This window comes from Fringilla coelebs (assembly GCF_963513975.1).
Source record: "Fringilla coelebs genome assembly, chromosome: 3".
NCBI classification, from domain to species: Eukaryota; Metazoa; Chordata; class Aves; order Passeriformes; family Fringillidae; genus Fringilla; species Fringilla coelebs.
This window is the reverse complement of record NC_140030.1, coordinates 5,666,741-5,738,829: the sequence shown is the minus strand read 5'-3', so window position 1 is coordinate 5,738,829 and position 72,089 is coordinate 5,666,741.

The window sequence follows — 72,089 nt, the reverse complement described above, 5'->3', positions numbered from 1 at the left end:
TGAGTTTCCTTCAGGAGCGAATCTGGGCTGCCTTTCCCTGGAGACAGAGGCATGAAAGTTCACTGTTTCATCTTGATGCACAGCTGCCAAATGACACCTTGATGAAACAATACTTATATCATAAGTATTTTTCACTTACAGTCTACTTAGAGGATAATTTTTGAAAGAGTAACACTGGTAGAACACTGTTGGGCAGTGCAGCTCCTCCAAGCACATTCCCTGCATGTCAGCTGGGATCTGGGTAGTGAGCTTGAATTATACCTTGGAAAAAGGGAACATTCAATGTTACTTTACAGGCATTGGTTACTTTGGTCTTTCTCAGTATTTAAATGTTGGTCCTGTCATATTTGAGTGACTCTTTCAGGAGTTTTTTGGCTCAAGTGACTCAGCTATATTGACAATTCTCTCTCCCTTCCCCTCCAGATACCCCATTGAAAGAAAACCCTAATTTCCCCACAGCAAACCTCACTGTCATCATGTTATGCATTGTTCTGCTTCAGGGTGACCAAAAAACAAGTCAGAGGCAAATCTGACTGATGTCTCCTGAAACTGTGAAACCAGTGAAAAAAAATTTCTCTTGGGTACAATTCCAGCATTGTACCCAAGGGCCAGCCACAGATTTCAGAAGTGCCTTCAGAGCTACCCAAAGATTGTGTTGCAGTCATTAACGTCACTGATATTGTTGCCTGAAATAGTTGCTTTATGCTGCAGTGGACAAAGAATTCCTTCTTATCCCATTGTTTTCAGAGCTTCTGTGTTTGGGACGTTCCAGGACTGCTGTAAATTAGTTCAATTCAACTCACTAAATGTTCAGGGAGTGTTTCTCTAATCCTGTCCAGATGAGCTGTGGATTCCAAGAGGTTTCTATTTTGGGACGCAGGCTTCTGCCTATATGCTACTGTTGGGCTCAAGTTCATTCAGAGGAATCCTATTAGTGGCTATGCAGATTTATTTCTTTGCTTCTGCAGAATGTGAGCTGAAATTATCTGGTTTTGCTGATTGCTTTTACTGGGGGGGGGGGGGGGAGGGTGGGGGGGGGGTGGGGGGGAATCAATGATCTTCCTTTACATTTTTCACAAACTGGAGTTCCATTCAGATGAATCAGGGCTTGATTTTCATTATTTTTCCATAAGAGTTGCTTCCTCCTCCTGCCAGCTTAATTTAGTGGGATTTTTTTTTATCCCCAGTTCTTTAACAGCACCTTATTGGGACCCCAGAAAGGACTGAAAATTCTGTGTGTTCACAGGGAAACACACTGGGCTCCTGATCAACCATGATCCACTTCTGGATCATTAAATGAAAACTGAATCAAACTTAAATGGAAATATCAGACACTGAAGTTTATTTGATCAACATGCTCTAACACAATACCTGCCCCCAGCTGTGTATATAGCACCACTGGTTTCTTTTCGTAAGCAGAGTTCTTGTGCAACATTTTAGCTGAATTTATTCTTAATGTCAGAGGAAAAAAATATTTTTAGGCTATCTTGAAAAAAAAAAAAACCAAGAAAATTTTTTGTTAAACTTCCAGTAGACTTGATCTGTGGAGCAAAGATTTGAAATGGGAGGCATGGGATACTCTGAAGTCAGTTTGGATTTGGTGTTTCTAGAGAAAATCCATCCAGATCTGGCAAATGTCTCAGAAAATCTCATCCAAGGGCTGAGGATTATTAGGATTGAGGCAGCTGATTTTCCCAGAGTGCCTCTGCATTTACCATCATCCTGCTCAGAATTAGAGTGGAAGACCTTGATTTTTTCACCTCCCATGTGGATCCATTTCAGTGACATGTGGAGTAGCTGAAGGATTGTAATTATCATGCTCTAATTACTCACCTTCCCAGTATCATACAGAGCACAGAAGGAAGCAGCCTCACAGTATTTCTCCTTAATTTCATGGTGAGGATCCTGACAACATAATGAAGAGACTGGGAGGAGAACTTGCAGGGAATGTGGAAAATTTGTGTGGTGTACAGTGAGGTGGAGCTCCAGGCTTTGAGATAGGAGTGGCAACCAGAAAAGGTGAGGGTGACAAGAGTGACAAGTCTGATGGCATCAGTAGAAGGCTCTGTGCTTGGTGTTACAGAGGAGAAAAAGGCCTGTAGTGGATACAACTGTCCCTGAATTATTCAGGGTGCTTTGGCTGCTCCTACTGATTGGTTTCCTTTACCTTCAACATCAGGATCTATTTATTTCAGGTTCAGGGAGTGAATACTTTACAGTCTTGTAGAACCTTCCATGGTATCCATCACACTGGTTCCCACATATTTATTTAGCATTAAAGTATTTTATGATACTTTACAATGTTCCTGTGAAGAGAGTGAAGGTAAAACCTGCCCCAAATTAGACCATCATTTCAGATGTCCAGTTACTGACACCTGTGGCCTGGTTTAACAGGGATTACAGGATGTCATTTTAAGTTTAAATTAACTAAATTGAAACAATAAAATAATTTCAGCAGCTTCAGAAAATCTCTTAAAGTTTTGAGGAGTTAATAACAGTTTTGGGTACCTTTAAAATTACTCAAATTTTATTTTATATTAGTACATAAAATGCATTTTTTTATAAAAACATACATTTATTTTAGAACATAAAATCCTACAAAATATGTATAGGCAATACTAGTCCAAATCAAGGACTGGAACAAATTACAGTTCTTTTTGTTCATCGGTTTGAGTCTGAGGAGTAAGAATGAGAATCCCAGCGTATTCTTGTTCATACTGGATGTTTCACCTAAATCATCAGGTAAAAATGTACAGAAAGGGAGAGTGAGGAAAGATGACCCAGATTCTTTCTCATTTCCCTCATGGCTCTGATGTAATCTCAAGGTGTTCCAGGAAAGAGAGGAAAAAAGAGTATTTTTTCATTACAGCAATAGTTTTCAGACCAAATGAATCTTTCTTGCACTGCTGTCTGTTCTGTCTGAGGAAACCTCAAGAGACAATGTCAAGGAATAAGGCTGTGAATTAGGAAGAAATCTGGAAGGAAATTAGAAGGCAGAGGACAGTGAGGTAGAGAATGTGGCCCAGAAATGAGAATCTGACACTGAGTTCTGATATCAGGTCTCCCAGCCCCTTGCCTATCACTTTCCTTCCTTCAGTCCCCAGATCTCATATAGAATAAGAATACCTATAGAATAAGAACGTAAATAGTGTCTGGGAACAATGAAAAAAAAAAAAACCCAAACCTTGAAAAACAGTTCAAACCTAGGTGAAACTTCATTATCAAAACTTTTTTTTGAGACTAGGAGGTCACATTCAGATAGATGATAACATATTCATTGCATTAACTGTATCAGAAACAAGGCTTTTTATTTTACTGTGACAGATAGCCTCAGGAACTCTTTTCTCTGTTAACACAGATATCTCAGAGATGTCTTGTTGCTCACCATCAATTAAGACGATGCAGTCAACTCCCCACTGCAGAAGACCACCATTAATCAACATTGTAAGTGAAGGAGGTAGGAAAAAGTTACTGATTTCTTTTTTTTCCACTCAAAATGAATTTTTAAAGGCAGCAAAGGTTCATTCAAACTCTGAAGCACTAAATATTTGTGAAGAATAAGAGTTGCAGTATATTTCAAACAGCTTTAGAATAGAAAAATCAGGTTGGAGGGAGGGTGGGAATTGGACAAACACACATGTGCCAGTGATGCCTTTCTGGAGGAACTGTAGTCCTCAGCGTGAGACAAGTTTGTTCTTCTCCATCAGCAGTTTCTCTTCCCCTTTGCTTAGTTTAGAAAATGAGTCTCCAATGTTTTGTTGATGTCTAGAAATCAGACAATGAAATCATAAGCACATGGTCCATGAAAAGAGTTGCTGACATGCAAGTACAGATGAATGGGCTGCGGCTCCATCCTTGGACCTGCCTTACAAAGTGCTCCAGTGGGACCTACTGAAATATTTTGACAGTGGCCTGATGTGCTACTTCTGTATTAAGGCCTGGTTCTAAGGCTTGGCTGGTCATACTGCTAAATTACTAGAAGGGTCCCAGCAGGGCTTGAGCCAACTATTACTCACCCAGAGAGTTCCTAGGACACAGTTCAAGACTTGCCAAAGGCCAAGATGCTCTCCCAGTCGGCCTCTCTATGTCCACAGCTGCTTTCAGACTGTTCAACATCTGGGATGGGACCCTCTTGGCACACACAGGAGCAACACAGAGATCACATCTACAAGGCTTTTAGAGCCCACCTTCCTTGGGTCCTCAGATCAAAAAGGTGGGATCACACCCACACCCCAGACTTTCTCTGGGATAATTTCTACCCCTCACACAACTCCCAAGCTACTTCCTTGGCTGGAAGTTGGCTCTCAGACCTGCACTTCCCTCATGTCACTGACTGTAGTTACGAGGTGAGAGGAATTTGTTTAAATTCATAAGGATGCAGATCTCCCTGTCACTTAGCATAGATGGAGGCATTTCCAGAAAGCAGGTGCTGAAACTTGGTGCTCAGCTTCATCCTTGGAAGCAGGAATTTGACTTCTCTTGCATGACAGGGACATTTTATGAGGGAAAACCACCTAGAACACACAGTGAGAGCAGACATTTTTTACTGTTTCCAAAAAGTGGGTTTGGGGAGAGTGGAGCTCAGTGCATCTCCTGGTGAGTGGTCTCTAGCAGATATGGTACTTCCTCTGTTTGGTGCACCCCAACAGGACTAGAAATCCCTGGAAGTGTTCATGGCCAGGTTGGATGGGGCCTGAGCAACCTTATCTGTTCTTGACCCTGGGAGGGCAGAACCAGATGGTTCTTTAAATTTCCTTCCAACCCAAGCCTTTCTGTGTTTTTATACAAACAATTAATTGTAAATGAACTCGTTCTAGGATGGAGGGCTGGACTATGTATTAGAGGAATGGTAGTTCAAGCCTATTTTTTCAGTGAAGGCTTGAATGTCTGCCAGTTCATACCATTTGAGAATTTGGCCTGTTCCACCTTACTTTGTACATTAGCTTTACTTAACTAGTAGATTTTCCATGCTTAATAATTATAAATACATAAGCAGGAGTGTTTGTTTATGCTTGTTTAACCAGGGAAGGAAGCATTTCAAAGAAAAAATATTTTTAGAGGGGCCTAACTTCACTTCCCATGTGAAGTCAGTTTGGTGTCAGCTGGTGGAGCACACAGGAGCTGGGTATTCAAGAGCAGTCAGGCAGCATCTGCAGCTTGTGCATTGGTGGGGGATGAAGCCAGGTCTCTCCAGATTGTACCTACACCCTTTTCCTAATGTCACATCTGTCTCTGACTGACCAAAAGTGAATTGAGGTAGGAATAAGCCATAGAGAAAACATTGAGACCCAGAAATAAGTCAGTCCCATCCCTGAGCCAATGTCTATGTGTGGGCTGTGTGTTGCATATGTATTTTCTGTGGCAGACTTGGATTCCTTTGAGCTTGGCACATTCTGGTTAAGATGAACTCAGCATCCACATGTTGACACAAAAGCTGACTGCACCATAGACCATGGCCCCCTGCCACCTCTGGCTGGCCCAGAGCCGCGCTGGCATTGGCTTTGGTTGCTCAAATTAAGGCAGCTGTAGGAGAGGGAAGGGCAAAGAGTGCCTGAGGTGGGTTTACCTGGCATCCCAGCCGGAGGAAATAGCCTGAGTTCTTCTGCAGAATGAGGGGAGAGGGATGAGTAGAGGGAAATAGAATAAATAAATCAGGCCAATGGTGTCACTAAAAAGAGGATGTATCATGTTTACCGTGAGAGCATGTGACTCAGACACCCAGACATGAACACTCCTGCAAAGCCCTGAATGCGCACACGGAGCTGAATTTTTTGGCTTCCCAGAATGGTTTAATTTTATGATTCTGTGACTCATTAAAAAAAGCAAAGTCCATAGACATGCTGCATCATGGCCCAGTAAGCACCAGTTACTGATGGAGACACACAGGGACAAAGGAGCAAGTGAGGGATGGATGGAGGGGAGACCAAAGGAACAAGACGTTCAGCTTCTTGCTCCCCCCTTTACTCTTCTAGTGGTTTGTAAATATGTTTCTCTCTCTTACCTTTTTTTTTTTGTTATTTATTTTTTAAAGATTGGAGTGGAGGGGTTAACAGAGGTCATGTTGGTTTAAAAAATTATGGTTAACCTTACAAGCTGGGTTGCCTTAGGTCACGGCGATACAATTCCCCTCCCTTCTCCTGTGCAGCAGTGGTTCACAGGCATTCCTCCAACACGGGGAAGGACAGGGCCTGCCAAGGCTATGAGCAATGCAGAACAGACTTACCTGTTTTTATGCACTGCTTAACTAATTATTTTAAAAAGAAACAGCCAAGTTGGAACAACTACCTTTTTCTTCGAGGAGGAACATTTTCCCCTTTTCCTTTTTCCCCACATCCCCCTTCTTCCCTCCTCCCTCCCCTTGTTTTTTTTTTCCCCTCCGTTGCTTGACTTGGCATTTGAAACAGGTTCTGGATATCTGACACCTCTTGAAAGTGTAGTTTGGCAAACAGGAATCGAGCTGGGCTCCAAAAGGGCCCTGCACAGGGCTCGCTGTGAAAACACCTGGGTGTCTCTTATGCCTCTAAGAACCAGTCCTGCTTCTGTAGAAATAACAGCCGCCCTCTCCCTTCCCCCAGCCCCTGCCCTCCCTTCCAAAAATTAAAAAAGAAATTGAAATGCTGGCACTGTTTTTGTAAAAAAACAGGTGGTTGGAAGGCTCTGTGGAAGGGGGTGAAGGACGTCTCCACACCGAGGCACAAAGATCCTGTGCAGAGAGGGTTTTGATTGCAGCACATACATCTGCAATTCGTTTTCCCAAGCTCAGGACAAATTAAGAATCTTCCAGCAATTAGGGGAGAAAAGCTTCAAAGTGCAATCAGCAGTTCTTAAAAGAATTTGTGCTGGGCTTTGAGGGAGGCTAATCCTGCTGCCCGCGCTGGGCTCCTCTCTGCAGTGTGGATTTTCCAAGGCCAAAATTTTGGCCTGCTTTTCAGTCACACCATATAAAATAACAAACACGCAGTCTAAGGAAAACAATTTTTAAGACACAGTGGAACCCACTTTAATGAAGAAAACTGTTAAATGCATAAAACCCCCATGTGCCAATGGATAAATGTGCTGGAAGTGTGAACTGTTAAACCAACAAAATTGTTAACACATCATACTGCTGGGCAAAAAAATAAAATAAAAAAAGTATAAAAAGGGAGTGAAACGGTTTTCTAACATGCAACCCACTTTGCCTTTATTGTTCACATTCCTGCTGACATAAAGTTTCCTGATTTGTCCCCTGGGCCCAGAAATATGGCAAAAGTGGGAGCATTAATTGTATTTGCCCCCTTCAAACTGCCCTCCCTGCTTTTAGCTCACAGTGGCCAAGAATAGCTTCATGGAATGGGGAGGGTTTGCCCTTTTTTATTCAAGGTGATGAGTGAACAAGTTCACATGGGCTTTGTTGGAGGTTTGTTTTTTTTTTTTGCTCTTGTTGGGTTTTTTTTTTAACTGGCAAAAAACTTTAAACTGCGCCTGAACGTCTTTTCCCGATATCCATGGGGAGAACAAGGACTGGTTTTCTGTCTGCCATTTCTTAAAACTCTGAAGTCCCTCCCTTCCCCTGGTTTTCCTTGGGGTCAGTGCTGAAACGAGGCTGTTCCTGTGGCCTTCCTGCTCCCTTCGAAGAGTTGGAGCTCTCACTGAGTAAAAACCTGATCTCGTGAGAGCCCCAAAGGCAGCGGCTTTGATAAGAGTCCAACCCTGTGGCCGTGCTGGCATGGAGGGGCTGGATCCCTGCCTTGCCCTGAAACATGAGAAACTAAAAACCAGTCCATTGAGTTTATCTCCATCCGACTCCTAAATTACACGCCGTTCACAGGTTTCATTTCCACAGGTGGTCAAAATTTTTCCACCAAAACCTGATTTTGACAAAAAAGTGGGCTTCTGTCACAAATGAAGATTTTCCTTCAGAAAAACATAAGATTTTAAAGAATGCACCGACTTTATTTACTGAGCACTGAAAGCCTTTTATCAAAAAGCTGAAAAATGGTCTGCAGAATGGAAGAGATTGATGTTTATTGTTTTTATGTTTCCTTTTTTGAGAAAACAAGAAAATTTGGATGAAAATTAAAAGGTCTGTAAAAATACTTTCATTATTGTAAAAAAGAGTTTAAAATAATTTCCATCTCATAAAATTGTTCTTAAAATCATGAAATCTGAATGGAACAGCTATTCAGCTAAGATCTGTTCTGCTGTTTTACTTTCCCAGAGGCCTTTTAGGTGCTGGTCTGTGCATACAGGTATGAAGTACATGATGACTAAACTCCAACCCTGAATGGTCACAATGAGGAGTTTATTCCTGCAGTTCTCAATGTTCTCGTTTCTCATCACTTTTCTGTGTCCCTTGCAAAAGAACATGAGGTCGTGCCTGGCTTGAGAATTCTCCTTTTTTTGTCGGTACATGCTGGTTTTGCTTCTTAGACTGATGTTTACAAAGAAATTCCAGTCCCCTGAGGGCCAGTAAACATGCATTGCTCTGTGGTGTCCATGGGACAGGTTTGCACCTTCAGCGTGCTTGGATCTCTTGCTCCTAAAAATGCTCAGTGGCCATGTCACCACTCTACACACTAGATAAACTTAAAGCAGAGTCAAGTTTTGTTGTAGTTAAGCAAAAGAGTTAAGTTCTTTGTTGGGGAAAAAACCACAAACAGACAAACAAACAAACACACACAAACAAAACACTCAAAACAAAAACAAAAATAAAAACCAAAACAAAACCATCCCAAAACAAACAAACAAACAAACCCCAAAATTTTTTAAAAACCCACAAAAACTGCAACAGAATAATATAATCTCTAAGATCCCACACTTTGAAAAAAATATTGACTTTTTTTTTGCTGTTAGACATTTGGGGCATCTCTGGGACCCTTTCACAGCAGCTCTGGGGTCAGTCCAGCTCCTCCTCACCTGGAAGGTGCAGTTTTCTGGAGCACACTGAGTTCTGCTTCTTTTATTCCAGTTTAAGCTGGAGATCATCAGGGTGTCACTGTAACAAAACCATCACCAGCAATGCATAGGCTGCTGTCATTATCTCCATTCTGCCACTGCCAAGTTGCATTTTTTAAACTCCTCTGCTAACTAATTTCTGTGACAGCAGCTTTGGCCTCTCCTGATGTTTATGAGAATGCAGGTGAAGTGTTTCAGAGTCATTGTAGCCTGACTGAAATGAGCCCCTTGAGATGTCTGGGTGCTCATGGGAGCTCTCTTTCTGCAAAGAAAACATGAGAGTATCCCGCTCCCCCTTCCCAGGCTGGTTTTGATGTCTCTTATCTATCTTCAACAACCAAAAAGTCAAGTGTCCAGTCTAATTACTTGCCCCAGTTCCCCTTAGTCAGAAGAGAGAGATGGGGGCTGTCTATCCCCATCCCCATTGGCAAAAGCCTTCTTCAAGGCTCCCTCACAACATCTGGTTTCCTACCACTGGAAATGTTATCTTTTTATAACTGCCCAATCTGAGGTATACTGGTGCATTTCCACAGAGACCACCCACAATTGCTGGGCACAGTGTTAGGGTGGGAAGAGCTTCAATTCTTTTCTTTTACAATTTATGATATCTTGGGTTGCCATGGGGGTGTTGAAAGCAGCATCTGTGTTATCCACAGAGGTCACCTTGTTGCTGCATGAGTTAATGTCCCCTCTATACAAAATGGGGAAAATCATAGAAATTCTGGGCTGGAAAGAGCATCAAAATATTCCACTGCTTTGTGGCAGGGTCAGGAAATCTGGTTTATTCCTGACAGATGTCTGTATAATCTGTTCTTAAAGCCCTCCAAAGCCTTCCATAGTAAATCACTTCAAGATCTAAAGGTGAAAAATGCTATGTAAGACCTGAATATTGTTATTATTATTAACAGTGTTGTTGTTCAGAGGACAGCTTAGCAGCACGGTCCCAGCTGGCACTTTAAAAAAGAACCCAGAAGGAATGAGTTAGAGCGAGTTGCGCCAGTCCTGGTGGAAGTGCTGAGCCAGCATTGCTGGTACTCCTGCCTGCTGCTGGATCAGTCTGAAATTAAACTCCACAGCCTTTGCCTCTGTCCAAGTACTGCCAAAGGTTACCATATTACAGGGCTGGATTGCTCTGCCTCCAGCCTCCAGTGCCATTCCTGAGTGATCCTCATTGTGAAGAGAATCACAGAATCAGATTGTGCTGAGCTGGAACAGACCCACAAGGATCTGCTCCTGGACCTGCTCAGCACCATCCCCAAGAATCCCACCCTGTGCCTGAGAGCTCACTGAGGTCTGTCAGGCTTGGTACCCATTCCCTAGGGAGCCCGTTCCAATGCCCACCCACCCTCTGAAAGAAGAACCTTTTTCTAATATCCAACCTAAATCTCCCCTGACACAGCTTCAAACCATTGCCTCAGGTCCTGTCACCACAGAGAAAAGATCAGTGCCTGCCCCTCCTCTTCCCCTCATGAAGAAGCTGTAATTGCCAGGAGATGTCCCTTCAGTCTCCCCTTCTCCAGGCTGAACAGACCAAAGGCGCTCAGCTTCCCCTCAAGGCCCTTCACCATCTTTGTTGCCCTCCTTTGGATGCTTTCACACAGTTTAATATCTGTTTTATACTACAGTGACCAAAACTGCTCCCAGAACTTGAGGTGAGGTTGCTCCAGCCCAGAGCAGACCAGGATAATCCCCTCCCTTGACCAGCTGGTGATGCTCTGCCTGATGCACCTCAGGTCAGGGATGTCCCTCCTGGCTGCCAGGGTGCTGCTGACTCTTATCTGGTCCCCTTTGCAGGTGCCATGTGCACCAAGCAGAGAGTGCCAGCTGATCCTCCCTTAGAAACTCAGGCCATGATGCTCGTTTGATCTGATGTAGGCAGGAAAGTCGCTAGTTGAGTAGATCCACTGATCCTGCCCTACCCCCAGTGCTGGCCCCAAGAAGTGGTCCTGGAATGCAATTGCCCCTGAGCTCCCAACCAGACTGATGCTGTATTTCTTTAGTTTCTGACATTTTCCAGAAAACCATATATATATATTCAAGTAAAAATCTGTCAGGAAAAGTGTCCTGGGCAGGGAATGAGCTATTGGCCCTTCTTTGTCTTCTTCCTACAAAATTCCCTGTTTAACCTCATGGTTCCCCTCTTCCCCATTGCTCCTGGTGCTACCCCAGCCAAATCCAGCTCTGTTTAGACAAATAAATGAAGTAATTCTCATATACTGACAATGGTAAGCATGTGGACCAAGCTTAAGGATTTTCAGCAGAAGAGATTAAACTTAAATATAGGCTTGGAGAATTTTCCTTTCTAGCTGGTAAATCTAACACTGCCCGAAAAGAGGTTTGGGCATTGAGACCCAGGTGCAGTCCCTGGCATATATAGGGGATACCTAATACCTGCTAAAGTTTCCACAAGCCACAGACTGTTCCTGATGCATGGTTTGGGCCAAACGACCCTCCAAAGCTCAGCTCCCCTGTCTGCTATGGGGCTGTGCACTGCTAGGAAATTGGGCTGTCAGTGTTCTTGCACAAGTTGTGCAGTAACTGGTTTAGAAGATGTACATGCATATAAAAAAATCATACACATGGCAGAATCCTCTAAAACAATGGCCTAGTGTCTGTTGCCTTCACATTTCTATAGGTGAAATCACAGTTTATTTTAGAGCTGGTGTAACTACTCCCCAGGCATCCAGCCTGTGCCCTCCATTCTTTGGCTGGAGAGTGTTGTACCTCAGTTAGCAACCTTCGAAGAAGAAAAAAACTGGAGCTCAATTCCTCCCTGTCTTAAACCTTTGTATTTTTTTGGCTGCAGATTTCTGTTCCAAGAACTTGGATTTACATAAAGACGTATCTATTTGCACATAATTTGCAAGAGTTCCTTTTAGCCTATAATTGTGCTAAATACAGTTGTGGAGGCCACAGCATACCTAAAGTATTGCCGAATGGATTTTTAAAAGCAATTTTTTTCAGAAGTGTGCTAAAATGGAAAGATTGGGGAGGGGCAGGGAAGGAAAGAGAGAGAGACGAAAGATGGCCTTGTGGTTAAAATCCTGGCCTGCAATTCAAGAAATCTGGGTTCAATTTCCAGCTCTGCCACTTACTTCCTGCGTGACCTTGGGCAAGTTGGATAGTCTGAGTGTGCCTCAGTTCATGGGCACGGTAATAATATTGCCTTTGTCTCCTTCTGCCTGGAGCATGAATGCCCCCCGTGTTTGTTTGCACAGCCCTGACACGGCTGGGACCTGGGCTTGGCACAGCCCTCTTGCTCCAGTGTGATGGCAACAATCATAGCAACCGTGTTTTCTCTCGGGATTGTGTGTTGAAAGGATGGAGTGGGTGGTGTAAGGGGGTTTCTTTTAGGGTCTTCATTGGGTGCAACCAAAAGGGAGGAGAGTCATTTCTTCAGCTGTGGGACCCTGTCATGCACAAATCTGCTGAGCACGAGAACCCAGCAGAGACTGTTGGACACCAGTCTGTCGTAACACCTCGTTGCAGGGTGCAATAGGTTTTAAGAGACAAGTGTAGTCGACAAAACCCTACCAAATAAAATGGAGATACAAAACCCTACCAAATAAAATGGAGATACAAAATAATACAGAGCTGTGTGTTCCAAGGGCAGCTGTGACTTCAGCCCCATCTCGTTGTGGGTCACTATTGTCCTCTCTCCACCCAAGCAGGTCTCACCATGTCCAGAATAAAACAGCCTGGGTGTTTTACTTCCCAGGGTAAACAAGTTAAAAACATTGGGGCCTAATATGGCTGTTAGCTCGGAATACCTTATCCAGATGTGACTGGTTAAGCTCTGTGGTGCCAAATTATGAGATTAGTGTCGTGGATTTAGATCAGTGGCTGATTAGTCTAAGAATAACTTCAGTTTCTGAGCTCCGTCTTGGTTACCTGAGTTTTTGGAATAAGTGTCAGGGATCTGGAAATAACCTTAAAATAACAAATAAAAATCTCACTTAAAGAAAACATGTGCTGTGTCCTGACAATCTGTCATCTGTCTAGCCTGTGTCGTTAGGAAAATCACTTTTCTTGTGAAGGAGAGGAAGGAGACCAGTCAAAATCCCTGTGTAAAGAAAAGGAGCTGAACGAAATTGAGTAGCTCCTGTGAGCTACTGTGGGCACACACTGCTACAAAATGAGGCCAAGACTGTGAAAAGTTTCAGCTTGTGAAGAAGATCTGATTTTTTGGGGACTGGATTCTCAGCACCATGTGCAGAGCAAGGCAAAGCGGACGACCCAGACAAGAGGGTTTGTGACACAAAAGTCTGATGGACAGCTTTCAGCAAAATGACTTTTCATTGTGAACACAATTATGTATATTTATCCTCCCTTTTCCATCCTGTTTCTGTGGGTAGAGTAAAGCTGACTTTGGTCTGCTGAATGTCATTTTGGAGTCTGGTGAGAGGGTACCCACCACCATGGAGCCCCGGGAAGATGAACTGCTTGACCTGGGCTGTAAAAGATTATTGCAGTAGCCACTTTCTACAGTCACACAGAGAAAGCTGTGAGAGGTTTTGGGCAGCCCTTGCCTCCAGACTGTGGCTGGTGCAAGGCTTCACTTGAGCCTCCACAAAGACATTTGACTTTACATGGACAGGGTACTGTTCATAAGATCTTTCCAAACATTTTTCAGCATTTCAATTCACAACATTTCCTTCCCCTCCAAAATGTCTTTCCAAGATTTTTTCAGACATTCAGGAAAAATATTTTTGCCTCACTGAAAAGCTTTTGAAAATTTTTTTTTTTGGTTAAATATAACCTGGAACATATTGTCAATGCACATATATCCTTCTCCACTTCATTTAGAAGGGAAATCCCCATATTTTCTATTAAGTATACAAATTTCAAACCAAAATATCTGCTACTAAAATTTGCCACTATTTTGAAGAGCAGAAATACAGGATAATTTTACAAACTTTCAGCCTTTCCATCTTTATAGAAAAATTTAAATCCACCAATCTTGTGGTTACTGCGCAGATATAAATCCAAAGTAATTTATACTTTGTATATATAATACAAAGTAACTTATAAATACAAAGTAAAAAATACCTTTACAGTGGACTATTATGTCAAATATATACCTCTCTACCTCTCCCTGTTATGTATGAAAAAGAAAGGATTGCTTATATGAGATAAAATGAAAAGAATTTGATAGTGCATTGAAAGTCCTTTTTGCCCCTTCAGTCCTACTTTCTTTTAACAGTCTTGTGGGGAGAGACAAGGTAAAAACATAACTCACAAAACTTTCAAGAGAGATATGCTGGTTTTTAGCTTTCCAGCATCTTGTTAAATGTCTGTCCTAGTTTGGGGCAAATTTTGGGAGGAAATTCTCAAAATTAAGAATTAAATGCTTGGCTACTCATCCACTGCTCTTTCAAGGATTATTCACGTATGTGAATGCTTTTAGGATTATTCACGTATGTAGTTTTTGCTAATTTACATGTCCAAACCTTCAGGATCATACCTATGTGTAATTTTTACTTATTTCCATGTCCAAACTTTTTGCAAACTCATTAAACTTTAGTTCTTTCACAGGTATGGAAAAAATATCATGCCCAGGAATTCTTCTTAATAACATTAACTTTGTAAGTCATGCAGTTTTGGGACTTAGAAAGTTTCTTCACCTGAGGTTTTTGTTTATTATTGCAAATTTACTGCCAGAAACTTGACACTTACTCTAGAAACGTTTGTCCAAGATGGGTTCCAGAGATTAAAGACTGAATTTACTTGAGCAGTGTGAATTTAAGACTATGAACAACTTTTTCTGTTAAATACTTATTTGTAACTTCAATTTATGCTCGTGGACTTGATTTCCAGCAAGAGTAAATTAAAAAAAAAAAAAAAAGGGGTTCATTAAGTAATACAGAAAGAAGGAAAGAAGCATGGTATAATCTTAATTTCTGCGCTAAGAGACACAAATTGAATTTCCATCACAGATTTGACAACAACTCTGAAATTGGATGACATTGGTATGAAAGTGTTTTTAAATCCAGATTATCAGTGGTTGTTGATAATTGTGGTTTTTAATGAGGGAGAGGGGAAAGGCAGCAGCAGTTTTGGGGTACTTTAAAACAAATAGTTTTAAAGTAGAAATTTCCTTATTTAATGTTAGGTGGTTCCAAAGTAGACATGTGGAGTTGAGCTAGCAATGCATAGGCTCTTGGGAAGTCAGTAACACTAGAAATAAATTTTTAAGACAACTTTTCTAGATGCCCACTTTGAGATGAGAATCACATGTTCAAGTCATGCCCTTTTCTTAAATAGGACTGGAGTCACTGAGCTGGTTAAATGATGAATTTTCCTTTCAGAAAATTGCAAAATTCTGCTATGAATATTGACATGATTCTTGATATAAAAAATGTGAAGGAGCAGAAAATAAAAATACAGTGGGGAGATGCTTAATTTAGAGATAAGTATAGGTACAGCTGTTTATAACTGAGACTGTTCATACATAGATGAGCAGAAATTAAAATGAAAGATGAATATCAGAAGCTCAATTCTTTGATTGAGCTGATGTAGTTAGAGGGCAGAAGGAAAAATGGCATTGAAGAGAAGGGATTTGCTGTGTGGAAATCCTGACATTTGATCTCCTTTTGTAAGGAGATGCCCAGGCTGTGTTGGCATAGACACCCTGTTTCCCTTGTCTGCCTAAATCCCACTTCTTCCTCCCACTTGATGGATGATTTGATTTTGGAAGTAGCAGTCTTAAAAATGTAAAAATTTTAAAAACTCTTTCTGTGTGTTTTCTGGGCCTTCAGTTTTGGTCCACATTCAAGGTGGAATGATGCAAAACAAACAAAAGTGATTTTGTTCACCTCCTTCTTTTGGTTTCACTTCACTTACAGATACCAGCCCTGGCCAATAATGATCCTTTGTGTCTTATATGCACACAGTCTATTATCATTATTGCTATAAAAAATAATAATAAAAAAAATTCTCCCAGAGCAAGAGTATTTGTCCAACTTCCCTTCCAGCAGCTCAAAATCCTCTCCAGCCCTGGAGTAAGAAAGAATTATGTCTGGAATATTTCACTGCAGCTTTGAGAGAACAACTCTATGTATTCCTCAGTGTGTGAGCGCTGGATGAATGGCAACAGCAGTTCAAACTGTTTATTCCTTTCTTAGCAATAATGTTTAGGTTCATGAAAGCCTTCCAAGATATATAGAATTCCTCATGCTGAGTAAGGGCTCCTTCACTTATTGCTGCTGCTACACACTATGGACCATTCTTATTATACCTCCCTCCCCATTCATACCACTATAGTTAGGGGACCTTCAATGTTGTCATTATAAGCCCCTTATTTTTCAGGGTGTATAATTCAGCTGTAAAAAATTTGCCCTGGGCTGAAACTTGGCACATGAAGGCCAGAGAGAGGATTTTTGTGTTGATTATTTTTTTAAACCAAGTTTATAAAATAAAATAAAATAAAATAAAATAAAATAAAATAAAATAAAATAAAATAAAATAAAATAAAATAAAATCCTTTCACCTACATTATGTTGTAAAAAGTGCAGGAAAAAATAGAAGTTAGTGGTTTCAGATGCTTTTTTTCAGGCCTCTCCTGTGTAACTCAAAGCCAGCTTTGTTTTTTAAACTGAAATTTTCCAGGCTATTAGTCCATAATATGAATTTGTGCCTTTCAGGTTTCTCTTTAAACGCAGGCACACATGAAAAGAAGAGCTGAGTTATTTCAATTAGGAATGGGGGCTGCTGCAATGTAGTTTATGTGCACTTTTTCACAAGGATTTTTTTTTTTACTGCTCCACTGAATCCTTCCCCACACTGAAAAAATGTTAAGGTGGGACTGGGATTCCCAAGGGATGGTTTCCCTGAGACTCAAGCAGGAGTGAAATGTAACCTGAAGGAGCTGGTGCATTTAGGTTTAACCTTCAGGTCTCTTGGAAGCCAGTGCATTGTCTTGGCCACAGATCCTGTTCCTGAGGTGGGCTGGATGATATTTGATGTAAATATGGGTTGGCAAAGCTGTGAAAGGGAAGGTTTCAAGCCTGTTGACTCTTGAGGAAACTGTGGCCTGGAATTCCGACCCTGTATTAAATCACAAGTTAAAATGCACTTTTCACATGGGTGCACGGAGCATCTCTGGTTGGTTACTGGTTACAAAACCTCAGCAGGGTGACAAACATCCTCCAAGCTGGGGCTGGATTAGCAATGGAGAAGGGCTACTCAAGAAAAATTGCTGCAAAACAATCCACACCTGTGCAGGCTCAATTCGACATGTTCTTAAATGTTCAGTTTCCCCTGCAATTTTTTTGCTTCTCAAGGAAAAGAAGGTTCCTAAGATATAAAAGTGACAGCTGCTCTTATTTCATTAAAAGCAAAACAAAAAAGAGTTTTGGTTTCCTTTCAATTTTTAAAAAATGCATGGATCTCTCAAAGAAAAATGTAGACTGGTTCTTAATTTTAATTTTTTTTTTACATTAAGATTCTATATTTATGGAAATCCCCAGTCTTTAAAATGCTAACAATAATTATTATTAGTGAAGCCTTTTGTAAAATGATCTGTGAGAGGAAAAAGAAATAAAGTAAAATGGACTCCATACTCCAAGGTAAAGGATTGAAATGATGCAGTGCTCCAGGTAACCCCACCAGATTTTCTTCCTGGTGGCAAAGTGTCTGTCAGGGAGTGAATGAGGGGATGTTTACCAAGGTGAGCAGCTTGAGGTAACTGTAAGAAATGAGGCAAAATGGCAAACACCTCATCACTGCCAAGGCCACCACTAAAACATGTCCCTGAGCATCACATCCACTCATTTATTGAACACTTCCAGGGATGGTGGTTCTGTCATTTCCCTGGGCAATGCTCCAATGCCTGACCACCCCTTCAGTAAAGAAATTTTTCCTATATCTAATTTAAACCTCTCCTGGCAGAACTTGAGGCTGTTTCCTCTTGTTATCCAGAAGGAGACCAATCCTCACATTGCTGCAGCCTTCTTTCAGGTCATTAAAATTGCCCTCTTTTTCTCCAGTAAAGAAAGACAACTCTCTCCACTATCAGTAGCTCTGAGATCAGGATGCAGGATGAACCATCACTTCTTTTTGTCACAGCTGGAGGAACTCAGGTGACCAGCCCAGAGGCAGAAAGTAGGAAATGGCAGGGATTGATAGTTGTAATATCTTTTATTTGTGTGTTCATGTGTGTGTGTGTAGGGGGGGTGGGGAGGAATTGGTCTCTCTTGCCTTTCAACATGTTGCAATCCCCCAGCCAGGCCCTCGTGGCTCCCATCAAAGCCCACAGTTCCTTATGTTACCACAAATTTTGGGTTTGCAAGCCAGACATGACTGTGAAATTCCACAGGGTGGAGGGCGGTTATCCTTCACCCTCATCTCACCTGGTGGCATGGTCTGCACATGGGGTTTTCTGTTCGTGCTGGGTGGCCACAGGAGGAGAAATCTGGACACACCAGCCCTGCGATTTTTCAGGGTGGAATTTTAACATTCCTGGAGTAAAAATTTGCTCACTTTTATTTCTTTTAGCCAATTAACAGTGGCTCCAGGCAGGGTATGGAGGGGGGTTTTTTTGGGCTTTTTTTTTTTTTTTTTTTTGATGGGGGAAGTGTGTGTTTGGTTTTTTTTTTTTCCTGGTTAATTCCATGCTCCTCCTGGGGGCTCGTAGGCAGGGAATGCCACACACAGAGGCACGGGCTCCTCCTCGCGCCCCGTGTCGCAGCCACCATTCCTGCAGACAGGCAAGGAGAAATGGAGCTGCCTGGAAAGCCTGTCATCACTGCTGCTAACCAGCTGGGAGCCATCCTGCTGAGCAGGGGAAGAGCCACCCCTGGCAGGGTGGGAGCCCAGCCCCAGCTCCAGCCCGTCCTTGCGGGGAAGGACCTGGAGGCCTTTCCTGGTGTGTGACGGCGCTCAGAACCCAAGCCATAACAGCAGCACTTTGAAAACAGAAAAGAAACCAAAGTGTCTAATATTGGGTCAAGCCAACGTCTATAAATCAACGTCTGTGAATTTATAAACTGTTCGTAAATTTAAGTGCTTTTTGGAGAGCTGTTTGTTATTATGTCAGGGCTGGGAAGGGGGGTGAGGGAAAGTACTTATATTCACTCCCTGTCTCCTGCTCCAGACTTGCTCCTACATTGTCTGAGCAGGGAGAAGGATCGGAAGACTTTGGGCACAGGGAGGAGTTAGAGGCACGCTGCTGCTGTGCCCCAGAAGCGCTTGGTGCAAGACGAGCAGACAGGATGAACCAGACTGAAACCACATTTGTGCCTTTCAAACTCCCCATCTGCCTTTTCTCTGGTTTAACCCTCCCCCAGCTAACAGAGCTTTAAAACAGCCAGAGAGACTTTTGGTAGGACGACCTCAGCCATTACCTCCGCTTGCTGTCCCCTGGAGCCTCCAGGAGAGAGCAGAGGCACAAAATCATCTCCGCAGTTCTGCAGGCCCTTTTGCCCCACTCTCAGAGAGGTGGTGACAGTCCTCTGGTTCTTCCTGTGTAAAATGATGTGGTCAAGGGGAGCAAGATGGCACTGCTGTGGTTGGGAATTGATAACCAGCTTTCTAGGGGAGAAAAAGGGAAAAAAAAAAAAAGAAAATGTCTTTTCAATTTCACTCTACCCCATCAGAAGCGTCTTCCACATATTATATGAGGTTCCACTATATTTGGATAACTTTTACTCCCACCTCTACTCATTTTTGTTCCTTTCATCACCTGCTGTTTCCATAGCCAGGATAGGGCACATAAGTGTCCTGAAAGGAGTTGTCCCAGCCTGGTGGGAAGCAGGAAGTATTGGAAGGCATAAGAGGGTGTGAAAAGTTTTGGAGGTTGTATTCACAAAATAAGACATTGTTCTGGTACGGTGCTGCTCATTCAAGTATCTCAACACTTTGCACACATGAATGAGTTAAGCCTTATAAAACACCTGTAGGGAAATGATATCGTCCATTTTATAGGTGATGAAATGGAAGTACTGAGGGAGCTGTGGCCAGATTTCAAACCTGAATGCTGCCAGTTAAGCTTCTGAATCCAAAACAAGGCATTGAAATAAGCGTTCACAAGCTATCAAGTCAAGCTGATGTGAAGGGAATGGATCTGTGCTTAACCAAATCCAAACTTCTTGTTGAGCAATCTATCTTTTATAAATATAATATAATTAATATAATATTATATATATATGTAAAGTATTATTATAAAATATATGCTCTGGGATGACCCTGCTTGAGCAGGGAGGTTGGACTGGGTGACCCCCTGTGGTCCCTCCCAACCCCACCCATTCTGTTATTCTGTAATTGTATAACCTGTATTACTGATATATTGATCTGAACAGGCTGGAGAGAGACCAGCAGGATGAAGTTCAGCAAGGCCAAGTGCTGTGTCCTGCAGGGCTGCAGGCTGGGCCAGAGTGGCTGGAAAGTGCCCAGTGGGAAAGGACCTGGGTGTGCTGGTGACAGCATGAGCCTGGTGTGCCCAGGAGGCCAAGGTGACCAGTGGCACCTGGGCTGTGCCAGGAGCAGTGTGGCCAGCAAGGCCAGGGCAGTGACTGCCCCTGTGCTGGGCACTGCTGAGGCTACACCTCAAATCCAGGGCTCAGTTCTGGCCCCTGAGTTCCAGAGGGACAATGAGGGGCTGGAGCAGGGAAGGGAACGGAGCTGGGGAAGGCTCTGGAGCGCAGGTCTGAGGAGGAGCAGCTGAGGGAGCTGAAAAAGGGGCTCAGCCTGGAGAAAAGGAGGTTCAGGGGGGACCTTCTGACTTTCAATAACCTCCTGACATGAGGGTGAAACCAGGTGGGGGTCAGGTTCTGCTCCCAGGGAACAAGGGACAGGACAAAGAGATGCAACCTCAAGTTGCACCAGGGGAGGGTCAGGCTGAACATCAGAAAGAACTCCTTCATGGAAAGAGTTGTTAACAATTAGCCCATTCAAGTGGGCTGCCCAGGGAAGTGGTGGAGTCACCATCCCTAGAAATTATCAAGAAATGACTGGATGAGGCTCTCTGTTGACACAACAGAGTTCAGTAAAAGGCTGGACTTAATAATCTTTGAGGTCTTTTCCAGCCTAAATTATTCTGTGATTCCATGATTATACAAATCAGTGGAGACAAGCACTAGATACCAAGCATTTGAATCCTAGTATACAGGTGTGTGTTTGAAGTTTCTCTAAACCATGGGAACCTCTGTAGTGAAATAAAAATCCCCCTGGAATCTCACCTTGTTTCTGAACTGTGTGGAAATACCTGGGAAGAACCATCTTCCTGGGAGCCCAGAGCTCAAGGACGGGCATGGTAGATATCAGTGTGTTTTCTGAAGACTGAGGGAAATTATTCAAAACATTTTAAGAGCTTTAAAAAATGGGATTGGCATTATTAAAGTGGCTCTGGGCAAAGATTTGTAGTTGGTTATGTACTTCACTTGAACATAACTTGAAGTGAAGGTGTTCATTTCTACATTTCGTGTCCTGAATTGACTTCCATGGCTTCTGAGCTACTCCAAAGCATAACAACTTTTCCTGCTCATGCATGTTGCAGGCATAACTTGTCATGGCCTGTTTGCCAATGTTTACATTTTTTTATGTTATAAGGAGTGTGTGATCTAGTGAATTTGATTTTTTTCCATTTCTACAGCACACATTGTCAGCCTGTCTTAGAAAATTATCTTTCTGCATGTGAAGGGACAAATCGATTTCAAGGTTTTAAACATTTTACTGGACCAGCTCTAGTAATTTTGGACATTTGAGTGTTTGAAGTGCCCTCAAAAGCACCTGTGCTTACTCATAGGGAGGTTCGTGAGCATCATGGGGAAGAGGCATTTTGTGAAATACTCCTAATTTCATCTGCCTGTAATACTCTCACTGTTGAGTTAGTGATCCATTATATCTATATAAAATCATAGAATTTTAGAATCTGTAAGACTGGAGAGACCTCCAGTATCACCAAGTCCAACTGTTAACTAACTCAGCACTGCCAATGTGCACCAATTCTACACTTAATGTATCAGCAGTGCCAGCCCTGCCCTGGATCACAGCTCCCAGCCTTGCCACAGGAAGCAGGACACCCTCTCTGAGCAGGGCCAGTCATCCTATCACTGCAGTTCTGGGTTAGCCAGTGGCTTTTCTCTGGGAAGTAGCAAAGGCTGCTCACAGAAGAATAATCCCTTCTGCTTTCAGAAGCAGTTAAAGTGGAGATGACCCTGACTGTAGAGATTGCTGTGTAGAGCCTGTCTTTGTAAAGCTGGGAAGACAGAAGGTAAGGGATCCACACGTTCAGAGGTCTGTGAGGAAATGCTATTTTTGGGGACCCACCCAGTGTTGGGGACCTACCCAGAACTCAGGTTTGCTGATGTCAAATGGAGTCCAGATAAGATGCAAGGGGGTGGTTTGCTCAGTTTGGAGCACACTGCTTGCAGATCTGGATATTTGGGGCTGCTTTACCAGAGCTGTGTCTTCTCTTGACCAGGAAGATGCAGAACACTATTATTACTTAAATTAAAGGAAAAGGGATAAATTCTGGCATGATTGGTTGACTCATGGTACTATGGAGTCACTGGGGGCATCTCTCCATCTGTTTCAAGATGCAGGAGCAAACCACTGCTTGGACACCACCTAAGGAAAGGCTGGCTGGTGCAGAGGAGAGGCAGAGCTGCAGCCCTGATGGCTGCAATTCGACCTTCCTGACAGACTCAGAACAGACTTTGCTGCTGACTTAACTAGCAGCACATGACAGAGCATGAATTTTCATGGAAGAGACGCTCAGAAACTGAGTAGGAAGTGGCTCAAAGAGAAGTCAGGGAGACAGCTATTTGCAGGGATTTCCTCCTGACAGCATCGCCCAGTGAACCCAGCCAAAGGACTTCACATAAGCAAAAAAAAAGTGTCCAAGCCCTGTCTGCACAGAGCAGTTCTGTGCAGCCCCATTTTCTAGGCACCCTTGGTCCCAGCTTCTGCTGGAATAAAAGGTGAGTCAAAGGAAAATGGTGTCCAGAAGTTCAGAGCAACCCAGACAGCCCTAACCACATGACAGGCCCAGAGGGAAGTTTTAAACCACCCACACAACAGCTTGCACAGCTTGCCAAAAAGTCAGATCCTTCGGCTGGGGGAAAAATAGCTTGCATCTGGATTCTGTGTTTGAAGCCTGTGGTAGAGGAAGAAGAGAATGAGGAGGAGGAGTGGGAAATGTGTTCTGCACAGACCAGATTGCAGTTTGATTTGAAGCATAAAAGGAAGGAGTTTATTATTCTGATACTAATAAGTCATTTCTCCCTATAAGCGTAAAACAACCTTCTACGAGTGGCAGTTCAGCCAAGAGCAAAATTAGGGCCATTCCTACCATGGTTTCAGCCCAGCCTGCCTTTGTTTATTTTAAAAATAAAACACAGCTCTGTGTTTATTTCAATGGGTAGAGAATAGAAGGAGAAGTTCATCAGCTTCTAATCATGTGGGCTAAAAGCAAATCCTTGGCAGCTGGACCCATCATAAAGTGGCTGGATGTAAAATAAGGTGGTGTGCTCAGGTTAATGATCAGGTACCTGGGCTTTGGAAAGGCAAAGTTGATTAAATAATCTGGTCTTGAATTTTGGGCCAGCAGGTCAAAGTGGGGCTTATGTTTGTGGTGCCAACATAGTGCATGATCCTGACTAAATCATGACTCAATCTTTTGGGTTTTGAGTTTTTTTCTATATGGTGACTGTTGAGAGATGGTGAAGCTTGTCTTGGGGAATCCTTGAGGACAAGTTATACACATTGCTGACTCAAGCTGTACTTTGGCCACGTGGACTGCATATGGACTAGAAAATTGAATGTCATCAAGCTTTGGCCTAAGCACTAGACTTGGCTGGCTGTGCCATTAAAGTGTTGAAATTGACTCTGGCAAACTTTTTGGCCTAGAAGAAAAGCACTATCAGCAATCTTCAGACATGGCTGGGGAGTTAGCCCAGGCTGGTGACTACTCCCCATTGGATAGGGTCACCATGTTCATTCTGACTGGAGAAGGCTCCAGGGAAACCTTACTTTGTGTCCTTTCAGTACTTAAAGGGAGTTTCTAAAAAAGAGTGAAAGAGTACCTGGGCAGGTAGTGATAGGACAAGAGGGAACAGTTTTAAACAAAAAGACAAGACTTAGATTAGATATTAGGGAGAAATTCTTGACAGTGAGGTTGGTGTGGCCCTGGCACAGCCTGCCCAGAGAAGCTGTGGCTGCCCCATCCCTGGAAGCGTTCAAGGGTTGTATGGGGCTTGGAGCAACCTGGGTAGAGGAAAGTGTTTCTTCCAATGCTAGGGAGTGAAGAAGCTGATGTTAAGGTCCCTCCCATCCAAAACCACTCTGAGATTCTCTGATTCTATGGCTTAGGAGTTGAGACTTGAAGCAGAGATAAATCCTCACTGTCCCAGCTGGTTTCAATGGTAGGGTTAGTTATTAGAAATAATGTAGCCAAAATGTCCACAGACTGGTTAAAAAGAGGCAACATGGGCCATTAGGCAGTGGGATGATCTGTGGGACGCCTGACTTTAGGGACACTAGGTCTAGAGGACATTAAGGGCATGCTTAGGCCTCTGTTGGCTTAGGAGGCTGCACCAGTAACTTTATCCTAAAAACTGACCTGTGCTGGTGGCATTTCCTGTAAAGTGACATGTGAGCTGGGTCACATGTAGGCTTGGTGGCACAGCCAGAGCCTGTGGGGATGCAACACAAAATGTAATTTCTCACCCTTTTCCTGGTACCTGTCTCATGCTCACACAGCACAAACCAGAGCCAGGGCTGTGGGAGGAAGATGCACAGTGGAGCAGAGGATGAGGCGTTCTGCCTGTGGCTTCATCATCAGCTCCCTCTGACCTCAGGCAAATTACTTAACCTCACTGCTTCCATTTCCCCTGCTGCCACATGGGTCTAATAATACCATCACAGGATGGCTGTGAGCATTAATTAGCATATGTAGAGCACTTTGAAGATAAAAAGCTTTTAATAACTGCTGGGGATTATTAACGCTGTTCATGTTCAGTAAGTGTTATTAAAAAGAAACCAAATCTGAATGCTCTGCGCTGAACCTCATCAGTTCCTGGGGCTTGGATGCTGGTGGAAGGACACGATGTAATTCCTCAGTAAATTGCCCAGGGGCTGAATTTATTGCTGGAAACCACAATCCTTAGAGCTGGCCAGAGGAGCCCAGCAGCATCTGCTGTGACTCACCACACCTTCCCAAGGGGGAGAGAGGCAGGGGCATGGCTGCAACTGGGTGGCACGTGCTTCTGAGCACTCCTGAGCTCATTGAGGAGATTGGGGATTATCTGTGGGTTGGTTAAAGTAGAAGCATCTGCTCCTCTTGGAGACAACCGAGACGCACTCGGCGCTGCCTGACTGAGGTGTAGGAACTGGTTTAGGACTGTGCAGATGAGGATGGTGTGCTGCAGGCAAATTCCTTGGAGTGGTATAGCATGAGTGAAAGCCTTTGAGAGGCCAAGGGAAAAAAAGAAAAAAACACAGGCAGAGGGATTTCATATAAATATGTGGTAAAATACTGAAACACAGACAAACATATGTTAATCGAATGGGCAAGAAGAAAAAAAATAATCATTTCAATCTTCCTATGCTTGCCTTTACAGATGAAATGGAATATCTGAAAGGCTGTCTTTTGCTTTTGATCTCTCGCTTTTACTTGGAAATGCTGCTGTGCTGAGGAGTGATGCTTGTGCTGGTGCTGGAGAGCCTGCAGCTCTGAGTGCTGTGGATTTGCAGTGTGATTGCAATGCACAACTCAGTTCTGCCTCAGTTTCCTCCCCTGCCTGATGAATTTACAACACATGTCAGCTTTGCCCTGCCCTTGACTTTCTAGTGTGTCCAAGTGCTTCCATGTAGCCTGTGGGTGTTGCCAAAAATAGCTTCTCTCTTCTACATGCTTAATTACTGAGGACAAGATGTTGGCATTCCATAGTGACTCAAGGTAGGACCAGGATTTAATTCCATTAAACTTAGCCAGCAGGTTTCCATGCAGGTTATCAGTGAGAATGATTTGCTGGCTGATTGCTTGTTATGAGTTTTTCTCAATCTGAGGTGCAATTGAAATAATATTTTTATAACTACTCTTATAATAACCATTATCTGTATTACGATTTATATCATTATTGCTAGCACTGATATTAATATTACTGTGGCTATGAGAACTATTTTATTTCTCCTAACAAACCATTTTCTTTTTCACACAAGAAAGACATAGCAGTTCTTGTATGTGGATTTTTACAGACATATTTCATTATTACTATTAATTTTACACAGCTGAATTAGTTTCCCTTTACAGAACAGTTACAAATAATTCTAATTGTTGCAGCGATTATTTTTCCACATCCCTTGGTTTTCACACTGTATCTCATGGCTTTTCTTGTGGCTCTACAAGGAAGATTGGCACTAACACCTGCATCACAGGGATGCTGATGCATGGGGCAGAGCCCATCACCAGTGCCCAACATCAATGCACAAGTAAGTCCCAGTGCTTCTGCTGGCCACAAACCAAATTAAACAGATTCTGTGCCCCTGCAGGGTTCACAGACACAGAAAGTAGGGGAGGGTCCAACTCCACTTTGTTACACTTGGAGAATACTCCCAGATAACATAGCAAGAGCCACTGCTTAGAAAACCACACCACAGTTTAGTAAATAATTCAAGATTCCATGAGCCAGTGCTGCTGCCATAGGCAGCAGATGTACAAACATCCCTCAAACTGAAAATTCTCCCAGAAATCTGCCCTCATTAAGGAAAAAATAAGAAACCTGACCTCATTTAGTATTATCAGAAGAGCAGATAGGAGACATTCCAGAGTCAGTCCTGAAAGTCAGGTGGTTTTTTCAGCTTTGAAGTGAAAATGGCACAGGATGGTTGTTGTGATGTTGTGATGCTGTGTGGGATATGACCCTCCTGGAAGGGATTTTTGAAAATCTGTGGACAAACACAAACATTTTAATGGACAGGTCTTTTAAATTCCATTTGATTTCCCAATTGGCTTGTTCTCCTTGGCCGAGCTTCACCCCATCCCTCTGGAACAGCCTTCTTTTTCCAAGACCCAAACAGCCCCTTCAAAGTATTTATTTTTCTTCACTGGTGATGCAGGAAACCTTGGCATTATACCACCAACAAAGATTTCTCAGCTGAATGCCAAGTGTGTTGTGGGATCCCACTGAAGCCAGTAGTTCCACATTTGTGGAAAATGGATTTAAGACCTGTTGGGTTGTCATCAAGGGCTTCCTTTTTTCTTCCTTGGCTCTCAATGTGGTGGGAGCTTCTTGAACAAGATAGTGTCAAACTGCCCTTACCAGCCTGTGGATGCCATGCCTACAGAAGCACAGCTCCTGATGGACATTAAATCTCATGGCAAATTTATTCCTATCCCTGGAGACCCTGAAAAATGCCAGGTGTTCTCATCTGTAACTTTAGTGGAGGGACAAGAGTGAGAATTCTCAGCTATTTTGAGTACAGTCCTTTGGAGAAAAGGCTTGGAAAATCTGGTGGTGTGAGTGGTGCCTCCCCCTGCACATCTGCTTCACTTTTCTGAATCCCCAGAGGGATGTGAAGAGGGGTGGGACTGGGGCTGGAGCTCTCAACAAGAGACACAGAATCATGGAATGGTTTAGGTAAGAAGTGACCTTCACAATCATCCTGTTCTAACCCCTGCCATGGGCAGGCACACCTTACACTAAACCAGGTTACCCCAAACCCTGTCCAACCTAGTCTTGAACACTTCCAGGGATGGAGTGTCCACAAGTTCTCTGGCAAATATGTCCCAGTGCCTCACCAGAGATGGGCTGCTGCCTCTCCTTCTGCAGTCAGCCCTAGGTCACATAATAGCTGAGGCTTACTCTTGTTGGCAGCAATCAAGGTGCTTTCTGCCACCCTCAAAGACCGTGGCACTAGGTCTGTTGGAGCCCAGATGTTTCCTTTTCTTTTTTCATCCTTTTGGTAATTCTTATCCTCTCTCCCATCCCACCTAAGGGTGACTTTTGAAAAGTTCCTGTCCCTGAAGCTTGCTGCTTTCCCATGAGAAGGAACCATGTTACACCAAGGGTCGCTGTTTTCAGCAGGTAAGTTGCAGAATGGGAACAAGCTGCAAGAGGAGATGGAGGGAGGCTGATGTTAAACTGAATGGGCTTGATTCTGAACTCACACTGCCTTTGCACTGCCCTAAGACAACTTGAATGGAGTGTTTCTCTTGATTCACAATGATGTCAGTGAGAAGAGAAACCGAACAGAGTCTAATTTAATCCCAGGCTTTGGCAAGAGCCTCCATCTCCCTTTAATGAGTGGGGGTTCTTTTCATTAGGCTCCCAAAGACCCCAGTGCTGGGTGCCAGTACAAAACCGAGATAGGCAGACGTTTATGTAATGGCAGCAGGCAGAGTGTCTTCGAGAAATGGAAAAGGCATTTTAATCGTGGTATTAGGTTAGATTCCACAAGACAGTATGGAAGACATCAAGATGCGAATGCCATAACAATCTGGAGTGTGTTACCACTGCATTGATCTAATATTGTGATGTAGTAATAGTAATTTCAGGGATATCTTGCAAAAATGCACTCTGAGTTACAATGGAAAAAAAAAAGGGGGGGGGGGAGGAGAGGAGGAAGAAAGGAAAAGTTAAAGCCTGTGCAGCTGCTAACAGGGGAGCAGCCTTGTATCAGCACTCTGAGCTCTGATCTGTGCTGTTAATCAAGAGCAGTGTCCAAGGTTTCCTTGGAGAAACCAGGGCTGTAAAAAATAAGAGCTGAGTTGCCCTCTCTAGTTACTCATTTATACACAAATCAAATGAGTGTCCATTATTAAGGCATCTCTGGGCCCAGCAGCCCAACTAAAAACAAACATATGGTTGCTCTCCATGGAATAGCAGGGAAACTTGGTTTGGGAAGAGACAGGCACATCCAAAGGAAAGCCCCCACTCCCAGTTCACTTCTGAGCAGCGGCAGACTTGGTGATGGCAGAGGGGTTAATGAAAGACACAGCTCTTACCTCAGGGCTGTATCAGCAGCCATGATCTGCAGAGAGGTAAAAAACATTTCACCAGCACCAGGCCTGATACTGCCAACAACGCTTTGGAATAAGCCTGGCAGTGTGTTTGGAAGGGTTGTTCCCACGCTTGGAACCTGTATCCACAATAAACCCCATCTCTGAATACATTATGCACACATTTGCCACATTGCTCTGTAGAGCCAGTACCACACACCATAGAAACACAGAATGATTTGGGCTGGAAGGGACCCTAAAGTTCATCTAGTTCCAAACACTCATGAGAAGCACCAAAGCACGAAAGCAACTTGAGTTTTGCTTGCCCATTGATCCCATTTGCCTTGGTAGCAGAGAACATGGTGTAATTTTGGGGAACCACTGTTCCTAAGGGTGCCTGATATCGTGGTTGCAAGGGCAGCTGGGAGCAATGCAGTGTGAACACAGGGGGCAAGACACATTCATTTGGCTCTACAGGTGGCCAGGAAGGTGCCCTGAAGTGCTGGAGTGTCCAGAGCTGGATAACATGGCCTTAGGACATCTCTTGAGCTGCTCTAGTGCAGACACACTTGAAGAGATTGAAGAGCTCCTAAAAGAAAAGGCTGCTGATGGAGCAGGCAGGGAGTGCGGCTGGAATGTTACAGGATCCCTGCTTGGATCCAGAGCTGAAGGAAATACAAGGTGGTGAAGTCACAGGATTATAAAATCACAGAATCATTCAAGTTGGAAAACTCCCAGCTCCCTCAGGTGGTCCCCATCAGACCTTTGCTCCTCACCCTTCCCCAGCTCTGTTCCCTTCTCTGGACACCCTCCAGCCCCTCAATGTCCCTCTGGAACTGAGGACCCAGAACTGAACACAATATTTGAGGTGTGGCCTCACCAGTGCCAGCACAGAGGGACAATCACTGCTCTGGTCCTCTTGGCCACACTGCTCCTGGTACAGGCCACGTGCCATGGTCACCTTGGACACCTGGGCACACCATTTTCATTATGGTAGGACCCTTGGATTTACTCTCCTACTCTTCACTGACTGATGATACCCAGAATGGCCACAAATCATTTTCCTTCTGATCTAGGGCTCTTATAGCGCGTTAGATACACATGGCAAATCATTCACACCCTTTATATCAGAGCTAGAATGATCCAGAGTGGGAAAAAAGGGGCCTTGAACATCACAACATCCATTGTCTCTTGTTTTATATTTCATATCTTTCATGCTTTTATGCCCTTATTACTGTGCAGACCAAGCAGAGGGGGCGAGTTAAAGTTTTTAGGAAGATCAGATTCTTCAATTCCCTTTCAACTTCCAGAGAAGAAATAGCCATGTAGCCATTAGTGAAATGCAGAGGTGCTGTTTAAGACAGCAGAACTAATTGTTTAGGAAAAGAAATAGGGGTAGGAACATAAGTAGGAGAAATATGAAACGATAGTCTGTAAAACACAGAGTTTGATCCTAAGTTACTTAAATGTAAAGTTAAACTCTGCCTAAAAATGCTAAATAAATTTGGTTCTTTATCAAGCTTGAAGATCAAGCTTGGCTTTATTCCATTTCTCATTTTGTCCATTTTTATTTAAGATTTGAGCCTCCACTCAGTGAAAGAGTGTTAAATCAGCCTTTCCCTGTGCTGAGATGTAAAGAAAGTGGTAAAGCGAATGGGATCCTATAGGTAATACACACAGTAAAATGTACAAAAGATGGTAGATATAATTTTATATCACATGTTTAGAAAACATAAAGATGGTGAAAATTATAACAAAGGGGTTTTTTTACCTCCTTAATTTTAAATTGTCCAAAAGAACATGTTTGAAATAGCTGAAAATTTAGGAAGTTTCTCACTCTTTGCACCCCACAGGATGCTGCAAGCTCTGAAGCGATGTTGCCACCTTGTGGAACAGGAAAGAACTCTGTTCCTTTACGGGGAAAAAAAATACCAGCTTTCCCTCCTTGTACTTTCTGCCAAATCAGAAAGAACAGTCTTGTGCCTTAGGAGGAAAGGGACAGATGGGCTGAGGATGTGCTGGGAAGAGCTGGAATTGGAGCGCCCCCAGCTCCACTGCTCATTCTCAGAAATAAACATATTGTCTTTAATTTTCTTCTTTTTCTTTGCCATTGCCTGCACTCAATGTTTGGGGTATTTTTTCTTTCTCAAGGATTGATCGTCTGCCCACTGTCTTGCAAGCAAAACTTGTAATTTTCATAAAGTTCCATTGACTATCATCGTGTAAGAAGCAAAAAGAAATATCCTCTTGGTTTTATGCTCTGTGGTCCTGAGTCCTTGCACAAGAAAAGCTCCCACTGACTTAGGGCAGACTTTTGTCTGGTTTCTGAAGCCACACTGCTCCGTGAAATTCATAAAGGAAACCTTCAAAACCTGCGGGTACATGCCCAGCTTGTGTGGGCCAGCGCTTTGGAGAACACACATCACTTTTATGCTCAGGAAATCAAACCTGGGCACAGGGAAACGATCACTTTAGCTTTCAAAAAGAGCGAGTGCCTGACCTGGAATTCACAGTATTTCATTTCAGTGTGGAACAACATGATGGAGAGATTTGGCTGTGTTTGGCAGGAGGATGCAAACCAGTATCACCAGGGGCAGCTGCTCCATCACGGACGCTCTCGCTGGCTGAAGAGCAAAATCCAGATTCCTCACATCTTTACCTTCTTTCTTTCTCTTATGGCATTCAGGGCTGACCTTCAGAGTGGGGAATTTTAGGGCGATTCTCAGCAAATGTTCATGCACGGAGGGGCTATCCTACTTTTTCTATTAAATTTTAGCTTTCCTGAGCTACTCTGTCTCTCCAGGGAAATGGGGCACTAAGTTTTGTATCTAGCATTGGGCCCTAAACACCCAGAAATTATTACTATCAGGAATTCTAAAACCTTTTTTTTCTTAATAACAATTTTTTTTTCTCTGACAAAATGGGAGTTTTAATTTGAAGCTTGTTTTAATTTAAAAATGGGAATTTGTGTTTTCAACATATGCCCAGATGCCAGGAGATACCTTCATCTCATTATTTCTTTTTTTTCTATTTTCTCCTGCCATTGCTGCTTTTTTGCAGTGACAAAACTAGGTGAAATAGAATACAAAATAAAATATCAAAGTAAAATAAGAAAATTTAAAAATAAAATTAAGCAAAATAAATTAAACCACCAAACAAAATTATAAGAGGGTTACAAAAGCGTTGAGAGGGAAAAAGAAGAAATATCAATAAAAGCATGTCTTAAGTCCACTAGTTTTAACTCTACTCCTAAAATAAAATGAAAAAATAGTCAAGACATTTTTCCTTTTTTTTTTTAATGAAAACTCAGCACTGTTTCTGTTTCTGGTCAGCACTATTTATAAGTGATCACTGCTGAATCGTTCAGCCTCTGGCACCGCCGGCATCTGACCAGCGGTGGGTAAACAGCAGCTCCCGTCATACAATGTGAGTCACAAACTTCCATTTACAAAATATGTTTACCCCACTATGTGCTTGGGCATGAATGCTACCTTCTTTTTTGTCTCCAGGTCTGGATTTCCCCTCCAAAGGGTCCTGGAGAGCCCCAGGAGCTCCAGCACTTCCCGCGTACGTGCGTGCGCGCACACACACAAACGTGGACACAGAGCTTCCCACCTTCCCACTGGGACGTGGGTTAGCAAGTCATAAATCCAAACCCATCCCAAGAAAGGAGGTGTGGGCAGCATGGCAGTCCAGCTTCATGTTGCCTACGGCTCTGAGACTTTGGCATTAAAGGAGCAAGGGGGAATTGGTGGTTTGGGTTTATTCTTTGAAAAAAAACCAAATTAAACACTTGAACACTGGAGGTCTGGACCACCCCAACAAGTTAAAGGCTGATCCAGCTGATAAAAATACAATGCCCTGACAATCTCCTCTTTGGTGGCATTCAGGGGTATTGGGGTCTGAAACTGAAGGTTTTCTGCCAATGCCCACTCCTCTCCACCCAGCACAGCCCCAAAATCCTCATTCCCACCTGACGCATTGCAAAAACCTCTGGGTTACTCCCATCCTAGCAAGCAACCAGGATGGGAACTCCAAATGTGCCCCCTCCCTGTCCCCCATATATTTGCCCACCCTGAACCACCTTGAAGTGCCATGGATATTTCCAACAGAATTGAAGCCAGGGTCCCGTCCACACCAATCCAGAACTGGAATAAACACATGCCTTGAATAGAGTCAGATTTGTCTAGAAAGGGTAATGAAAGAAGGAACCTTCAAGGCTACATAACTTTTATGTGTCCTTCTCATTAGGTCACAGGAAAACAAATTTGTCTCCTGAGCCCACATTGAAAGAAATGGATTCACAGAAATTTTGACCTGGAGTGTGGTTTAATTGTAACGATAATTTCTTGCAAGATTATATTTTACCTGGAATCAAGTCAATGTCTATAACAATGCTATAATGAATCGACAAAATTATTCCTGGAATTTTTTTTTCTGCTGTTTTTCTTCTTTTCGTTCACAAAGACAGATGCAAGTCCTGGCAACTCAAGTGCCAAAGCATTGAAAGGCATAGTAGGCAATTTCATGGTCAGTGACATACTTTTATTTTAAAATCATGCTGGAGAACTGAGAAAAACACAGGATAAAGTTTGCAGATTACTGTAGAAAAAGGCATGTGGGCAGCTAAGGGAGCCTAAAAGGTGAACTCGTGCCTCGAGCTATTAACTCCCTCTGACAGGTGCAATAGGATGCAAAGGGGTGACCACTTTTACCACTCCCAGTCTTTGTTTCTACAGGTACCTGCATGAAATTCCCCCAAAAACGGAGTGGATGTCAATAACCTGCAGTTTGAGCAGTGATTCTGCAGGTTTTAAGTTTTCCCTTTCTCCCTCCCACCCCAGCTCCATCGTTCCCCTGCAAGTAAAACAACTCTTTTCTGAAAAAGGGACTGAAAATACCAGAATTTGGACTATCAGATTTTTCCTTTGGACCACTGAAGAGTAAGGAAGAAAAAGAAAACACCACTTACCAGACAGGAAAAATTTAAATCATCAAAATGAAATAAAACAGAAGCTGGGGAAAGCTGTTTTTAATGAAGAGCATTACAGAGAGAGGTGGTGTTTTCCTTCCCTCTGTGTTTGTGTGTGTGCAAACCGTTTTCTATCCAGTCACAATCAGGGAGCTGAAAAATCTGTCTTTAATTGCAGATGTTGTAAAAATAATCACATAGGAGACTAAACTAGCATTAAAAATGTGAATTCTTGACTTGTTGCCTTGGCGTGGAACATCTTTCTATTGAACTGCTTATAAAGCAGTAAACTATGAGTCAAAATTTCTTCAAGAAGATGCCTTTTCTTGTTATGGTTATTTTACTTCAGAGGGTGTTTCTTGGCTTTGCCAGAAAAAAGAGATGGTGGGGAATGTGTGCTCTGTCTTAAAAGACGGCTTTGTTTTTAATTATCCTTGCTGCAAAATATAGTGAGATCTTTCTGCTTCCACTTTTTTTAGCTCAGATAAAATTCTCAGCATTTCAGCATTTTTTTTCTCCTCTGCAGCTTTTTCCCATTTGAACTGTTATTTATTACTTCTTTACTACCTTTCATGCAGTTAAATGAAAATCTTGATGCTTAATGGTGAAAACACCCAAAAGGAATTTAATTTTATTTTCAGGGTAATGTTGCCCTCAAAAGAACAATCTTCCTCCAAACAATGAGAAATTGTTTCTCCAATCCCACCTACCCTCCTTCTCCTTCCCTGAGTCTTCTGTTGAGTTTCAATCCCGCTAAGGGAAAAGGGGTATTTTGTTAGTTTGAAATCAGATTGCTTTTGCCTTTTTAGTACCTTTATAAATCCAGGAACATTAGCTGAAATGAAGTCTGGTGCAAAATGTTTCCTTTCTATGGGACCTAACACATTGAAGGGTGCCAGTAGGTGGTCACTGTTCATAGACTTTAAAATGCAGATTAAGTCCAGCTGAACTGTGCCAAACCTTGTTCAACCCCGTTGAAGTCCAAAATAAATTCACACCTCCTCATTTCTGTCCTATTAATCAATCAATTCAAGAAACTGCAGTCTGTGGTGGGTATCAGTCAGAGACTTGTCTGTTCACTTGGGCTGATGCACAGAATAAATGTTTTCATATATTTTAAAATTAATTTTATTTCCTGTGTCTATATTTTTAATTTTGTTTTCTTTTGCAAGAATGCAACTGTGACTACCTGTTGTCAGGAAGACCATAAATTTCAAAGTTAAAATAACATTATATTCCAGTATTTGTTTTTCAGGGGAAAAAATCAAAATAGCAATCTAAAAAAAATAAAGAGGAAACTGTGAACCCTGCTTAGTATAAATGTACAATAATAAGATTTATTTTTACTTTGGCTGTTTGAAACTTGTCTAAGTTTATGCCAACAAACATAACTAGAGTCCTAGAATGATCATAATCCATCCACACCAAGTACAAAGAAGGGTTTCTCTTTTTTATGTAGACTTAGCTTTCAAAAGTCAAATTGTTAGGTGCAGTGAAGGTAGTATTGGCTAATATTAATGAGTTCTAATTCTTTTGCACTTTTACCATTCAGATTTACAACAGCTTTGCACAGACCAATGAGATAAGGAGCCCCAAGGAAAAGGAAGAAGTGTTCCCTCCATTTTGTACCCTGAAACTAAGACACAGAGAAGTTCAAGCAAAATTTGGTGCTGAGGGAGTGGCAAAACAAGAAACAAGATTCAGATGTCTTCTCATTTCAGCCACATGAAAAAATTCCTCCCCCATTAAAAAAAAAAAAAAAGAAAAGAATAAAAGCAAGCAAACAAACAAAAAAACTCCACCAAACTTATTTTCAACTTTTCAGCCATTAGTGTGTGTCAAGATACTTTTTATTGCACAGTGAAAGGTTAATTTCTTAAAAATACTTTGCTGGTGGATTTTGCTGACAGCTTTTGCACAATTGTAGTGGTCTGACTGGCTTCCCAAACTGTACATCCCCTTTTATTCCTTCAGAGGTTTCTAATAAATTTGTGACTCCTGACCTTTGAGAAATGCAGTGCTGTGTTCCTTTTATCAGATCTACTGTCTACTAATCTTGCTATTTCATAGAATCACAAAATTATTTGAGTTGGAAGGGACCTTTAAGCATCACCCAGTCCAAACCCCCTGCAGTGAACAGGAACACCTTCCACAGGATCAGGTTCTGCAGAGCCCTGTCCAACCTGACCTTGAATGTTTCCAGGGAAATTTAATACAGTGTCTACCAAGGTGCATTAAAGAGAAGTTGGAATACTATTTGGCATTCCCAATATAATGTTTGGAGTTTCTGGAAATGTCTTTATGGCTGCTGTAGTCTTCTCCTCTAGCATGGGGTCCTATGTAAGCGTTGGATCCCATATCACAATTAATAAGTTTTATGTTTTGTATGTGAATTTCTTCAGAATTCATGAGTGAATGACATCTGGTCTTGGCCATTTCTTACTGCTAAATTTTATTGGCTTGTTCTATAATTTCTGCTAATAACACTTCATCTTAACACAGTTCTTGAGCTTAATCCAACAGAGAGGAACATTTTGTTGCAAGAACCTTTCACTGCTTCTTGACAAAGAAGTGTTGAGCTTTTCTGCTGTGTCTTATCTTGTCTGAGAACTGTCTTTTTTTTTAATCAATTGTTATTCCTTTGAGCTCTCTGACAGGCTGGTTTTCAAATAAAAGTATTTAGAACATTTTAAAGTGGTTTTTATTGGTTTTGGCAGAGGTTTCTTCAAATTATTTCTTTTCCTGCTTTATTAATGTATTAATATTTAACCTAATATATTATGGTCTTCTCTTTTCCCTCCCTTTTATTAAAAAAAAAAACCCTTCTGATCTTTTAAAAGGAGATAAAATCAGAGGAAATTTTAGGGAGAATTTTAGTTGATCAATATTGTAAATCATTACAGTACCTCATTTTTAAAAGTCTCCATAGCAACTTCTGTCATTTGAGCCTTTTAGCTGTGCTGTTTTATTTCTTAAAAATCTCCTGATCTCCTCATTTTCAAGTGGTTTCGTTCTTAAAGTTAAACATCACAGAGGCAGGTACCTTTACCCTTGTCTTTTTACATTTTGGATGTTATGTCTTGCTGAGACTTAAATAAAAGTTGTTCCTTTTAGTCCCACTGTTTTTATAGCAGTACTACAGAAGTTTTTGCAAATGCAACATTATCCACAATTTTTTAGGACAGAAAGAAATGCTCACCACAATGATGATTATTAGAGGATCTATTTGGGAAAAACAAATATTTTTAAGAAGAAAGTGATTGGAGAAAATATGGGGTTTTCCCTTCTTCAGAGAAGTAGAAAAGAGAAAAGAAAAAAATATTCAGATATGAAACCCCTCTCTTAGCCTTCTCAGTTAAATTGAAAGACAGCTTTCCCAGCTGCACCAGGAGAGGTTTAGATTAGATATTAGGAGAAAAATTCTTCACTGAAAGACTGGTCAGTCACTGGAATGGGCTGCCCAGGGAACTGCTGGAATCACCATCAATGAAGGTGTTCAGAAGGTGGGCGGATGTGGCACTTGGGGACATGGTTTAGTGGTGAATATGGTGGTGAATGGTTGAATTCCAACATTTTCCAACCTTAATGATTCTTTGAAGCCTGGAATTGTATGTGGAAACCTCTGTGGGAAAGGAATGACAAATCATGGGTGACTTTTGTGGCTACAACCTGTCCCTTGCTGTCCTCAGCTGCCTGGACACAGAGGTGCATATAAATATGTAGTGGCCTTAGCAAACCTGGCTGGCTCCTTGAACAGATTTCTGCGCTTGGCTGAAGCCTAAATGGAAAAATCTGCCTTCATTGATACCTTTCCTGTCATGACATGTGAGCAGATGAAAGCTCAGGTAGAGGAATTTGAACAGGAAAAGTATGGAGGAATAACTGAATACTGAAAAGGGAACTGCTGGGCCAGGAGGGGTTGAGCAGTGAGGTTCTTTAGGGAGTAGTCAGCATTTCCTGATGGCCTGTGTACATATGGGAGGAGAATGCCGTGGCTGGCCACTGAGAAAAACTGGAGGAGAGTCAGTCCAGGCAAGGAAATACAAAGGTCCCTGAGTTATTAACATGCTGCTGGCCTTCAGCTGGGATGGAGCATTGCTCTGCTCATGGGTGGAAGGAAATAAAGTCACTGTTTAATGACCTGCTCTCCTGCTCTTGGGGGGGTCCCTCTGGCTATGAATGCTGAAAGCCAGGGTGAAACCAGTGGGATGGCTTCCAGAGCATTCTTGCATGCCATGAGTGTGAGGAAACCCTCCCACCTGAAGTGCAGTCACAGAGCACCAAACCTGCTGCTTTGGTCATCACAGAGAGCCACTGGGTCCACTGGTCTCAGGTGCCCTCAATACCTGCTAACAAAGTGGTTAATGGCTGTTAACCTGTGGTTTCACTGAGAAATTGTTTCCACTGTGTGTTGAAATGGTCAGGCTAAAAATGGAGGGAAGAAGCTGAAAGGTTATTTGGGGGCAGCAGTCCCATCAAACCAGTGATTTCCTATGTGGTGGTGATCACGAGTATCAGCTTATTTTATGGGTATGTGTGAGGAAAATGTAGTTGTTGCAGTGTGTTATCAGCAAGAGCTGCTCAGACATGCTTGTGGTTGGACTGGGGGACCGATGCTAATAATTCAAGTTATCCCCATTCAAGCTTTAAAAGCCTTCTATTGTGGTAAAACTGAAAGCCTCAGGAAATGTTTGCACAAACTCAGCAAGAAGGGAAGTTATCACCAGTTTCAACTCTCTGTATAACTCCTGTGCTAAAAATGACTAATGCTTGTAGATACATGGGGCTCTAATTCAAGGACACTTATCTGTTCCACAATTCTTATCCTGCTGCCAACCAAGGAAGCTCTGTCACTGATTTGAGTGGTGGAATAATCTAAACTGTTCAAATAATTTACTAAAATCTCAAAGCCTGTGAGGTCCCATCTACTGGTTATTTATGTCTATTGGTACCAAGTTGCCACCAACTTCCATTATCTTAAGTGGCAGCTGAAAGCCCTCAGTGCATTTGTTCTAAATCACACCAATTAAGGAGGACAGTGCCATTAGCCCCACTTTTCAGGTGGAATAGGAAGCTGAGTCAAAGCTATATTAGGAACCTCAAAGCTATATTAGGAACCTCACTCTTGCTGGGTGGAGAGGAGGAGTGCAAACAAAGAAACAAAAAGTCCTTGTGCAAGTCCTTGTGGAAATTTCCTACAAAGCAGAGCAGCAATGAATCAAGCATAGTCCTACATCTCTGAGAGCTGTGATCCCTAAATCCTTTGGGGCAGGATCTCAGCCCCTGTGAATTGTCCAAGTCTATTGCTAAGTAGAGTTGAACCTGCACCATCAGACTCCATGTGATCCCAATGCCCCAAAAGCCTCTTCTCTCGAGAGAGCAGAGCAACGACAAGGAGAGTGGTAACCACCTATGTGTGACTAAAAGCTTGGAGGGAGGAATTCAGATTTTGTTAAATAAATTGAGTCCTTGAACATTAAAAATATTTATACTTCTTCATTGTAAGGCAATCTCCCTACCTTTAACTTGGTCATCTTTGGAACCACAGAAAAGATGCTAAACTGAGCCCATGAAGAATTGAACCCTACAGTTAGTTAAGGAAAAGGTTCAGAGAAACAAGAGCTTTGTGCAGATCCTTGATTCCTGTTAAGGCAATGATTTCTGCACCCAGTCAAACCATTTTCAGAGCACAAAGCCTCTGTTTGGCCTGATGAAAAAGTGTCCTTGCCTGATCTGAAGAGTTATAAAGCTACTCAACAACTAGACTGTCAGCTTTTGGCTTAAAAATGAGATTTATTTTTTCTCTATTAAAAAAAATATATAAGTTTTATGTAACTGTAACTATGTTTCTTAAAATTGCACATAATATTAAAATGGAAATGCATCTTGTCCACAAAATTTGACTGGATGAATTACAAATGGGAAATACAATTTTTTAAATGTAAAGCATTTTTGAAATCGTGGTGTATCCCCTTTGGTTTGACTCTTTTGCTATTCTGCAAGATGTTTGCTAAGTGAGTGACATCTTTTTGGTATCCTAGAGGACTGCAAGGTGCCTGGACTCCTCCAGGTCATGACTGGCCCAGATCTTTTCACCTCCATGATGAGAAGAGAGGATGTCTCAGTGTTATTCCCTTTCCTTGTGGGTCTGGACACATTCATGGTGGACAAATTAGCTGATTTTCAGCTACTGCATCCCTTAGCTGTGACCATTTCATCCACATGAACATATTCTGACAGCACACATGACCACAGAACTTCTGAACAATCTGCCAGGTCTGATATTCCAGATAAAAATTTCAGTAAACTGAGCAGTTTTTTCACTGGCACATAAACCAGTAAGAAGACACATGATATTCATTATCTTTTATCACTACCAGTCTTGTCTGAACATAAAAAGCTCTATAAACAATGGTCAGCCTGTGGATTGTCTTAGCTAATGTATCATCATTACTTCAGCCTTAGTCCTCTACCATCAGTGATAAGTAGGTCTCCAGGAAGAAACAAAATACAGTGCCAGAAATTAAAACAAAAGATTCTGAAAGCCAAAGCAATCTGAGGATCAATCTTAAAAAAAAAAAAAAAAAAAATTAAAAATCACCAGGAAGAATAGACAGCTGTTGGGCTCAGCTGGTCACACCTGAATCTCATGAAAGAGATGATGGAAGAGGATACTGGTCAGCTAAGGAAAACTTAGGAGCTTATTGTAACAGGAAAGAGTATAAGGGCCAAGAACAATGCAAATGTAAAAACCCCTTCCATACAAAGGTGAAGTCAGGGAGTTGCAGGCTTGCAATAAAATTAGATTTTGACAGTAGGCAAGGTCTTGGAGACATTAGCAGAGGATGAGATCACAAAACATCTGGAAAAATATAAGCTGATACAAAGGAATTGGGAGAGTCTCTGGAACAGAAAGTAGTGTCTGACCAAACAGACGGAATATTTGGAGACAGATGAGAAGTGACATGATGGGTTCTAAGTTCTTCAAAGTTTTATGATGGTCCTTAGCACTTTGCCAGCCAGTGGATGTAGCTGTGTATGATCAACAGTGGGGCATATCTTCATGAAAATAAGTAGAAGCCTTATGCTGAGATCTGGAGTAGATCAAAGTGGAAAAAGAGACAGATTAAAAAGGAAAATTTTTTTATGGAACAACCCTGTTTGACTATGCTGCTTCCTAGATCTCCTTCCTGAGCAATGCTCAGGCAGCAAAGCTGTCAGAGGAAAACTGGGGAGCAATGAAAAAGGCTAAATCTGATCTGAATGGTCTTTTCCATTCTATTTTGTACATTCATGCTTTTGAATTAGATCATCATCCTTTCTTTTTATTTCTAACAGGTGTCAGTTTTCTTGTTGTGCAGGCCAAGGGCCCTCTGTTGCTTTGAGCTGGAGTCTCTGAGTAGCCTGAAACCAACTTTGTTTTTGCAGGGGCTGTTTAAACCAAGGATGATGCTCAGTTTTGGAGAGAGCTGCTGACCTATGTAGAGACAAAAGCTCAAATCCAGGAACCTGTAGGACGTGGGAGGTGGGGACCCCAAAATTCTGTCTGCTCAGTCTGTGTGTTTCCTGCTGAAAAATTCCAGTACCTTCCTCCAAGAGGTGTGCATAGTTTAACCACAGAGAGACAACTGATTTTAGAACTGCAGCTTTTAGATTCTTAGGAGGAAGACACTACCTCATCTTTGTCACCTCTGACTCTAAATCTCTCTTGAGAAAACTTTGGTGAAAACAAAGTCATTTAGACTTGGGAAAGGCTAGAACTTGGATCACAACAGAATTTGAGAGGTACATATAAGAGTCCAGAAAAGTTTCTGATTGAATAAAGGTGCATTTAACAAACTTATGGGCTGTGTAATGAGCAGTTCAGGAGAATATATATGGACTGTGTTGTTGTCTGTCACAGAATTGGGATCTAAGTGAACTGAGTCCCATTCCAGAATGGCTAATTCTAGACAACTGTCCTGAGCTAATACAGATATAATGCCTTCATTTCTGAAACTGGCTTATTTGATTATTTACCACATATTTCTCCTCTGTGCTGCTTTGCCTGCCACTGACATGCTTTGAATTGTGCATTAACTCTTGTGCTCATTCCCTGTGTATAACATGTGAGTCTGGCACGCATTGCTCAGGGTCTAGGTAAGCAAAATAAAAATAGGTGTTCCTGAGGTCTAATAGGAAAATCTTACAGAAGGTGTTAATCACCCCATTGACTAATTTATTTTACCTTATCTTTCTGTTTTAGTGTCTGTAATGTCACAAAACCAGCTTTTCCTGTGGTATTCCAATTGCTTCCTTTATTTGTCCAAGGTAGAAATAACAAAATAGAGGGCTCTAGCTGCACAGTGAAAGCGCTTCTATACACAGTATTACATACAGAAAGTACAAAGGGCATTTGAAAATTGAATTCCAAAATTTTTCAGAGGTAGCCTGAACGGAGCCTTGAGGATCAACCAATTCAGCCATATGCTACCTCAGCCTCCCACGTAACATAATCTGTTCATAAATTTGGTGTGTTCCTTCATAAAAGGGGTTAGGTTTCATGCCATAACTACTCCTATGGGAAGGCTGCTTCAAACCCTCACTCTTCTGACAGTTTGAAACTCTTTTCTAATGTCCATCTGAAATTTATTCATGGACAGTTTGTACCTATTTGTCCTCATGCCAAAATTTTCCTGTAGTTTAAATAGTCATATCAACTTTCAGCTTCTGTTCTGACACTTAAAACAAGCATCTTCTCCCATGTTTGAAGTTCCACATTCCTTAGATTAACCCAGTGCCTTTCTATGTACCATCCTGATTTCCAGTTCATCTTTCTTGGTCACAGATGACCTGACCTGTGACTATTACTCCAGAAATAAATAATTTTGTACTTGTGCAACAGTTGTCACCAAAACCCACAGTTTCCAATTTGGCTCACCCAAGTGAAGACATGTCAATGAGTTTCTGATATTAGCCAGGCTGGTTGTGTAATGAATACAATTCCCAGTACAGTGCTTTCAGCTCCATCTAGACAAGAGACAGGCTTAAAAAAAAACTGTAATAAAAACCTTCTCCTTACATCAAGTTCTTATCAACCTACATTAGAATCTGAGTGTCTTTGAATTGGTGAGAATACAAATTGCATATTTGTATCCAAGCTGTCTAAGTGTTGTGGCTCAGGGACTCAAGCAAATTATTATGTCTTTGCAAGCTGACCTGCCACAGCTGGCTGTGTTTGTTGCAAATGTGATAACAATGCAGCACAGAGGCTGATGCTATGCTGCACAAGCTGTTGGATGCTGGGGATGAGGATTGGAAGTCATCTCCATAAAATTACTAACTTTGATAGGCTCCAGGCTAAGACGCCCAGATTTAGTGCTCACATGCATTCAAGCTTCTGTTAAAGCCAGTGTGTGTCTGGACAATCATGAAGGGATGGAATTGAGAATAGGTCTTCAGCTGGACCTTTGTCTCTGAGGCAGGGGGGGCTGTCAATAGTCAATAGAGAGAGGGGTCACTTGCAAAAACCATTTTATGCCACTTATCTTCAGCCAAGCTGGGTTACAGTCTGCCTCATAACTTGGAACAATGCAAGAATTCAGACAAACCTTCATGTGTTTTTGATGGAGCTGAGCCTGATCTGTAGATGAAGATCATCTGCAGTAATAACTTCTGCAAGTATTTTTAATGAGTGCTGTGTTTGTGTAGTGGGTGCAGGAAAAAACACTGTGCTCCTTTCTCCTGCTTCTTGAGACCAAGGAATTGGAATTGCTCTTTGACTGTGTGGCTCCTGGTGCAGAGTGCTGGATGGAGGCTCTGGGTAATTCAGGTAGCTGGGTGGAGGTGTCTGAGTTCTCACTGTAGTTAGAGGGCAAAAAGTTGTTGTGGAAACACTGAAGTCCAGAAGTTCTTCAGTTAGTAGTAAATATACATAAGGTTTGTGTGGTTCAGCTGCTTAGTGCCACCTGAGGTATCCTGCCCATGGCAGAGGGCTGGAAACAGATTTATGTCCCTTCCAACCCAAACCATTTTATGATTCTCTGAAGCACCTCAGCAGTACCTCCCTAATGTCCTGCAGGAATCAGCTCCTGTGGGCTTTTCTTGTTTGGCCAATCCATCTTGTGACTGTGAAAGTACAGCTTCATTACCCATAAGCCAGGGGCTTTGGAGTAAACCCCAGGCAGGGTTGTCTGGAAAGAGAAATCATGCATCTCTCCATGTCTGGAAGGGTGGTGCTCTAGCAATTCCTCTGTCAGATAGTGCTGCTAAACAAGCCCATATTATTTTTTAAGCGGCAGAGATCCCATCTGCTCCCAGAGTTTCCAGCCATAGCCATTCACATCACCTTGCACCAGATAATAGAGACATACTGATGGGTTTTGTCCCTCAGAGTAATTTCTAAGCAGGTGCTGTGGGCAAACATTCTTTTCCTTTGCTGTCCCTTGAAAGAGTCATCCAAAGCCTCCAATCCAAGCCACAGGTCAGAGCTGAGAAATGGTTTATAGCTGCAATAGTTTTTCCCTATGTGCTTCAAATAAAGAAAAAAGCAAACTCTAGAAAATGCTCTTCTACCTTCCCACCCCTTCCTATTAATTCTTTTGTCATTTTCAAAATGGGTTGATTTGATTTCCTTGAAATATTGCAACACACACACAAAAATTGCTCCCCAGCTGAGAAGTTTTTATATCAAGTTTCATCCCTTCTGCTGTTCTGTTATTTTTTTCTTCAGGAAAAGTTACAAACCCATGAAAACAGGAGGGTTTATAAATGAAAGTGCTGGCAGGGCAGTAGTGTAGCATTTCCAGATGTGCTGGTGCAATTAGGGCTGGTCAAATACAGTTGGATGAAATCAGAAGTGACCCAAAGTGGTTGTCAAAGCCTTGAACTGACCCTTGAGGGGGCTGAAATAATTTATTTGAGTTTTTCTCTGTTTTGGAAAGAAGAACATCTTTTGCAGCACAGCATTTCTGCCTGCAGTCACAGGTAACATGGGAAGTCCAGAGGCAAACAAGAACAAGGTTCTCCCTTCCTTCTCCCACATCATCAGTACTGAGGTAAGCAGCTCCTTGCCTCAAACACCTCCAGACCCTGGAAACCTTCTAGCAGCTTTCTAACTGTGAATTACCAAAGCAAAAATTTGTTGTATTTGGATAATTTGATGGTTTGAGTCCAAAACTGGCTCTGGATTAAAGCTCTTCAGTGCATGAAGAGCTGTGTGATGTGAGTTTACATCTCACAACAACTGAAGGATCTTATTATGGCTCCAGATATGCACAAACACACATCCCACTTCAGCCTAGGGGAGTCCCAGGTGTGTACCCACAGCAAGGCTGACTGATTTTTATATTTTCCTTGGTTTTTCACTTCCTTGTTTGAGTCTGGAGAGGAAATGGATAATAGGAAAAATCAATATCTTCCCAAAAGGTGCTTTGGGGTTACTGCTGTGGATTTGCTGTTCTGCAGTGTGTGTGGACACACAGCAAGAGGATTTGAGAGAGGCAAGAATAACAGGAAGCAGAGCTTCTCCTTTGGGATAGAGGCACTGTCTCTCATATCAAGCTCTGAAGGAAGCCAGAAAACCAAACCAATTCATGTCAGAGGCTGGGGAGAGCCAAGGTATCTCCAAACCTGTAGCTGAAAACAGAGGAGGTTTCTCATACCTGGGTTTATTTTTCCATGCTGTCCCCTTGACTTGAAGTTGGAATCCTCTGCTTAGGTTTCCTGCAGGACTCTCCCTCCATGTCACATAATTTACTCAGAGAGGAAAACAAATCCCAGCAGGGTCTGAGTTTTGTGAGCCTTGTGTGACATGATTCTCTGGATATCCATTCTGAAGCCATGTCTCTGCTCAGCTAAGGTTTCTCATTTTCTTCCCAGACCCAGCAACCCCCTCTACCATTATTGAATAGCAGTATATATTAAAAAACAAATTAGAAAGTTAAGAGCTCTCCAAGAACACCCAGGTGCTGAGGAAGTTGTATCTGTGCCTCCAGAGGTGGCACGTTTTCCCCCTCAGGTGATACCTGATCCAGTGTTATGGTGCTGTGCTAAATGAGCATTATCGTGCTCGGAAGAGCCACAGCTCAGATGAGACATAAATTTGAGACCCTGCTTGCCTGCAGTGAGCACTTTAACCAGGGAGAAAATTGTGGGAAGGCAGGAAGGATGATGAGGAATGGAGGGGAACAGGGATTTCTTATTGCTGTAGGCTGCCCTTCACCAGGATTCACCCAGAAAGGCTTTTTTCCCCCTTTTTTACAAAAAAAAATTAGTGCTGCCCATTTTCATACTTAAAACCTGCCCTAAACATAAAATTTTCTTGCTGCTTCTTTATTGTTTCTGTTGTGATCATGAGGATATAAAAGGGAGTGAGAGCTCGAGGCCATCAGACCTCTCCACTTGCCTGCATGTGGAAAATGTGAGAGCATGATTGGTGTCTGACAATCTCTTGTGGCAAACAGACCGAGGGACAGGGCTCTGTCCATCACAGTCACAGGGCCCTAAGCCCCATCTCCACCTCTGCAAAGATGCCCACTCTGCAGCCTCAGTGCTTTTGCTAGAAGCTGACAAAGATGTTGAATACCTCCAGATATGTGAGAAGCACACAAATCCTCCAGGATTTACTTCAGGGCAGCATTTATCAAACCAAGGAGAGAGCTGGATCCTTGGATCCCTGCCATTTTAAAGCACTGAAGATTATTTCTGGTTACTGAAGTTTGACCTCTGCATTTCAAGTTGGGGCCTGGACTCCCTGGCCTAAATCTAAACCAGTCTGTGGCAAAGCTGTGGTTTTCCTCCAGGGTCAGCAATGGCTTAAATCCATGCCCAGCTCAGTAAATTGGAAATGGCAGAAGAAGATTCCAGGGTGGTGGCCTGAGAGGAAGATGAATACATCAGTTCCAGATAATTATTGCTCTTTTAAAAAAATTTGGGGTGTCTTGAACCTGTTTCTCATGTATTCATCTATTTCATGCATTAGGCTGGCGATAAGGCTACATAATTAAAATGGTTTCCTTCAGCTTTAAAAATCTGTGAGGGTTTTGCAAAACTGCTTGGCTCTGAAGAGTGCCCTGTAAATCTCAGGGGAAAAGTATTGCAGCGTAGAAAACCAGTTGACCAGTTGTGTTTATTCAGGATATAACAAATGGACAGAACAAATATTTTGCAGGATAAGCCTCAAACCCTGCATTTGGGTAGCATTACGTACTCTATTTAAAATACATTTATTTTAATTTTTTTTTCCTTGCCATAGTCATCTGGGTTGTATTACAGTAAAGAGATGAATATCAAAGATTAGCAAGCTGGTCATCTGTCCACTCCCAAACTCAAACCAGGATTAACTACAAACTTTCTAGCAATTACAAGCCTGGTTCAGGATTCAGGTCATTAATGAATACATTGTACAGAGCCTGATCAGATACTTGAGGAAAACTACTGGATATATTTTTCCACTTTGACTGTGACAGTTACTAACTGCTTTGTGATTATGAACAGCAGCAAAACCACTTTACTGTAGTTCTGTCCGTGTTACCTTAAGTTATACATGAGAAACTCAGATAAAACATTGTCAAAAATTTATTAAACTGGATATGAAAAACAGATATTTAATTTGTTTTGATTTGTTCTTGCAAATTCTTCTCTGATATGAGTTGCACTCTTATGTGAATTTCCAAATTTAGATACAAACACTCTTAGGCTCTGTTTAAATGAAGAAAAAATGTTAAAGATTTTAGGGGTTGTCCCAGAATTTTATGTTGAGCCCAACTCAAGTGTCTACAACTTCCTTCCCCCCCTATTTTCAGAGATAGGCAGTGAATTTGATATAGCTGTCCATAAACTCACCTGTGTCTCAGGAGTTATTGGAGATAATGCCTGATAGCTGATGTCTCACACTTTGCTGCTCTTGAACTTTCCAGAATGAACTGGTCAAACTGCCATTTTTATCTGTGCTTCTAAATTTCATTTCCTGGGTATCAAATCCAAAATTAATACCTATATAATAAAATAATAATAGCAACAGCAGGTAGCATTGCCAATGTTTTCTGCTTTTCCTGTTCTTTATATATTTTAGTAGATTATTGTACTAATAGTGCTTTGCTAAGTGGAAAAGTAGTATCATCAAATAATGTTCTGATTTGTTCCTTGTCACAGGAAGGGATAAAGCCTAGAATAGGTTTCCAAAGTGCTTGAGTCCTACGCCTGCATTTTCTCCCAAAATAGTTGTATTGAACTGTTTTATTTGAGGCAAAAGTGCTCAGCATTAATTTAATGGCCCTTGCTGAAGTCAGCTGCATCATCAGCAATGCTGGGTGCATCCAAAGCCTTGACTCTTGATTTTGATTGTTTTATACTTGTATAAAATGTACATACACTTGTACCATGTGAAATAGAAAGATTTATGTCTTTTTACTTCTTTTGACTCACAACATTTGTGTCTGTGATCCATTTCCTATGGGCAAGATGAGGCAACAACCCTGTGTTACAGTTCAGGGAATTTAGCAATAGAGGTGTGAGCAGAGTGTGCCAGTTAATCTCAGGGTCACAAGTGTCCCCTGGCAGTGTTCAGGTTACAGAGATGAACCCCCAGTGCTGTTAGCTCACCAGGAGGAAAAGTGGATCCAGGCTTTTGCTGTTGCAAAATGATAGGGAAATGCCACAGACCTTGATCTTTGGATTTAACTAAGTAAAGGATGTTGTCCCAAGCTGTATGTTGGACTTGAAGCATCATCTTTTCTGGCCAAAGGACTCCTGGGATGATTTCTTTCTTTAGTGTTCCCCAGAACTCTCCCTTGGACTGAAAAAAGTGCAGAACTGCTTCTTCTGGCACAACTCACTGCCAGCCTTGAGACTGACAGGTATGAAAATATGAGCTAATGCTTATCAGATGCACATCTGGAATCACAAAAGAAAACTCCAGAGGTAAAGACACCTCAAGTCATCTAAAGCCAGCTCCTGACTTCCTAGGATTCTAAGCATCTTTACATCAGGCGAGGCTGATAGCTTCTGATGCTTCAGAAGGCTGGATGTGAGCTGAACCAGCTGCTGCTGCTCTGCTTTGTTTTACCTGAGAGCTCTGTTTTCCAGTTCCCCTTAAAGCAACACAAAAATTGGGAACAAATGGAAGCAGTGACGCTGGTGAGATGACTGTAAGTTCAGAGAGATATGAACTGGATGGATGGGCTGAAATTTGGTGGGAAAACTGGACCCCAGGGAACAATGGGCATCAGCAGGATGTGCAGCTGGGGACCCGTTGCTGGAACTTTTCTCTTGGGGTCAATAGTGGGACTGATACTGCTGAACATTGTCATTAATGGCATTCAATGGGACAGGGAGCACCTCAGCAAGGTCATGGATAACATTAAAATGGGGAAAATTACTGCAAAATAGAAGGAAGGGAGGGCATTCAGTTGTAATCAACCTAAGGGAATGTTTGGATATGGAATTTATTGTTTCATGAGAGTTTGGCTCCAAATATTTATTGAAGCTGAGAGATGACAACATGCTTGTTCCACACTATCCCTTTCCTGTGGAAATCCTGAGGAATAGCTCTGCATAAAGGATCTTCAGGATTTTGCTTGGTTATTCCTGCACTGAACCCAAATATTTGTGCTTGTGAAGAATTTATCAGTGGGCTCCTGGAAATGAGAAAGGCAGATGGAATGACAGAACCTGTTGACAAAAGAACAGAGCTTCTTAACAGTCCAATGCAAAGATTAATCTGGAAACAAGTGCAGTTCATCTTTTCTACTCCTGCTGGAAAAGTTTTCACTTGAAGTGAGGATAAATTTTAATGGCTTCTAAGGTATAGAGGCATTAGTGACCAGAACAAGACAATAAAAAGAGTACAGTTATGATAAAAACATCGATGTTTGTGAAGGCAATCAATTTTTTTTTAATATGAGTGCACAATTTAATACTTTTATATGGAGTCACAGCACATGGGGATTGTGAATATGGAGATTGGAATTTTCAGCAGAAGTTTCACCTGAAATACACTCGGAAGACCTGCTTCCTGCTGACTGAGGAGTAGCTCCTCACATTCCCCACCCCACTAGCCCAGACTGGGTTCAATTGTGCCCATTAACTCAGCAACTACTTTGCTGAAGGGGAAATGTGATGAAGGCTGAGTTTCAAATGGTTTCAAGGCGCTGGTGACTTTTACAAACTGCACAGACACCTTTTAGTGGTTAAAGGACGTGTTTATTTCTTGCATTATTGGTCTGCTTAAAACAGTTCCTCTTGCAAGTGTGTAAAAGGTGGCTTTAAAACGGTGCCTGAACACCTGCAGGACAAGAGGCAGTCAGGTTGTTTTCAGCCACCTTTTCTAAGCCTCTTGAGCAAAGCCAGGCTCTGTGTATGTGTGTTACAATCCTTAGGGATGCATTAGTCAAGATAAACATGACTAAACACGACTCCTAAGCTGACTGATCTTCATGGCCTTGCTTTATGGTGCTTCTTTCATGCTTCACCTCTTGAAATTCTGAAATCTCTGTTTTAAGTTTTGTCAAAAATATTTTTTGTATTTCTGAAAGTGAATAGAGAAGAAGTGGAAGTAAAGAGGGGAATTGTTTTGTTTGTGTGAAATTCGGACTTAGCAAGGAGGCTACCATGTAAGTGAAAAGTGAATGTAATCTAGGGCCAAATGAAGAGATGAAGAACAAATTAGTACAGGAATTTTAGATATGGAAAACACTGAGTTTGAGATCCACTGGGGATCTGACATGAAGACAGGGTAGGAATGAACATTTCAGGTGTAAAAAACCCTATACCAGATATATAGGTAGAGCAGCTGAGAAGAGAAATTCAGAACTTTACTGATTGAGAAGATTTAGGACACCCCAGGAACATAACTGTGAATACTTGAGCATGGTGAGGCCCTGGCACAGGGTGCCCAGAGAAGCTGTGGCTGCCCCATCCCTAGAAATGTTCAAGGCCAGGTTGGGCAGGACTTGGGACAATCTGGGATAGTGGAAGGTGTGCCTGCCCATGGCAGGGTATTGGAAAAAGATGATTTTTAAGGTCCCTTCCAACCTAAGTATTTCACTCTATGACTTCCAGGAAAATGGGACCAAGAGCCCTGAAAGGAATTAGGAATAGCTCGAGCCTGTGGCACAAACTGTTGAGAGTGTAGACTGGGACTGTGTACAGGAGGTTTATGGAAAATGAACCCAGGCACGTGAAAGGGGCAGGCTTGGCTGTGCCAGGGAGGATACAGCTGTGCTGAGGAGCTGGAGCTGGTGACTCCATCTGAGAATATCATGGTTTCAGAGGGTCCACATCGCTGTGGCTGGTGACTCTCAGCCTTCAGAGGCTTCTCAGGGCCGCTCCTGACAAACAGTGAGACAGCCTGACCCTGATCCTGGAATTCATTTCATCTCTTCAGCTCCACAGTGGAAATGCTGGCATCTGAGCCAAGTTCCCATTGCAGCCCCAGGAGATAAAATAGGTGCTTGAAAGGCATAATCTCGTCAGGAGTTACTCTTCTGCCCCTGTAAGTCTTTCTCCTTGTTAGGTGGAGATTTTTTGTGGTTTTTGCTATCAAGTGTTGCTGCAGCCCACAAGTATGGTTCCAGAAGATTTCCAACATACCAACATCTCCAGACAACACTATGTGTCATATTTCTGGCTTTTATCTAGCTGATAAATAGCTTTGAGAATTATAGACAGCAGCTTTCTATGTTGAAAATCTCCCCAAAACCTGAAGTCACAAATCCTAACAGAATACATTTATGTCCAGTTTTAAAATGTGAATAAAACCAGTTAGTGATGGTGACCTGGAGAACTGGATTCCTAGCTGACCTCTTCAGAAGAGATCAGTTTGATTTCACAGTTGAAATGCCTCCTGCCAACAGATAAATATGGTAACCTTTGTACCTGGGAAAAGTATAAAAGAAACTGAGTTCAAGACAATTGCTCAGGTGCTGACAACCCTTTTGATGTAGAAATCTTCTGTTCTGCCTCCATCAGCTGCATCACCCCTGTAGGTACTGGATTGCACAATATTGGCCTTTATCCTGGAAAAATTAAACAGTCTGGTTTTTATAAATCTTTGTTGCAAGACCAGGGCTGGCACTGCAGAATGCTGGGGAATTACCAATTATGTCCACAATGCCCATTAAGTTACTCTGTGAGATCACATTGCATTAAATAAATGTGTTACAGGATTGTGTGCTGTCTTATACCTTCTATGAGGGTTTTAGGGATGAGATTTTTGCTGTTGTGTGAGGGACAATTTTTAGGCTGTCAATTAATAATGATTACAAAGGCAATAATAAATGCATATCAGCTCTTTGATCTGTGTGGCAATTGCATAATTGTGTCTGGCCCAAAAGTCTTTGAAATGTTGCACCTGTGCAACAGATCTTGGGTTAGGCATGTCTGGGTTGCAGCAAAACTACAGAATGTGGTGAACAAGCAGAAGTACCAGGTAGGGCAAAACACCATGGGAATGTGTATGTGTATTCCCAAACTTCCTAAAGGATATCAGCAAGAGCTAGAAACTGAAACAGCACCAGGCAGGTCATGGTTCAGTGCTCAGCCCGCTGGTTCACTCTCAGATTTGTGTCCAAAGCATCAAACCCAACAATTTTTCAGCTTGTCCCACCATGGCAGCTTTCCTCCTCTTCCCAGCACAAAAGAAGCCCAGCAATGTCAGCAGTGGAGCCAGCAGGATCTGCTGCAGCACCTTGGCAGCTCTCACCTCCCTGCCTGTGCAGAATCCATGACCAAGGGCTGACTGGAAACACATGGCACAGTCCCACGTACACATGAGCTCAGCATAAGAATAAAGAGCACAAATAAGGCCAGGCTGTCTGTCCTATCCACTTGCATACCTTTCACTTAGAAACTTGCTGAAAGCCTCCCCAGATCTGCAGGCAGAGCAGAGCTGATGCTTGGAGCTGTGTGAATGTGTGGAAAGGGAGGCTCCCTGACACAGAGGTCTGCTAGGGGAAAGAAACCAGAAAGAAAAAGAAGGTGACTCCAGAGTCTCCCTTATTTCATCTCTCATTCAGGCTACCAAGTGCTCCCCATGTCCCTGAACTTTCCCTGTTAGTCTCTTGCATAAGATTGTGGGTTATTTGGGGCAAAGACTACTTTTCTGTTCAGTTTTTGCCCAACTCTCATTGTAACAACTTTCTCATTGTAACTGTGGGTGTGAGGCTTCTAAGAACAGTAACAACATTACCATTAGTAATAATTAACCCATTTTTCAAGTCTAAGCTTTAAACTTGGACTCATCTGGGTTCAGATCTTATTAATGAGTGCTCAGTTATTTTTTAAAAAAATTAATTCCAGACAAAGTGGCCCTTATCCTATTTGCTCCAAACAGACAAATCGCTTTGTCAGACAACCTGCTTCACAATTCCAAGAAGAAACAAAGATCCAGTGAACTTATTATAGGTGTAAACACCATTCCCACCGTGAATTCATGGTGATGGGCAAGCTGGAAATTTTTTTCATTCTTGTATTGACAACTTGAGAGTAACCATAAGAAACAACGTTATTTTCATTAGATTCCAGTGCCTCCAGCATCTGCAGAAAAACTCATTTGGCCAAGCTGCAAAAAGGAAAAGGGTGTGGGGAAAGGAAATAATAATTGCCCCAGCTATCAATGTCTCTATCATTTGCCTGCTGGAGCTGCTCCAAATAACTTTGCCTGCTTTGGAAGTCGCTGTTTACTCCAGTTGCTTTGTACTAGGCTAACGGCTCCAATAAATTCCGTGCTATTCCTGTGGCTCAGGGTGGCTGTCATCTGAGCTTATGAATGTGAGATTTGTTTGGCTCTCCCCCCCCATGAGTGATTTGGGTTAGAAAGTGTGATTATATTTGGGCAGAGGTAGAGAGATGCTGCGAGAAGGCAAACTGAACAGACATTGTGAATATTTATTTTTTTTTAGATGGAAGGCAGTTGTATTTATGTGCAGTTGTAAAACAGAAAAGATATTGGTTTCTGCTGCAGGAATTATATACTAACTCCAAAAAATGTACACAGTGAGAGCTTATAATAGAAACTTATTCCAGCAGAATCTTTTTTTTTTCAACAAATGTAGATTGGCATGTGGAGCATGCTGTGCTGAAGAGATCGAAGCTTGATTGTGGTTTCATATCTGGCATTCCTGAGTGAACAGAGAACTGTGGTCCTTATTCAGAGTATTTTGGGCTGGGGGTAAGACAGAGGACTCTGCCATGCAGAATGGTTCTTGTTTTTGCAGGGAATGGGAAGCCAGAGGAGCTGCCAGTTCTGCTGTCCTTCATTTTAACTCCTCTGCTCTCCGTGAGTCTTTAAGACGTGGCAGCGTGGCTGTAAAATGCCAAAAGAAAGGGGAAAACTTTGTCCTTCTAAGTCATATCAAATCAATTAATTTGCTTAAGCAGGCTTAACAAATGTAATTCATTATGAAAACACTGGAGGAGGCTTTTCTATTTCCATGGCCTGCTTGGGCTTCACATGAGGAAATGAGGAACGCAATTTGGTTATCCATGCTGGAGCAGTGCATGGTGTTACATGCTTAGGGATTTCAGGAGAACCAGGCATTTTCAGCTTTGCCTTTCCATAAGGCTGAGACCTTATGAAAGAGGTGGTGCTTCCAATCTGTCCTGTAAGCCTCTGTCATGCCAATACACTCTTCTGGTGAGACATATGGTCTGTCAGCTGCTGGAGAGCCATGAAGACATCATCCAAGTCAGGCTGGCACCACCATAAATATAGAAATTTGTGTGGGTATGTTAAGTGCTATCTCCTTTTTGTGCCAGGGAGAGGGTTTTATTTTGTGAAGTTCACCACCATGAAGAGTTGGAGATGTACTGGAGAGATGTCACATAGCATCACTCTCTAAACAGACACTGCCATGAGTCCTACCCAAGGAGCTGAGGTTTAGGTTTTAAGTTTAGTTCAGGGCTCTTCAATCCTTCAGTGCCCCCAGGGTCTCACACTGTTGAAATTTCCTGCTTTTACTTTCTAAGGAACTGATGGTGAATGTGGCAAGTTTTTAATATTTTACGCATTCAAATGTAGTTTGAGATGATTAAAAACTCTCCCTTTGTTGTTAATTAAAATCACTAAGCATTGTCTTGCATCAAAAATCTGTCCCTGATCTCCTCATATTTTAGCATTTTTAAATAATAACATTTCAGGGGCTTTTAGGCTAATTTCTATTTTCTTATCCTTTCAATGACCTTATTTCAGCCCTGCTCACACAGCTCATAGAGGCAATAGAAGATCCTCATTGGGATAGGATTCAAGAGCATATACAAAAAAAATGACATTTGTTTTCCTGTTTCCTACTGAATTTGCTGAGTGATGTGCTGCTGAGGAAAAGCTGGCTAGCTCTGCAAGCAAGGGACCTGGGGTACGTGCTCTGCAGGACACCTTGGGAGGTATTTGGGAACTGAAGGAAAGCAGGACAGAAAGGCCCAAAGCAGAACTGATGAATTTGATGTATTCCAGTGATTTTCAGACAAGTTAAGACACATTTCCTCTGTAATACATGCAACACATGATCTTCAGCTCTACTCTGTACTCCAGAATCTCTGATAAAATTCCTGGAGTTTTTTTTCCAATTTTAGATTTGGATAAAAAGTTGATATGTCCAATAGAGAGAAATTAAATATTGCCTCATTGATGGGACTCAGCTCACCTAACTCCTCTGCTCTGGCATAGCTCTGTCCATCTAACCTAGACACCCTGTGATCACTTAAGAGGCAGTGTAAGGAAACTGGTGTGTCCAGGATGTGATTTCTGAGGCCTGGTTTAACATCTCTTTAGGCTGGGAGGACCAGCCAGAGGAGCTCCTTCCCTCCCATGGACCAGCCAGAGGAGCTCCTTCCCTCCCATGGACCAGCTAGAGGAGCTCCTTCCCTCCCATGGACCAGCTAGAGGTGCTCCTTCCCTCCCATGGCCTGCATAAGGAGGCACTTGGCGTGCAGGGTTTCAGGGATCCTGTTCCTTCCGTCAGGAAGAATCTTAATCCTTTCATAAATTGATGGTCCTCCCCCTTAAAACCACGAAGGTATTTTGCTCCCATTCCCTCTGTAAGATGATTTCAGCTCAGGTACCTGAAGAACTGAAAAATATATATAGTTATTATAGTAAATACTCTCCAGGCCAAGAGAAGCCCATTTACACATGAACCCCCTCTTTCACTCATTAGCTCTTTTTCCTTGATGAGAGGGACTGATCTTCACAGCCAGAATCCAACTGCTTTTAGACTCCTTTCAGGGAGAGATTTTAGGTAGATTTCTTTTTTCAAATTTTCTTAACAGAACAGAAGAGGAACATGAACACCAAATCTTTCAGCTAGAAGTATTTGAGAAATGCCTGGAAATATAGGAAGGATCTATCCAGTGCCCTAGGTTAACAATCAACCAAAAGAATTTTTGTCTGTTCTTACTTTTATTCAGAATTTACTTAAGCAACTTGGTCAGGTTCTGAAGCCACCCATATTGGGATTGAAATATGGAAGTTTGTGGGAATATCTCACAACACAATGGTGACTGTCATGCCTTATTTTTCTTAAAGAAATGATTTCTTATTGTACAGTGCATCAAAATAGAGTGCTATGTTTTAACTTAGCCTTCTGAAAGACAATATGGGCCTGCATATCCAAAAATCACATAACTGACATATTTAAAGGGGTAAATGATATTGAGTCTTCAGAGGGGAAAAAAAAAAACCTACAGAAAAATTAAAGCAGTCTGTTTGAGTTGCCATTGAACATATGGATGCCAGATTGCAATGGTGAAAGCCCTCTCATGATTCGAATGCTTTGAGTTTTCTCAGTGGCTTAATTATGATTAAGAACTGCCCTCTGCAACAATGTGTAAATCAATAACTCGTTTTCCTACACAACGAGGAGAGAGCTCTTTGGGTTGCTTGGCTGGACAGCGATCAAGGGCGTTGCTCTCGAGCACTGATTGCCCTTCCTGGCATGTTATTATTCATGGAAATAGTGCTTCCCACTCCTCTAATGGTGACATCATGAAATAAGTGAAGACAAGTCCCCTTTCTCAGCAGGACAGGCGCCAGCATCGGATGGAGACATGACTGACTGGCCCCAAGGCAGATGCTTTGGGTTTCTGACTGCTCCTGGAGGGGGCTGGTTGTTGAGCTCACCAACAAGCTCAAGTTGTACAGGGCTAATCTTAACAACTCATTTTAATCGTACACTTATCTGTTATCTTCCCGTGAACTTGCTTTCTTTTTGAGAGTGAATTTGTGGAGAAAAAAAAAAAAAAAAAAAGCCCCACAAAGCAAGGATATGTGGCTGACCTGCAGTGTATTTGACCTTATAGTAATGGAGAATTTTAATTCCCAGTTCTTTCAGGGAAGCCACCCAGAAAAAGTAGATTTGCTAAACCATTACTGTCTCACACAGAAATTACAGTTGGATTTGATAACAGAGGTTAAACTGGATTTGGTCAGAGTAAGGAAAGGGTTGGCCTGGATCTAGAGCATTAATGAAGTAAAGATGGTGATTGGAGAAGAAGTGGAAATAAGTCCAAGTATTTAAGAGAGATGAATCTCTAAAGAAATAGCTCAGAGCATCCAAGATGTACTTTCTGACAGGGCTGAGGAAATTCAAGAGGCTGAAATGAGGAACAATCACAGAAAGATCTTTCAAAATGCTCCACTGTAGAAGAAAAGAAGAGTGTAAACCTCCAGCCCAGTTAAGAGTCAGATCACCTCTGGCTGTGCTTGTCTCTTCAATTAGACAGGAGCTGAAGGCAATTATGGTACTAATTTTTGTGGCTCCATTGTGAGCCTAAAGTTAGGCAGGGAAAATATAGGTTTTGGAACTATACTCAGATTACTTATTTCCAAAATCTGTTAATAACGTATTAATCTGTTAATAATGAGCTCAGTGCCAAGCTGTTTCATGTCTTTCTCTTGACTGCATAGTAAATGCTCTGAAAGGCAAAGCTAAGTCTGCTCAGGGCCAGGCCAGAAGCCAAGTGCCTGGGGCAGATGGGAAGAAGTCTGGACATGGAGGATTGGATTTTGAGAATTCCTGTAGCTTTGCAGTATCCTGAGGAGTCATTCCCTCTGATTTGGTGATGGAATGTGTTTGCCTCTCCATCCCTCTGGTTTCCACTGGCTACCTTAAGAAGACAAGACTGATTTCAGCTTGCATGGAATCATAGAACCCCCAAGGCTGGAAATTACCTCCAGCACCACTGGACAAATCCACTGTCAAATCAGCACCACCATCATGTTCACCATTAAACCACATCCTAAAGGACCACATCTACACTTTTTTTCACAGAATCACAGAACAGTCTGAGTGGGAAGGGACCCACAAGGACCATAGAGTCCAGCTCCTAGGTGAATATGTTCCCATGGAGGAATTGCACCCATACCTTGGTGTTATCAGCACAATGCTCTGACCAACCAAGCCAATCTCGGAACCTACACTTCCAGGAATGGTGACTCCACCACTGCCTTGGGCAGCCCTTTCCAATGCTTATCAACCCTTTGTATGAAGAATTTTTTCCTGTTATTTAATCTGAGCCTCCCCCGGTGCAGCTTAAGAGCGTTTCCTCTCATCCTTTCACTTGTTACTGGGGAGAAAAGACTGACCCTCAGTACACCCTCCTTTCAGGGAGTTGTAGGGAGCAGTGAAGTCTCCCCTCAGCCTCTTTTTCTCCAGGATGAGCTCCCCCAGCTCTCAGTGCCATCCCCAAGTCCTGCCTGATGCCATGCCTGAGTGCCCTCACTGAGCACTGTGCCTTTTACAGGAGGGGTTTTTCTCCCCCCAGTTTTGCTCAGGAGGTGCTGCCTCGAGACACAGATGGATTATTGCACTTATGCTGAGCATGTAGCTCTGTGTGCACCATTTGTAAGGATAAGAGCTTTGTAGCTCCTTGGGAAGGAGATGTCCTGGTGTGAAAGGTCCTGAGCAGCTGTACAGGGATAGCTGACTTTACACTTTTAACCACAATCCACTTGCACCATTGTTTTCTCTGCATCTGCTGCCTGAGCTCCTCAGATGTGCCTTGCCATGGGTGCTGAGGCAGTGTCTTAGAGCCTGTAGGTTCACCCCAAGGACAAATTCTAGTCTGGAGCAGCCTCTCAGGGATGCAGAGCCCTGAGCAGCCAGTTGTCTCAGCCAACATTTTCATAGCTCCAGGCCCTGAGGGGGCTACGTCTGTGCCTTTGACCTTGAGCATCTGGCTATATGTCAATATAGATATATATTTATACACACACACACACACACACACACACACACTCTGGACAGTTTGCTCTGTGCTGCTTACAGTGCAGCTCCACTAAGGCTCTGTGTCCTAAATGCTTCCCAAGAGTCGTGGTTTAAATTGAGTGGAGTTGACTACTTGTATGAAAATTCATCTTCTCGTGAATCCAATCCATATCCTGGCAAGTGTCTGCCAAAAACTTTATTCCCACCTTCTCTTCTCATGAATAATGAATATAAAATGTCCCCTGAATGGTACCTAAAGAATTCATGGTTCCTGACCACATTATAGTGCTGGGACCCAGCAGTGTAAAAGATGCCTTGTGACTCCTACAGAGATGATGCCCTGCTCAGGAAATTAATCTACAGGAGAAGCCTAAGCACACAGACAAGATTCATATATATGATCCTGCAAGGGCTATTTATGTGTTTGGAAAGAAGGCTGTAGCAGTTCTCATTTACAATGTTTAGTGTGCTTGATAAATATTTGCAATTCAGAGTATATAAGTTTATCAGTATATGTACAGACATGCATGGAAATATACACACCTTCTGCTATAGAATCAGGATCACAGGATCACAGAAAGGTTTGGGACTTTAAAGACCATTCCATCCCCCGCCACTGCCCTGGGCAGGGACACCTTCCACCATCCCAGGTTGTTCCAAGCATCATCCAGCCTGGCCTTGGACACTTCCAAGGTTGGGGCAGCCACAGCTTCTCTGGGCAACCTGTGCCAGGGCCTCACCACCCTCACAGGGAAGAATTTCTCCCTAATATCTCATCTAACTCTGCCTCCTGTCAGCTGAAAGCCATTCCCCCTTTTTCTCCATGCCATTGCAAAAAGTCCCTCTCCAGCTCTCTTGGAGCCCCTTTAGGCACTGGAAGGAGGCTGTAGATCGTCCTCAATCCCTTCTCTCCAGCCTAATGCCAAGTTTGTCTCCAGAGTAGAGGTGCTCCAGCCCTCAAAGCATTTTCATGGCCTGCATACTTTGGGGGCCCCAGAGCTGGATGCAGAACTGCAGGTGGAATCTCACCAGAGACAAGGAGAGGGGCAGAATCCCCTTCCTTGACCTGCTGCCTTTGGCACAGCCCAGGAGAACTTTTTGGGTCACCAGTGCACATTCCAGTTCAAATTGAGTTTCTCAACCACCAACACCACCAAGTCCTTCTTGGCAGGGCTGGTTTCAATCCATCAGCCTGCATTGTGAGGCAAGAGACTTCAAACTGCATTTCTGTTAATCACAATCTCAATTACATTACACAATTAGCATTTTCTTAATAAAAAATAAAAAATGACCCATGATTTACTAGATTTATTTGTAAATATTTCTCAAAAAGAAAAAAAAATTGAAGGACTGTAAAAAACACTTCACCCTCTCATTCTGACTTTGCTGGGAACCTGGGAGAAATGCTTGGCTTTTTTTGTTTGAAATACAAAGAAGAAAACCAGTTAGTAAGAGCTTTGTAACAGAGATTTATGGTTAATTCCCAGAAACTCCACAGGGGATTGGGAACTGGGAAACTATAATTTGTTCTTGCTGTCCAGATTTCGATCTCTGAAGTGGAGATAATTGTCTTTCTTTCTGTAGGGAGCTGAATTGACATTCCTGTCCTGGCATGCTCTGATTTTTAAACCTTCAAAAAGTTTTCAGCTTTCAGTAAAGGTCAGTTTTTCCCTTATTTATTATCTACAATAACCTGCTAAGGGAGTTTGGGGTAAATGACTCATTATTACAGTAGCACTTAGGAATCTTCTCTGAGTCCACAACCTGTTGGGGAAGGCCCTGCATCAATGTGTAATAGGAGACCCAGGCTGCTCCAAGGAGTCCTGCAGGCTAAACAAATTGAAGAGAGGAAGGAAGTCTGCAATTTGTTTTTCTCATTTACCAGGAGAGCAGAAGCACAGAGGTATGGGATGAATTGTTTAGGGATCCTACAGGCAGGTTGTAGGAGAGCCAGAACCTGAACTAACATCTCCTGCCTCCTAGTATTGTGTTTGTCCCACAAGATCTCCTTTCTTTTCTGCTGGTGGAGCCTGCATTTCCATTAAATATACAATTTTTCAATGTGGTGGAGATCTGTCAGAGCAGGAGGGAAAAACTTCTAAACAGAAAAACATGAAGGGAAGCCTGCCCTGCCCACCTTGCATTAGTCACCACCATTAATCCTTCCTTGCTGAGTGAAGGGAAGAGTTTCCAGACCCATACAGAGCTTATCAGGGAAGGACTCACCTTATCTGAAAGGCACTTTTTGCAGCTTGCTGAGCACTGTGTCCACACAACAACGTGTCAGAGCCAATGCAGCAAGTGGGGAGAGTGTGAAGACATCCACTTATCAAATGAGCACACACTCCTCTGTGAGTGAGACCTCAGGGGGTGTCAGTCCCAAGGGCAGCTGATTCCACTGACAGGGGTTCCTAAAAATCCAGCTTGTTGCATCTCTGACTCCTCTAACTATCGCTGTGGCCAGAGTGATATCAGAGCTCCAAGAGGCCAAATCAATGCCTGGCTTCCCTCCCAAACCTTGTTAAGCTGACTAGAGCTGTTTGCATGTCATTTTCTAGAGAAGTGATTTGAATTTGTGATTAGTCAAAATAAATTATTCTTTTTCTCTCTTTTTTTTTTAATTCCCAATAAAGTCTCATAAAGCAGGGACTGTAGTTGTGAATAATTTAGCTGGTGGGTTTTGCACTCATTCTTGAATAACTTGCTTTGAGGAAATCCTGCCAGAAGTCAGGGGAACTGGACTCACACACTGGTGAGGAACCCAGCCCACATTTCTGTCTTTGGATTGCTAGATCAGTTCATTTAGAAACAAGTAGGGAAAAAAGCTGTTTTGCTCAAATTAGTCAATTCCTTCCATCAATGCCTAGAGCAGATACTGTTCTGGCAAAAGGTAATGTTTCAAATGTTTAGGGATGTTTTTTCTCTTTTTCAATTCCAGCTTTTATTTATTTATCTTTTAAATTTGATTTCCAGCTAAGCTGGACATAACTCAGAGAGTATTTTGAAATTCTAATAAATTTCTGCTTGCAATGCCACCGAAACATGATGGCTCTGAACAAAAATGGGATTTTTTTTGACACAGAGATTTTCCTTGTCCCAACAAGTGCTAAGAGAAGAAACCACTTGGAGCCCTGCTGCAACAACAGTCACCATCCTGCTGGCATGCAGCTCCCTAAGTCATGATCTGGTCCAGCTAGGACCAGATGAGGACAACTGGCATTTGGGATGTTTCCCCACCCTTAGAGACTGTCCCCCTTGCTCAGGCTCTGAGTCACAGCTTTCAGCAAGGAACCAGCGTGCTTGGAGAGCTCTGGCTCTGGCCAGGCTTCTCTGAGCTTCCAGGCTCCCTGCTGTGGACCTGGGAGCTGAGCCCAGATTATATCTACTCTTCCAGGCTCTTGGCTCCAGGAGAAACTGTCTGGAAATTTTGGCATCACTCCCTGCTCTACAGCTACAGACTCTGTAAAGCTGAAGGCCTTGGCTTTAGGGAAATCTTCCTGGTGGGTCTATCCAGGGGCTGTCCTACCTGGAAAGGCTTCCAGGAGTATTTGAGTATTTGATCTTGGTGGGTCTGTGTGGGGGCTGTCCCTCTCAGAAAGCTCTCTGGATGAATTTGAATAGATCTTTAGTGCCATAAGGGCCAGTGCACAAAACCTTGGGCAGTCTTTCGTAGGGCAGAGCTCTGTGGCTCATGTCTGTGGCATGGTGCAGATGAGAGCCTGCAGGGCAGGGATTTGTTCTGAGAGGTGGGATGGGTGGGTCTGCAGCTCTGAAGGTTGACACTGTAGGTGGATCCAGATATCCCACTGCCCAGGTGGGAAACATCATGCTACCAACTGCACACTGCGCCCCACTCTCATTACAAACCAGGGGCAAGGCAAATTTCTGCAGATCCAGCAACACACATGGGGTGGGTGGACCTTGGCCCACCAAGCTGCCCTATCACTGCCCTTCCCAGCTGGATAGGGGAGAGATAATAAGATGAAAAATGATTTGGAGGTTGAGATAAGGCAGTTTATTGAAGCAAAACTTTGAGCATGCACAAGCAAAGAGAAAACCCCAAAATTTTATTCTCTACTTCCCATCAGTGGGTGAGGTTCAGACACTTCCTGGGAAGGAGAGCTTCAGCACATGGACCAGATGGAGCAGTTACTTTGGAAGGCAAATATTGTAAAAATGAATATCCCCCCTTCCTCCTTTTTTTAGCTTTTATATCTGAGTTGATGTCCTATGGAATGGAATATCCCTTTAGATAATTTGGGTCAGCTGGCCTGGCTGTGCTCCCCCAGGATCTTGCCCACTCCCAGTCTCTTGCTGGGGAAGCAGAGCTGATGCTGTGCCAGCCCTGCCCAGCAGTGGCCAAAACCCTGGTGTGTTCTCAGTGCCTTTCCAGCTCCCAATGCAAAGCCCAGCACTGTGAGGGCTGCTGTGGGAAAATGAACTGCAGCTCAGCCAGACCCAAAACAACACTCTAAAGATTTCTTCCTAATTCCCAATGGACTGCATGAAGTCTCTGCTTCTTTCTCATCAAACAGGCTCACTAATTTCATCCAAAAAATCCTGGAGACTTCAAGACTGTGTCTAGCAGTGTAAATTTTCATTACCCTTTTTTGTTATGAGGTAGAAAACCATCATCAAACTAACAAGGCAATAACAGATCTTTCATTCCACTGTCTCGTAAAACTATTTCCAGCCACAAAAGAAAAAACTGGGGCAGCAATGATAAGTCCTGTCCTTCTTTCCAAGTTCTCTTCAAGTTGTGAGGATTGATGCCTGATCAGGGTAAGGTATTGACTGAAGCATTATTTACCATTAGAAATGCCTTGTTTTCTCTTGACTTTTTAGAACAGTCTGGGAAACTAAATGCAAGACAACTTGATTTAATTCCAGGTAAAGACTCCTAGCTCCCAGAAAAGTAAGAAAACATCCTTGCTCCACAATGGCATGATTTTGCCTCCAAATTAGAAAAAGGAGTATTTTGGAAATGTGGAGGCCAATGTTAAGGAAGGGCAAGGTGGGGGAGGATCTCCTGGCATTCTCAAAGCAGCAAATGGAGAAGAGGACTGGATCTCTGCAGTCAGGGGATATATTAACAGTGCATTTAGAGGTAGTTTCAGACAGTACATTGATGACTTTGGGGGTGATTTTGGAACTCTGTAACATTATCCTGTTTCCAGACACTTGCCTTGATTTGTTTTGCATATCTCTGAGCATGAGGAAAGTTTCAGGAGGAGGGAGTGTCGTGTATTTAGCTGAGAGAAGTCTGGCGAGCCTAGGTTTTGCAAGCTTCCTGAAAAAATCTTCTCAGAAAAAAAATATATCAATTCCCAGCCCCTGTGTAGCAAAGCCATGGGACTGTTGAAAAGCTGGTGAATGACTTTGTTTCAAAATGTCCAAGATGAGAAGACCCTCTCAGCACCTCCGAGGGCTGATGAATGGCAGTCTAGTCCCACTTGCTGAGGAGCCAACATGGAAAATCCACAGGGGGGACGTGAGTGATGGAGTTTGTAGTTTGATGCTTGTTTGAATCACATTCTGATGAGAAAGAGAGAGAGAACAGCCAATACAAACTGTCCTCATCCTGTTCTCCCAGCAGTCTAAAGCCTTGCTTGGAGGTGAGCACACTGGAAATACTATTATTACTCAACTCCTGCTACTGTGAGACCGCCAGCGACTTGTGCCGAAGGAGCCAACTTAAATGACAATAAAGTAAAACTCTTGGCAGCTGGGAGTGTTTGCTTCCCGGTGTCTGCAAAGGGAGCTCTGGCCTGTGCTCGGCACTCATGCTGTTTTGGAAACCTGAAGTTGTCCATAAGGAATCTCCTGTGCAGAGGCCCTATCGCCAAGCAGCAGGAGATGTTGTCCTTAGCTGTGAAAAATGATTGCCAGCGGTGATTTTGGGGAAGAAAGAGCAGCTTTCAGATCTACCCCATCTTGCAAGCTGTGGAACGTGGCTGAGCTGCAAACATGATGGTGCCACTGGGATGGGCCAGGGCCTGAGAGCACCCAGGGAGCCCTGTGGGTGTAGGATTTGGCTTGGTGCTCTCTGTGTCCTGGCATTCCCGATATGACAGGGCCAGCTCCCGCGGAGCCGCGCTGCGCTGGCCGAGCTGGAGCTCTCTAATTACAGGGAGCTTTCCATAAGGTCTGGACTGCTCCTGGTCTGGCTGATCCTGCTCAACACAGCCCCCCCTCGTGCCACTGCGCCTCCCACACCTGGCTGAGGGGGTGATGGACAGCTTCCTCTGGGTGCTCATTGTTTTTCTGCATTAATCTGGGAAGGTCTGATCCAGTTTTCAGACTAATATGGAGAGTCTTTCCATTGATTTCAGTGGCTTCTGGAATGGTCCCTTATTGCATAAACTCAGATCTCTGCTATTTTACACTTCATTTCCTTCTATACCCTTGGGTGAAGATCATCAACTCCTGCTGATTTACTGCCCTTAACTTCTCAGGTTTCCCCAGTTTTTTGGATTTTTTTTTGAAACTTGGAGTTTCTTTCAAGACCACATTTAGATTTCTCTATAAAAATTCCCTGAGAGGAGGAATTTCCCTATTATTTTTTATAGTTTAAGAATAATGCACAAAAGGAACAGAAAAGACTTCTCTGTGTCTCAGCTAGTGTCTCTAACTCACACTAGCCTCACTTTGCTCTGCTTTGTCTTCTGGGTTTTTTTTAAATTTTATTAAGCTTTACCTGGAAACACCACACTTCTGTTGTGCATAAATATAGGGGTGCTTAAACCCAGATCCCAACTATAGCAGTACCTGCTGAATTCTCCTTCACAGATTTAAAACCATGCATTCTTGATCACTGTCTGGGCATTGGAAGACACATTTAACTGGCTTTAATATAAATTCTTATATAACCTGTTCTTTCTCCACACCCAGCATCCGGATTCACAGCTCGGATTCATTTTAAGCTCCAATGGAATTCTTTCTGCTGATTTAGAGGCAGATATTTTTCTCCCATGCTGTGATTCTTACATTGAAAAGCTAATAGGAACTGGCATTTTCTTAGCCTGAATTCCTCCCCCTGTACGTATTCAGAGCCACTGGCTTCCAGTCTTCCAAGGCTTGCAGAACAAGCATATTTAAGACAGACTCAGCTGCCTCTCACTCCCTGTGCAGTCAATAAAATTATTCATTTTCCCTTCACTTGTTTCTAATCAAATCCACTGGAGTTTAATGAGTTGGACACATCCCTGAATGTTTCATTCTGCAGCTGTAAGGTACACAGAAAATAAGGGTATCATTTATTCTATAGGATCACTTTTGAAAATAATGTTACAGGAAAGGAGGCAACTCCTTGCATGTCAAATCCAAAACTGCATCTTCAGGGACAGAAAAGAAAAAAAATCATTGTGCATGGTGTGTGTATGTGATAGGAGCCTGCAGCTGAATGAACAGGTAATTCTGTGACCCCTTTGCTGCTTGGTGGTTTTTCAGATCACAATCAAGTTTAGATTGGCTATTAGAAGAAATTATTTTTTGTGAGGGTAGTGAGGCACTGAAACGGGCTGTCCAGAGAAGCTGTGGATGCTCCATCCCTGGAAGTGTTCAAGGCCAGGCAGAGAAGGATGACACTGTCCTCCAGGGATGGTAATGGATCACTGCCTCTTCAGAGGTGATGTGAAATCAACACAGCTTTTCCATATATCAAATTTCACTGTGAATCTATTAAATTATCAACGAATTTGCTGATCTTCCCTGTGCAGTGAGGCACAGGTCCCAGCAGCCCAGCTCAGACCTACACCTTGGGGTTATACCTTCCTGCAGTCTTGGCTTCTGGTATCAGCTGTGCCACTGGAATAGAGCACAGAGACACAAAAGATGAAGAAAAGAGGAATCTTCATCCTCCTTCCTTGTATTTCTAGGTCTTGGTGTCACCATCACCTAAAGCTGGGCCCTGAGAACAGGTCAAATGGAGAGAAGATCGTTTCCTTTTCTCTCCCCATCATTCCTGGATCTTGATATCAGCTGAGGGACAGCAGCCAAGAAATAATTAGCAGCAGCTTCCCAAGCCCCTCTCAGCTGTAATGCACCTGTGCTTTAAACTAAACCTGAGAAGCAAGTCAACTTTCCCAAGGGCTCGAGGGTTTCACAGGCTAGGCAGGGACCCATTGCAGTGTGGATTTAGGACTTCCATAGTCTGATCAGTACCCAGATCTGAATTTGGATCCAGGCAAGACATGTAGTTTAAGCATATAAAAAATCTCTATTGAGATGCCTCCAAGGATGTCCTAATATTTATTTCCATGGTCTCCTGAGCATTCTAAAGTTTATTCAAGTCCTAAAGAAATTCTGCTGCTGGCACCCCATTTAAACTCTGTAGAGATTCTAGTGGGGATACATGATCACTGAAACATCAATGATTTCATTCACTATGGAAGTTCCTGAGGAGACAGCTCCCATCCCAAGGTGCCACCCAAGCCAGACACCTTCTACACTCCCTGCACAGTGCACCCACAGACATGGGAAATGTTTGTGTTGGTCACAGAATCACAGAATCACAGAATATCCTGACTTGGAGAGGATTCACAAGGATCATCCAGTCCATCTCCTTGCCCTGCACAGGACAGCCCTGAGAATCCCAACCGGTGTCTGAGAGGATTGTCCAAGCAGTTTTTGAACACTGGCAGGTTTGGGGCCATTGTCCTGGGGAGTCTCACCCTCTGGCTGAGGAATCTTTTCCTAATTTCCAACCTACACCTTCCCTGACACAGCTTCATGTCCTTCTCTCAGGTCCTATCTCCATAAATCCGGGGAAAACCAGTCAGGACCTAAGGGTGGAAATCTGTGCTAAATCAACCGATAACGCTCAAATCCAGCACGTAAATCCTGGCAAGCTTTTCCCTTGATTTCTTGCTTTCATGCAAATCCTAATCAGCTCCTGGGGAAACCTCGCTGGGATCTGGATGTCAAGACTGATGTGCCTCTTGGTGAGGGCCTGTCCACACCTCTGATGCTGAGGAAGCTTTGCTCTGGATGCCCACTTTGAAGTTGAGCTGCGCTTTCATTCAAAACAGAGCCGGGCGGCTCAGCTGCGGAGCAGAAGGAATTGCTGCTCCAAGGCTGGTGGACAAGCTCAGGGAGATGTGTTAACAGCTGCTAATGTGCTGCAGCTCTGATTTCAATTTCGGGGCATTGTGTTGGTTTTTTTTTTTAATCTTTTTCTTCCAAAAAATCAGACATTAACAGTTAATAACAAGGGAGTGTTCCACCAGTTTTGCTTTTGACATAATGGAGCAGGAGGCTTGGTGAACCAGGAAAGGCTCCATAATGCAACATCCTGGTGCTGACATGGAGCAGAGAGCAGATGAAAAAGCCCCTACTCTGCCTTTAATTTATAGCACATTTCATTATGTGACACAGATTTAATAAGTGAAAATATAAACGTCAGGATAACCATAGCAGAGGAAGAAAAACTTGGAACTCACGTTGATGTACGAGGCCCCGAGATTGCATCCAGAACCTCTTATTTCTTCTGGCACTCTCCTCTCTGGGTCTCAAGTGCATTCTCCCCATCAGAGGTATGAGGTTGGGTGGTGGAGGAAAGCACTATGACTGCTTCATTCTCTTTCTCTTGGGAGAGGCAACATGTGCACAGGAACCTCTGGGGACACTCACTTGTAGGGTGAGGGGTTGGAGTAAATTAGACTTCGGCACCAATCAAAAAGGTATTTGAAACAGGGGATTTGGTTCTCAGTTTCAATGGGGTAATGGAAGACTGATTGCATCCACACATTAAATATGTTCCCTGGATAGTGAACATCAATTGAAATGCCACAGATAAACAATGTGCCTGCACCCATCAGGAAAAATTCTCAGCATTAAGCAGGAAAATAGTCTATAGGAGATGGCCTTGCATCTGTATTTGTATTAGAAGGGCTGTTGCTGCCTTGCAGGTATGGTGAACTTCAAGGAAGTCACAGAGTAAACAGATTCAGAAAAAAATTATCTAAGTCATTCAGGATCTGAAAAATTGATCTGACAGTGAAGCTGCTTACTTTGTCTATGGGTAAACTGGGGAGGGATTTAAACTGTGTCTGCACAGTGGAGCTGGCCTGTCTCCTCCGTGGCTTTTGCCAGGTGTCCTCTGCTAGACCCCTGTGCCTGTAGCCAGCCTTGGGAAGCCCTCTGAGATTCACCCAGAAGGTTCAGCCTGCTGCCCTGAGCTCCCACATGAGACATGGGTGATGCTTCTGAGCTCGCAGCCAGCCTGGAAGTGACTCTCCACTGCATCGCCTCTTTCAGCTTTTCCCAGCTGTGATTCCTGATGGGGAATGGTGCTGTTGGCTGAGGCTAGGTTACAATCACCCACTCCTCCCTGTGGGCAGGAATAAGGTGGGAAAGGCTTTCATGTAGAGAAGCCCCAGGAACTCTTCTGCTTCTCCTCTGAGAAGAGCCTGACTGCAGTTTCTGCCTCTGTGCACAGTTTTGGGATATTTCTGTCAGCTGGTCTGTCTGCAGACTCTGGTCTCACACAAAGGTAGCATCTGCTGATGATTGCTGTGTGAGCCAATGCCACCTGCCTCTCAGCTGACATTTGTGGATTCTTAGGATAAAAGGCCAGATCAAATGTTTTCTCAAATGAAATTTAGGAGTCCCAGCCATGGTCTGCAGGTACCACTCTGGCCAAGCACATCACAAAGTATCTTCTAAAGTTATGGCAAGCTAGAATGTCTTGAATTGGGACTTGAAAGTGCTCTAGGCAAAACCTTGGCACATCCTGTAGGGTGAGACTCTCCCCTTAGGTCTGTATGCCCAAGGCTGTGATGGCTCCTGCAGGACTGGAAGCTTGGGTGGTTTCCCAGAAAGCGTTTTCCAGTCCCCATACAAAATGGACAAATCACTGCATGAAATTCTATGGTCTGTGGTGTTCAGCAATCTAAATAGATGGTCCAAATGGCTCGTTCCATCTGGTCTTCAAAACTGTCACTAGTCTAAAAATAAAAAGCCTTGAATTTCTCCCTTTCCATTCTGCAGTCAATGCTTGGAAGGGAGAAGGAGACTGGATCTGATTTGGATCCAAGGGACAGGTTAGAAACAAAATAATAAGAAGCATTAAAGTGAAAATGAAGAGTAGCCAGATCACTGAATTTTAAAAGAAAAACAAACACACAATAAAGCAATACCTCCATTCCTTGGCCCAGCTCCTACTCTAAACCACCTATCACATCTCATTAGAACAATGCTGAGCTCTTTGGAAAAGAGGTGCCTGCCTAGGATCCACTTTCAAAGAAAACTGCTGGGAGTTTACTTAGAGATGAAGAAAAAAAAAATTAGAGCTTTTATAAGAACCAGAGAGAGTAGAATTCCTCACTCCAAAGCAATTGTTATATTTTAAATATTCTATTAAAGAATCCATTTTCTTCTCTTTCCTTAAATGGCTGGGGATAGGTTTCAATGTACATCTTGAATTGGACTTTGCAGTGTTAGGATTTCCAGTGGCATTTGGTTTTGATAAACCCCCCTTTTTTTTTTTCTTTTTTTTTTTTCCTTTTTTTTTTTTTCTTTTTGCCTTGAAGCAGTTTGTTCTCTTGGCAAGAATACAGAGACTGGCAATTGTAACTCACTTCTTGTTGCCAGCAGTAAGGAAAGCTTGAGGTCCTCTTTTTCAGCTGTAGCACGTTTGGATGTTTGGAACTAGGGCAGTGAATAGAGGAGGAAAGGAGGAGGGAGAAGGAGGGGGGAAAAAAAGGACCCTAAATCTGTTCTTTTCTCTACTGTAAATTACAACTCTGCTTTTTTAATTTCCTTTTCCAGCACAATGTTATTCATTCACCTCCAAAATAAACAGGGGACTTAGAGAGCGAATAGTTTGGGAGAACAAACTGTCCTCTTTTCACAGTCTTTACCTGTCAAGAGCCTGATTAAACACATATATGCTGATGCAAGTATGGCATGGTGAGAAGCTTCTGCAACTCAAGGGTGGACACAAGGCTAATCCTGAAGCTCTGAGGTCCTCAGAGAACTGATGGGTTCTTGTTCAGCTGAGCTACTGAATGAGGCTAAAAATATATTTTTAATTTTTTTTCTGTAAAGGATCTGATTTTCAAACACAAAACCTTTGAGACCAGCTTGGAAGAGATTGTGAAGAAAGCCTTCCCAGTTGCTAAGCCTTTTGAAATCCCTGATTTGGGATGATAGACATTTTCCTTCATGGAAGGTGAATTGGGAATTAGTAGTCCTTTACTAAACCTTAGTCCATTTTAATTCTCTGTATGTTTACTGTTTCTGTTTGGCACAACAGGCCAAGTCCTCTCCAACACAACTTCATGCACCTTCCAGAGTGGCCCCATGGAGGGATTTGATTATATGTTCCCTGATGAGGAAGTCAGATGTTCCTGCTTCATAATTTTTATTTCATCAGTAGATTTCCAGCATTTCCTTTAAGGAGTCTCTGTGGTCTGCACTAAAGCTAAAAGCTTTAGTAAAGGTAAAGCAGGACTCATTTCCCACAGGTCTTTTCCCATCCATTCCCTGGCCCGTCTCCCACCCATCCAATGTTCTCTCACCCACCTACTGACTTCTAGAGTACCTACAGAAGTAAAATTCATTGCACAGTTGCTAATCACAATTTGCCACCAGACTTACAGAGCAGGATGAGGTGGAGGCTGTCAGCTCTGCTTATGACTCCACTGCTAAACAATTTATTAAACACTTTGACCATCTTGACATGAAAATACAGCACAGAGCTGGGCTACTGGAGCTCTCCCTAAGCCTGGTACTCCAGCAGCAACCTTTCTTTATATAAGCAGGCTGTTGGTTGTTGTTGTTGTTTTTGTTGCTGTGTGTTTCTTTTTTCTGTTTATGTTTATATATAAATAATGATATACAAATTATATATATGTATATATAAATAATGATTATAAAATAATGACTGGTTTGTGGAAAAACCATTAGGAAGTTTCTCTGCATCCATCCCCATAAAGCAAAAAACAGAGGAGTTTGCTGGGTCCATTTCACAGGCAACAAAGTCAAAATGCAAAGAAATACTTCTGTTTACAGCATATAATCACCCTAAGGTGATTAAGGAGCCACAGGAAATTATTGAGAT